Raw genomic sequence first — 72,089 nt, forward strand, 5'->3', positions numbered from 1 at the left:
CTCAAATGATTCGCGAACCCGCTCCGAACTCTCGAATTGATTCAAATGATCCGTGAAGCCGCTCCGAACTCTCGAACTGATTCAAATGATTCGCGAACCAGCTCCGATCTCCCAAACTGACTCAAATGATTCGCGATCCCGCTCCGAACTCCCGAACTGATTCAAATGATTCGTGAACCCGCTCCGAACTCCCGAACAGACTAAAATGATTCGCGAACCCCAAACTCTAATAATTTACAAAGTATTAATATACTTTAATATTTTTTTGTTGTTGTTGTTATTGCTATAAAAACAGACATAAGCCATCAATAGCCTTTAAAATGGCTTAAAATGCATTATATAAAAAAAATAATGAGGCAATAATGATTGGTTAATAATAACACTGTTAAAATACATAATCTAGGCAAATACAAAATAACTATTTATGTACATGTTATTAAAAATGGCATGTGATTGCTGCTGTTACACTTACAGGACAATCAAATCCTTGTGTAGGCTACTGACCAAACATTTCATTCAAATATTCACTTAATCTTTAATTTTTGGCCACCTTTTTGCTATAGATGACGCAGGCTTTATAATTTCTTCAACGAAAAACGTGCATATCACAACCCTTACAAAAATAAACCATGGTTTTATCATAGTAAAACTGCTTAGTTTCCTTTTGCATGATCTCTGAATGCTTGAGACTATAAATTAAATTAGAGTCATAATAAAGTTATAGCCACAGGTAAATGTCGAGAGATACAATTGTAATTTGTAAATAATACAATTTATTAATTTAGTTTTTTATTTGATTTAAGTTATTTTTTCACCTCTACAGTAGGTTTTTTTTCCATTATCATATTTGAGGAAGGGGGGCACAACAATAAATCCTGCTTATGGGAACCCTTAAGGTGTTGTTATACACGTCTCTGGGAATGTGTGCTCTACTACACACACACACACACACACACACACACACTGAAGCACGCATGGTGTTTTCAGCTCTTCACTATATTGACACATGATGTATGCTACATGTGCACGTCAGCTTGCTATGAGAGGATTTCACCATTTCATTTGATAAAACTATCGTCATTCATTCGTATCGTATAAACAGACTGACAGAAACGGCAATGTCTTTACGACAACCTGTCAAAATAAAATTTTGGTGTAACTTTAAAGAAATTCAAACAGAAATATAGTACTATTGCACAGTAGATTATGCCATACTTCAAGTATTAGCATACTTGATATGCTATACTTCCTATTAGCTAATAATAAAAAACACAGAAACTCTGGTTACAACCCACCAAAATAAAAGTTTGGTCTAACTCAAAGAAATTATGTAAGAAATTGCTTGGTAAAATATACTTTAAAAAAGATATACTAAAACATTATTTTAAAGGAATATCAAACAAGTTTTCATAGAAGTTTTAATTTAAGCTTGCCAAAACAATAACACCATATTTTTCAAAAAACAATTTCTAAAAGTACATTTGTATTTGTGCCTATAATGTTTATTTATTTATTATTATTGTCAGCTAATAAAACCTATGCTTCAGAGACCATATTCATATAACATCTAAGGCTAAATGTAGCTCTTGACTGGTTGAGTTAGATGATGATTAACACTAAACTGTAGAAAATCAGAGTCTCCCCAGCTGGAAATGTCATTGGCTGTTAAAATCTTGTGTTTCTTATAATAAATTGACATACTGATAACACTGAACCTTTTACAATGCTCTTAATTACATGTTGATGCATACTGTATGCATTAGTGAGTGTGTGGGGCTTATGGGGTATGGTCACTCATTCCTTACATGTTTGTAATGTTTGTTATAACTGTTTCAAATGCAAGACATTGATTGCATGAGATTAAGTTTGTAAATGATAGCCTGTGTCCTTTTGTAGTGTGCACATATATTTATCATCAATCTGTGATAACTGTGACTAAATTCAGTATATATATGTCTGCCATATGTTGCCACCCCTCAAAAATTCCTGCCCTCTTCTCGCCACCCCATCAATATTTTTCTAGATCCGCCCCTGACCCCATAGACATGTTATGCTAATTGAGTCGAATTAATAGCATTTATACCATCTCATGAATATGCTAATAATATAATTATATTATTATATAATTATATAATCAAGTCACCATGTTTTTACTGTCTGACGCCGCCTCTGAATCTTTAAGCAAGTGTTCACTTTCTGTTTGCAGAAATTTCGACGAAACATGCTAACTTGACCGTTTTAATTGCATTTAGTGGCGTAATTTCAATATAGTTTGATTTTGGCACTGTGATTTTCTTTATTTCTTACCCGAGAGACAATATTATGGCGTTGTGTATGATTACAACATCATCACTCCAGCAAAGAGTCGAGTGATTTACAAACGCTGGCGAATCTGTGCGATTGAATCATTTGGGAGAATCGGTTCAAACGAACAGTTCGTTCACTTCAGTCAGTCCCCGCCGCCTGTGCAGACGATGGAGAGGCGGACCTGATCTCATGATCTTACCGACAAACATGCTGCTCGATCAAACCCGCTTTCTCCGCGAAATCACCAGAAACACCGACTGATTGATATGTGAACAGAATCAGGTAACGCGGTTTATTCATATGTTTGTGTGTCCGGCTCGGCTCGGCTCGGCTCGGTCAACTGTCACATGGGCCGCGTACTAAAACCTAGCGAGCTGCCTACGTAGACAGCACTAAGGGCCATTATAGTTTCATATCCAAGTGTACTGCTTGCTTAGCCCGTACTTTGAGGCAAAGGAGACCTTAAAACATGTTAGCAGAATCCTTTCATCTATGTCTATGAATCGAAGTGCGCTATCTAGTAAGCGAGCCTAGTAGATTTGAGACACACCCACAGTCCCGCATTGCGGCCTGTTACAGTGAAGACGAAGCTTTTTAATACTAACTATTTGATTTAAAAGTTAATGACTTTGAAGAAATTATGATCGATGATTGACAGCTGTCATTTGTTTGTTTTGAAGCCTCCGTGAGGCAGAAATCAAACAAACGTAGATGTCTAATTCGCGCCAAAGCTGGGAAAACGTCAAAAACTACTGCAAATATAAGAGTTTTGCTGGTTTATTTATACGCGGGGAAGGTAATCTTGTTTTTTTTCTCGACTGTTTGAACGTTTAGCAATAAATGAGTGGTTCTGTCAGTGTTGGGAATCAGTCAGTGTTGTGTTAGCTTAGCTTAGCTTCCGAGCTGCTAACAGACTAGCGTTTCCCCCTTTGGGATAAAATGAGTAATTTAACGTTCTAGTTTGCATAAATATATCTATAGGGCGTAAAATGAATATGTACGTTAAGTATGAATGTTAGCGTTTGTGTAGTATTTAAACTTAATTGACTCGTATCCGATCGGTTAGCACAGATGCTAATAAACACAGCGGCTACGGAAGTCGAATTGAAAACATCATCTGATTTTTTTTTTTTATCTGAGCCATGCTATTCTTCTCTGTGTGTGTGATCATTAAAGTGTATAGTGTTTGTGTGTACTTTTATATGTCTATATGCAAGTTCGTAGTTATTCCATATATATTTATAAATAATCAATAATAAAACACCGTCCTGCATGTTTTTCTCATCACTTCTGTAAGTGACAGAATGATGTCTGATAAGAGGAAGCTTGTTATGAAACAGGACGGTTACTTTTATAACTCAGTAATGGCATATATCATAATATAGCTTTATGTACTGAAATATATGTGTGTGTGTGTGTGTGTGTAAATAAAATAAATCACACACACATACTTGTAAGTTGTGCATTTATTTATTTGGTATAAGATTAATTAAAATAAATACATAAAATCACAATTATTAAATATTAAAATATTTTATTTAAATTAAATATAAATAAAAAGTGTGTTTGCTTATTCAAATAAATTAATCTCAAATAACGTGTCTACTCCAATGCTTTTTGTAAAAGTTTGTAATAAAATAGAATATGGGTGAAATAATGTTCCATCCTCATTCAATGTAACAGATACATTTATGTACAATATAAACAACATACTGTATGTATACATATATGAGCACACTAAACCGTATTACATTTTAATTTCTGACAGTTTTGTCATATGAACTATTCTTACATTGAACGACATCTTTGTGGGTGTCTTCTTTGCTCATAAAAATTCTATTTTTTTTGCTTAGAAAAATTAAATAAACAAGACACATTCTAATTGTTTGAAAACCCCTTATTATCTTTGACCTATATATGTGTGTGTGTGATCGTGATCTTTCTTTCAAAGATTATTTAAGATGATTTAGTTTCACGGCGGCGTTGTGTGTCCCATTCTTTAATCCCGTCTCTCCTCAGACCGCAGTCAGGTCCAGCAGAAGTCGTGGTCATGTACTCTGAGTGGAGGTCTTTACACCTGGTGGTCCAGCAGGATCAGGGTCACCTGAGCGTCTTACACACTTACCCTGCCAGCGTGGGGCGAGACGTGGCGAACGCCGTGGTGCGGCCGCTGGGAAACACCCTCGGAGGAGCGACGAACGACTGCCTCCTCAAGACTGACAAGGAGGTAAGAAGTGTGTGTTTCATAGCATCTCTCACATAAGGAGAGTCTTCAGTTCAAAGCCGAGGCTTTGCAGGAATTCTGGGAGGATGTTTGAATTAATTCAGACTGTTAACCTGAGCTCAAGAGCAACATCCAGGGCGCAATTTCACGCAAAGTGTGTGATTTACCAACTTGTACTTGAATATAAAGACAAAATATAGACCCTTTTCTACACACTGCTGATAAACGAGGCCCCAGGTTTTTGGGTGGAACGTCTTTGGTTTCCTCCGTGCAGTTTGTCTTATATTTGACATGGTTCAACTTCACTTTCATCAGACCTCCCAAAGACAGGTTCACTTGAGAAACACTTTATAAATGTAAATTTACAATATGTGCATCTATTACTTCAGCTATTTTTAATGACTGTTTTATCTCTTTCATCTTTATTTCAGTGCTGTCAAATGATTAATCGCATCCTAAATAAGTTTTTATTTACATGATATGTTTGTGTACTGTGTTTTGTTTATTATGTATGTATAAATACACACACATTCATTATATGTTTTGTAATATTTACATATTTATTGATGTGTATTATTAGATTTTATTTATAAACAACCTGTTGTTCTTAAATATACATGGATGTGTTTGTATTTATACTTACAGAATAAATATACACAGTACACATACATATATTATGTAAACTAAAACTTTATTTTGGATGTGATTAATTGTTTGAAAGCACTACTTTATTTCTTAAATTGTTCTAAATCTATACACACACACACACACACAAACACACATATATATATATATATTTAGTTCTAATTTTGTTCTTCACATTTTATATGGAGAGATGTTTGCTAGATGTTTTCTTTTTTATCTTCAATCCCTCATAATTTATTTTCAGTGGATTATAATCCATACATGAATTAATGTTAACAGGACTTTTGCATTGTGTTTTAAAACATGAATTCCATAAAATTTGTTTGTTATTTTTAAGTAAAGATAACCACTGATCTTTTTTATTTATGAAACCAAAACTGCTGTTCCAGAAACCCATTTCACTGACGGTGAATCAGCCTCTGGATTGGTCTACAAATAGTCTTTATGAGCTCTACTTGAAAATTAACCGTAAAATGTTGCAGTTCCTAATGAAGTTAGATTTTAGGAAGTTAAAAAGCAGCAGTCGTTTATATTTGCATAATTTGGTTAGAACACGCTGTTTGAGTTACATCTTGATCTAAAATGAGTCGCATGCTGTGATGTTAAAAGTGCAAACATTTGAGTCTGTTTTAAGCCTTTGTTGTGTGTGTGTGTGTGTGTGTGTGACCTCCATTGCATTGTGTGTGTGGTTCCTGTAGGCTTCTGTGTACTGTGATAAGAGGAGAGGAAATCCTGTCCATTCCCTCTTTGGCCTCTTAATGTTTTTTTCCCTGACCTCTGATCCAGCTCATGGCAACTGATGCTGTTTGGAATATAATCACACAAAAATGCAGATGCATTGAATGTAGTTCTAGAATATAGTGTATAATATAATGTAGAATATAGTTTCCTGCTGACAGAACCAGTGTGTTTCACTCTCAAGCTCATCTCAAACCATCTAAAGCTGTGCTTGTCGTCCTCAGGTGAAGTGGACCATGGAGGTGCTGTGTTTCGGGCTGACGCTCCCGCTGGATGGAGACACAGTGAAGTTGTGTGTGGATGTCTACACTGACTGGATGATGGCCCTGGTGTCTCCACGAGACTCTATACCCCAGCCCATCATCAAAGAGCCCAACCTCTACATCCAGACCATCCTCAAACACCTGCACAACCTTTTCCTCCCCAGGTGTGTTCGGCCGACGGTTTTAATTACCCATGATGCACTGTGCACCAAAACTTGATGAATGAACTGCATACTGCACACTATGTACAGTACCTACAGTTTTTATTTATTTATTTGGATAATAGTACGAGAAACATTGCACAGTATGCAACAATAATTTGCTTTATTGATGTTGTAACATCTATTTCAATGAGCGGTGTCCACTTAATATCTCATAAAATAAAAAAAAATTTTTTTAAATGTTTTATACAGTTAAATGTCAAAGTGTCTATTGCAGCCCAAACAATGATAGATAGATAGATAGATAGATAGATAGATAGATAGATAGATAGATAGACAGAAAATAACTTGTTAAAATGCTTGTTAAAGGATGCATTGAACATTTTCAGAACAATATATATAATTTTTTTTTGTAATTTTTTTCCCCCTGTAATTTACACATTTTTTTTTTTTTTTTTTTTTTTTTTTTTACTATTTTATTTATAATGTGTTTCCTGTTTTGGGAGAATAGTGCAGACATGTGTAATGAAATTACACGAATGCTTCCTTTTCCAAATTCAAACAGCCTGTTTTTTTTATCCAGTGTAAACACTATTAGTGTAATATTACACTCGTAATATACTAATACCTATTATATGAATTAGAAATCTCTGTAAAATGATGAAACGTAATGATTATCTTCGAATAAGGAGTATTTGTTTTGTTCTGATAAAATGGCTTTCGTAAAACATTAACAATGTTACTATTTTTTGCACATGTGATGATTGGGTTGGTTTCGTTCTGGTAAGTGTAGCACTTCCTGTTCGTGCGTTCTGATTTTAAATATTCTTGATTCTTTGTTTCAGACCAGAGCACTTCAGTCTGGTGCACTTTAAACTGTGTCAGCAAGTGCTGTCTGCGGTTCAGAAGCTGGCTCGAGACTCCAACAGCATGGCCAGGGAAACATGGGAAGTGCTGCTCCTCTTCCTGCTGCGCATCAATGACACGCTGCTGGCTCCGCCCACTGTGGGGGGTGCGTATGATGTTCCCTCTAAAACAGAGAAGTTCTGCATTTAACTAGAACTTACATTGACTGACAAATAAGAGAAGGTGCACGCTTTGCATCTAAACTGCATTTTGTGCGCAGTTTTCAAATGAAACTCTTCTGATGTAATTGTGCTTCCTGTTTGAAGATAACGAGTGCAGAAAAGTGTCACATTTTTTGCTCTTTTTAAAATCCATTGACATGTATGCATGATCAGATGAATGTGACATGTTGAAAGGTTGCTTTTACTAATTTTACTCATTTCATATGCAAATATATCAATCAGTTATTCTTAGATGCAAACTTTTCACCTTTCAGTCATAACTCACTTTTTTGAAATCAGTGTAGGTCCCCTTTGAGACGTGCTTAGATCCAATGCAACTTCGTTTTAAAAAATGTGTATTTTAATGTTTTTAGTTGTTTTGTATACTATTTTCTTTACACTTTCCTTTTAAAAAACTATATCTAAAAAGAGTAATATTTTATGTATTTGAGATCTGAATAGATACATAGGATTTCATCTTTAATAACATTGGATTTTGACCAATCTTATTCCGTCTTGATGTTTGTCAAATGTTGCAACAAGCTGTTTAGAAATTATTTTATTTGTTGTTGTTTTTTGCGTAAAATAACATTTTTGGAATTATAAGGTAATACAGAATATTAAAAGAAAGAAAAGATGATTTTCTCAATATTTAGATTTTTTTGCTCCCTCAGATTCCAGATTTTCAAATAGTTGTATCTCAGACAAATATTGTCCGATCGTAACAAACCATACATCAATGGAAAACATATTTATTCAGCTTTCAGATGATGCATAGATCTCAATTTCAAAAAATTGACCCTTATGACTGGTTTTGTAGTCCAGTGTCACATTTTTTTTATTTTTTTATTTTATTTTTTTAATGAAGTGCTTTTTCTAGTCTAAAAGCTCTGTTTTCTGAGCAAAAGCTAAAGGAAAGGCCGGGTCTTCCACTAGAGCTGCTGAATGTGTGACAGAGATGGCTGGTTGTGTGTCTCCTGTAGGGGGAATAGCAGAGAAGCTGGCCGAGAAGCTGATCAGCGTGCTGTTTGAGGTCTGGTTCCTGGCTTGCACACGCTGCTTCCCCACACCACCCTACTGGAAGACGGCCCGAGAGATGCTGGCCAACTGGAGACACCACCCTCCGGTGGTGGAGCAGTGGAGTAAAGTCATCGCTGCGCTCACGTCCAGGTGCATCATAGCTGCCGCTTTATTTCTGCGCTTTTATTTACCAGGACAATAGCATTTCTGAAAAAGTAATGATCCGCTGATGCTCTGTCAGAGACAAATAAATGCAATATAAATAAATATGTAATATAGCATATATTTGTGTGTTTGTACATTAGAATGTGTCCTGTGTGTTATAAATGTTTTCACATTTTTTACATGCACTAAAAATGTGATTCAGTGTGTAACAATCCTGTCAGGCATATTTCTAACAGGATTCATTGGATGGCATTGAAAGATGACATTTAAAATGTTTATCCCATCTATTCTTCAAACCACTAGGTTTTACCCATTTGTCAAAAAGGCATTTTTAATTATTTAAAAAATAATATAATTTTGTATGACCACTTATTCTTTAATTTATGTGTGCAGGTCAGAATAAGTATGTTGTTGAATTTTTCCTTAAGCTATTTTTTTTTTACGATGAAACGACGATGAAACATTGTTTCACCTGTATTCTGGCATTTTATTTTCATAAAAGTTATTTGATAATTTTAATATGCTTTCTATGTATTATTATTTTTCTTTTTTTTTTTGATGGAGTCACTTGTCTGTGACGATAACTTTTACTTCGGCTCTTTCAATATTAACGCACTTGTCTAGGTGGTAAACTTATTTATGTGCTCATGGCAAAGTGGGAAAGATGCTTGTTTGTGACACACAATCATTCTGCTTTCAGAAATGCAGGTACATTAAAGGCAATGAGCTCCAAAAATTTTTCTATTAAATGTATAACCAATTGAGATTGCACTAAACGGACTCAAAATTCATTAAAAACACAGAAATTGTTTTCAAATAACCGCTTTTTTTTCTAGTTCCATTTGAAAAAAATATATACAGTATAGACCAAAAGTTTGGAAACATTACTATTTTTAATGTTTTTGAAAGAAGTTTCTTCTGCTCATCAAGGCTGTATTTATTTGATCAAAAATACAGAAAAACAGTAATATTGTGAAATATTATTACAATTTAAAATAATAGTTTTTTATTTGAATACACTTTAAAAAAATAATTTATTCCTGTGATTCAAAGCTGAATTTTCAGCATCATTCCTCCATTCTTCAGTGTCACATGTAACATCAGTCGATCACATGATCATTTAGAAATCATTCTAATATTCTGATTTATTATGAGTGTTGGAAACAGTTCTGCTGTCTAATATATTTGATCAATAAAAGGTTAAAAAGAACTGCATTTATTCAAAATAAAAATAAAAATTCTAATAATATATTTCTTTACTATCACTTTTTATTAATTTAACACATCCTTGCTAAATAAAAGTATTGATTTTATTAAAAAAAAAGAAAGAAAAAAAATTATAAAAAAAATATTAAGCAGCAGAACTGTTTCCAACTTTGATAATGAATCATCATATTAGAATGATTTCTAAAGTATCATGTGATAATGATCCTAAAAATTCAGCTTTGCATCACAGAAATAAATGATAATTTAAAGTATAATACATTTAAAAACAATTATTTTAAGTTGTAATAATATATCACAATATTACTGTTTTTCTGTATTTTTGATCAAATAAATGCAGGCTTGATGAGCAGAAGAAACTTCTTTCAAAAACATTAAAAATAGTAATGTTTCCAAACTTTTGGTCTGTACTGTACTTTTGCATATTCTTAAAGGTACAGTTTACTACCTACCCCCCCTAGCCCCCCCCAAAAAAAATAATTTTGAGTCGTTACAAACTCATGAACCTTTGGGTAATATTTGACCGTGGCATTGCTAGCTCCACGCCTCTTCTGTTTCAACAGATTGATGTCGGTGCTTTTGCTTGTTTGACCTTCCTCTTATTTGATTTGTCTTCCACACAGGCTTCTGCGGTTCATGTACGGCCCGTCCTTCCCTGCGTTCAAAGTCCCGGAGGAAGACGCCAGCCTCATCCCAGCGGAGATGGACAACGACTGTGTGTCTCAGACGTGGTATCGATTTCTACACATGCTCAGGTCTTCATCTGCTCACGGTCTCAGTCCACTAGATCCATTCTGCTCGTGATACCTTTCCTAAGTAGTTAGTTCATCTCTCTCTCCTTCAGTAACCCCGTGGACCTGAGCAATCCCGTCATAGTGAGTTCCACCCCAAAGTTTCAGGAGCAGCTGCTCGGAGGAAACGGCGTTCCTCAGGAGGTGATTCAGCACCCCTGTCTCAAACAGCTTCCTCAGATCTTCTTCAGAGCGATGAGGGGCGTCAGCTGCCTCGTGGACGCTTTCCTCGGTGAGAACACGTTATGATGCTCTCTTATCAAGTGCATTGGTTTATTGGATGCATCTGTGGTTGTATTACTGTGGTATAATATAAAGTAGCGTATAAATACTGCGGTAAATTAATTTGGTAATTGATTGAAATTTTAACAGTCGATCATTGGAATTATTATCCAAATTAAACTTAAAAAAAAAGGAGGCTGGCATGAAAACACTAATAATCCCAGGAGTTGTTTTTGTGTTTGTGATGTGATTTGCTTTAAACATAATTATTCTATTTTCGCAGTTCATCTGAAATTATTTCATTTACAAATAGATCACTTGTGAATTTTATTTGTTACATAATATGCTACTAGTCAAAAGTTTGGAATAATTAACATAAATAAGAAACAACACGACTGTTTTCAACAAAGTGATAAAAATCAGAAATGTTCTTGAGCAGTAAATCATCATATTATTCTGATTTCTGAAGATCATGTGACACTGAAGACTGAAGGAATGATGCTGAAAATACAGCGGAGCATCACAGAAATAAATTACACTTTAACACAGATTCACACAGAAAAAAATTATTTTAAATAGTAAAAATATTTCACATTTTTTACCTTTTTCTTATATCAAATAAATGCAAAAAAATAAAAAATAATAAAGAATCCTCTAATTGTTACATCAAGCCAGTTTGTGTTCATAAAGTAGCTGCAAAACTAAGATTAAAAGACTTTTTCTAATTACTTTCTGATATGTTGGCCATTATTATTAAGCATTAGCATCATTTCGATGGAGAAAGGGTATGAAGTCAGTCTATAAACTATGTTGTGGCTGTTACTTCATTCTGGTGTTTAGAATCAGAATTATAATTTAAATAATTTAATTAATTTGTTCATACAGACAGTGAGACATTTCTATCTGCTGTTGAATGCAGCAATTAGTTATTGTTTTTAAGTGAATATTTAGTCAAAATCTGTCCTGAGAATGAATATAGCGTGTTTAGTTACGTGTGATTTGTTTTTAATCATAACTACACATGCTCGGTGGATTATTATCCATCCGTATCCATTTCTAACATTTCTCCAGAGGTCTTGTTTTGTGTTTCCTCAGGGGTCACAGTGTCTAGGAGCAATATTCGAGCCAGACCTCCCTCTATAGGTACACTAAACCTGTCCAAACCCAATCAGTTAGGGACTAACAGTGGGCTGAACCTGATTCTGGAGGAAAACTGGCTGATTAGGGACTGAAATAAAAATCATTTCCTAGTTGGAGTTTCTGAAATAATGTATGTTGTGATTCTTCCTTTTTGAGGTTGCTGTGTAATCCCGTGTTTTTCTCCAGGTGTTGCTGTCTCTCGGAACAATTTTCGAGACTGACTCCCATCTTTTGGTATTTGATAATGCGCCTCTGACTAATCAAGAGGGAGTTTGATGAGGATTGAAGATTTGGGACGGTGTTTGGTTCATACAAAAGCACTTTTAGGTCTAAAATTCCTGTGTTGTGGAAATTAATCTTGTTAATTGCCTTGTTTTTGCTCTCGTGCAAGAGTAAATCATTGGCCAGAATGAATGTGAACATACTTATTGGTTAACATCCAGTCAGTTTAGAAACCAAATCAAACTGGCATTTAAAAGACCTCATGAAATTAAAATGTGTAGCTTTGAGATGATTTAATTCTAGATTATGCCACAGATTAATTTAATTAATTAAAAATTAAATTAACAATGTAATTCTTTATAAAAATGTTTAATTTAATTTATTTATAATGTATATATATATATATATATATATATATATATATATATATATATATATATATATATATATATATATATATATATTATCCTCATGTTTAAGTCTACGGCCAAAAGTGTCTCCTAAATGATTAAATGTAAAATGTAAAAATCTGTTTCATAAAAATAAAAAATAAAATGAAAAAAAAAAATATATATATATATAAATGTATAATATAAGTGCTTAATTGCATCCGAGATAAGTTTTTGTTTATATAATATATGTGTGTGTACTGTGTATTTATATTATTTATATATTAATACACACACATACAGTATATATACTGAAAATACTGTATGTCCATACATATATTTATATTCATATAGTTGATATATCTAAATATTTTAAATGTGTTATCATAACATATTTTTCTTTAATATATACATGCATGTGTGTGTATTTACTAAATATTTACATAATAAATATACACAGTACACTCACAAATATTATGTAAACAAAAATGTTTATTTTGGATGAGACTGATTGCGATTAATCGTTTGAAAGCATCTATATACATAATTTTATTTAATTATTTAATTGGACAAAAAAAAATATATATATATATATATATTTTTTTTTTTTTTTGTCCAATTAAATTCCATCTTTAAAGAAAATGACCTTTCCCTCTGCGTTATCAATATCATCTGTTAATTACAGATTTTCAGTGTGCACTTAATTATTGTTCAGCCATCTACAGTGCTGTAGGAAGCGGATGTCATTTATTTAATTTGAGTCAAAATCAGTCAGTGAGATTTTTGAAAAACTAAAGGCTATTGCATATTTGAAAACAAGCGACTAGGCCTTTGTTGTCCTGCTCCAACTTCATGTTTCTTTAATATGGGGTCGTTAATATCCCATCTTTAATATCCCAAACATGATGAAATGGCTCTAAAATATCAGCTTTCCACTTACAGGCAACAATCAATAAACTCTCTTGGTTTAAATGTCTGTGGAGCTTTCTGTAGGGTTTCCTCTGCCAGCCAATCAGTATGTCCACTGGGGTTTTAGGCTAATAACCAAATGTGAATGCAGGGGTCTTTCATTGCATCTCTGAAGAGTTTTGAAATGCTGCGAATGGGTTTCCCTCGCGTTATTAGCCAAACTCAGTCATGAACTCAAAACGAATCTTAATTATTAAACAGTTGTTGGTTTACTGTTCTGTTGTCTTCTACTTTATCATCATTCAACTGTGCAGTGTCCTTGAGTGTTTTAATGGACACCTTAAATCAAATGCATTATTATTATTATTAACCAATTAATTAATTAAATGAGAACTTAACACACAATACGTTATAGTTACGGAAGAAAGGGATTCAAACTAGGAAAATCTAGTTATATAACATTATCGTTCATTTTAGTTCATTTCTCAATCTGTAAGAAATTAGTGAAATGAAAGCTTATAATGCGAGGGACATCTGTGTTTGCATTCAAGATTATTGTGTGGACTAAAGGAACAATTCACCCAATAATGAAAACCATTTACTCACCATTTTGACCCAATTAGTACTCGCCATGAAGCATCATGGATCTACATGTTCATTTTACAAAGTGCTCAGGGTTCAAGGGTTCAGAATATCTATTATACAGCCTTTATCAAGATTTGTGTTCTTGTTTAGTGATTGTGTTTCTCAGCGCTGAATTGTTTGGCCTTGCTGATGATGCTGAAATGGCAAAATCCAAGAAACATCTGACATTTGATGGTCTTATGTCGCAACATCTGAAAAGCCTCTTTCATTTAGCATTTTCTGATATTTTAGGGCTGAAATGGATCTGCTGAGATATTGTCCTGCGATTTAAATATAATTTAGGCATGTTGGCCGGTGGTTTATGGCTGTATATGAGTCCAGTTGTGATCTCTGATGCGTCGTTGGTTTTAATTCTTTGGTTTTCTCTTTGTTTTGTCTCTCAGGTATTTCCCGCCCCCGGGCAGACAGTGCTCCGCCCACACCTGTCAATCGACTCAGTATGCCGCCGCCCTCAACGACCACCAACACTACACCCCCTCACAACCGAAGGCATCGCACCGCTGTTGTTGTCAAGACAGGCAGCAAAACCTCAACGGTACAACCATAAAAAACAGAAGCTCTTTGACCTGCCTTTTTCTTTTTAGGGATTCGAGAGCAGGACACTGAAACCCTTTTGTAATTGTTAGAATGGCCAAGGATTAGTGATCTCCACCTAAAACTGTTCGGGAAGACCGAATGTGTCCATGGCCCTAAACGTCTGTGAGAAATTCTAAAGAAATCAGCAAAATCACACATATACAATATTCGTATCATTTGATAGAACTCCACTTTCCAAACAACTTTGCCTCTAGAAACACTGCTGTCAATCAAATCTGCATTGTTTAATAATCGAGAAGTTGTAAAAAAAACTACTTTTGGGAACTGTTCCTTGGTTTAAGGAAAAAAACACTGCTGTACAATCAAGGTCGATAATTATATTAAAAAAAAAAAAAAAAAAAAGTACTTTACCCTTCAGGGAGCTATGACAGGGTCGTAGAAAAGGGATGTGTCCAAATATTTCCCAAAGCCTATAAGTCCTAAGCACATGTGACATGATTCTAAACAAGCATGCAAAGTTTCACAGAGATCGGACCATAGGTGGCGCTGTAACAGTTAAAATGGATACAAAAACAGTATATTTCTATGGTAAATGACCTCATATTGCAAAAACAAATGTTTAATTTGTTCAAGATCTTCGATATTCTCATTCTGAACAACTTTGCCTGTTGGACCACTGCTGTCGATCGAATGCTTTTTAAGTATTTTACATTATTTATTTGCGACCTCCTCCAATCCGAGCAAAGGTGGTGCTACAACAGTCATAAATGCTAAAAATCGTCATATTTCTATGGTAAATTACATGGATTTGCCAAAAATGCTTTTTTCAATCACTGATTTGGGTTGTTACAGGCTTGCTAAAAAAATACATAATGTCTTTTTTCATATGAGACCCTTGAGTCTCGAGTCTCTGGGGTATATTTGCAACAATAGACAACAATACATTGTTTGGGTCAAAATTATCAGTTTTTCTTTTTATACCAAAAAACATTCGGATATTAAGTGTAAATCATGTTCCATGAAGATATTTTGTACATTTCCTACCGTAAATATATCAAAACTTTATTTTTGATTAGTAATATACATTGCTAAGAACTTAATTTGAACAACTTTAAAGATGATTTTCTCAATATTTAGATTTTTTAGCTCCCTCAGATTCCAGATTTTCAAATAGTTGTATCTCAGACAAATATTGTCCTCAGATGATGATGATTTTCAGATGATGTATAAATCTCAATTTCAACAAAGTGACCCTTACAATTGGTTTTGTGGTCCAGGGTCACATATGTGCTTAAATCGTTTAAAGAGCTTAAACCCTGATAATCGCTGCTTGCAGGTGTATTTTTGTTTTACATTAATTCACATTGTTCATTGTTGACTTCTAAAAGCCTGTGTACATTACTCTCCACTCCATAGACTGGTCAAACCAAAGTGTCTCACCAGCCGTCATCCACATCCCCTCTCTCCAGCCCAAACCAGACGAGCTCCGAGCCGCGTCCGCTTCCAGCTCCGACCCGTCCGAAGGTCAACAGCGTGCTCAATCTGTTCGGCCAGTGGCTGTTTGACGCTGCGCTGGTCCACTGTAAACTCCACTCCGGCCTGAGCAGAGACAGCAGCATGACCGGTAAGACCGTGATACGTGTTATAATCAATATATAACAATATATATCAAGTATTCCTGAAGCTCAAACACAAACAACACGTCATGGGTTCAATTCCTAGAAATTAATATGTTAATGCAATATAAGTCGTTTTGGATTTAAAGTGTCTCCCAAATGCATAAATGTTTATCAGATGAGAATTGCTTAAGTTCAGTGTTTTATACAAGTCAAAATTCACTTTCTGAAAATTGAAAAACACGCACTGTCTATTTATAAATTTGTCAGTGGATTTTGAAACTGGTGCAAGCACTTGAATTAAAGGAAAAGTTCACCCAAAAATATAAAATTTGCTTAAAATGTGTTCATCCTCAGTTCATCCGAGATTAGGATGAGTTTGTTTCTTCATCAGGTTTGGAGAAATGTAGCATTGCATCAGTGTCTCATCAATGCATGCTCTGCAGTGAATGGGTGCCGTGAGAATGAGAGTCCAAATAGCTGATAAATACATCTCAATAATCCACTCCAGTCCAACAAACACTGAAACAAATCCATCATTAAGACCTGTTTAACTTCAAACCATAATCCATAATAACACTTCCTCCAGTGAAAAAGTGTTCTGGTCTGAATCAGGAGAGAAATCTGCACAGATTAAACAGCGTTTAAAACTCTCTAAACAAATGTGTGGCTGGATTATAATGTGAGAGACCACAGGATATTATGGATATTATAGATTATGGGCTAATGTTTTAGCCAGAAGCAGTAGTTTGAAGTAATAGATGTGTAAATGATGGATTTGTTTCTTACAAACACGCAGCTTTTGGCTTCACTTGACGTTAACTAATGGACTGGTGTGGATTATTATGATGTTTTTTTTGTTGTTTTTTTGGACTCTCATTCTGACGGCACCCATTCAATCTGTGAGCAAGTGATTCAATGCTTTCAGCTAAAGTATTATTTTTTTTATTAATTTTTTTTATGAACAGTTAACGTATTTTCCGGACTATTAAGTCGCACTTTTTTTCATAGTTTGGCTGGTCCTGTGACTTATAGTCAGGTGCGACTTATTTATCCAAATTAATTTGACATGAACCGGGAGAAATGAACCAAGAGAAAACATTACCGTCTCCAGCCACCAGAGGGCGCTCTATGCTGCTCAGTTCTCCTGTAGTCTACACTGAAGACATAGAGCGCCCTCTGGCGGCTGGAGACGGTAATGTTTTCTCTTGGTTCTAAATAAATGCGACTTATAGTCCAGTGCGACTTATAGTCCGAAAAATACGGTACATGTATGTGAAGTAAAAGTATATTTATGATATGTTAACATTCAGCTTTCTAGCATTGAGAATGTGTGTCGTTAATCTAGTGTTATTCTTTATCAAGGAGTTATGTGGAGTCGTTAATAGCATTGTGCACATCTTTTCATTACTTGCATTGTTTTTGTTCAGTTAAAATTATTGCATGATGGGAAACTGAAACGAATGGGTCTTTAAAAGCACAAAGCAGAACGAAACGTCTGAATAGTTTTCTCTACTACTGCTGTTCTTTGATTTGTTTCCATTTTATCTCTGTTGTCTTGCAGCAACATTTTTCCAAATTCTTCTTTCTTATAAATCTTGTAAGTAGGAGCACAAGCTTTACCAGTTGCAGTTCTTTGGTTCATTTCAGTTTGTTAGCTTTTGGTTTTCTTTGGTTGACACCGTCACTCATCCATTGTTGCAGTTCTTGTTTTCTTGGGGCAAGAGACTCTTCCATCAAATGCTTGAGTTTAAGGTCCGGGGAGCGTTTTAACTGCTTCCCAAATCTCATTGGCTCAACTTCAACAAATGTTCAGGATCCTGAGATTACTCGAGTGTTTGTTGCTCCTTGACTCAACTTACCCACCATCATTAAACCCAGTTCCTATCTCCTGAAGGACCTCTACTAACTGATCTTCTCCAAGAGTTTCCCCCCGGCGTTTATTTGACCGCTTTTGTTTTATGTTAGCGTTTGAATAATTTGCTCAGTTTTCATTGGTTCCTTTTATGTTTTTGTATGGACGTTTCTGCATGTCGTGGATGTCGGTGCAGTTCGTTTCAGCCTTATTGTCTTAATTAAGGATGCTGGACTTTATAAATTGGTCTTTAATCAACGTTTGTCTGAGATGAAATCCAACTGAGATGCTCTGAAAACAGGGAGACTGACCAGGAGATGTCGAACAGCGCCATTATGGCACTGCAATGCAATTTTACGTGATCTGAACAAGATCGTTTCCTCTAAATAGATACAAATGTGCTGCTGAAGCAAAAGAGCCATTAAATTAGCCCTCGCTTCCTACCGCAAACCAGATTATGCAGACGTCCTCTTGTCAAACACATTGTGGAAGGATAAATCTTCTCTAACGGGAATATTTATAGCTACAAATGATGAATAATAACGGTTAAACCTAGTGGCTTTTTCACTTTCATAGATTTCACCAGAATAATTAAGTTTTTAAAAATAGATTTAAGCAGAACAACATTTCTGAAGATCATGTGACACTGAAGACTGTGCTGAAAATTCAGCAGCGCATCACAGAAATAAATTATATTTTAATAAATATTCACTTAGTAAACAGTTATTTTAAATTATAATAATATTTCATATTTTTTACTCTATTTTGAATCATATAACTCTAATATTGGTGAGCGTAAGAGGCATAATAAAAAAAAAAAAAAAAAAAATTATTCCAAATGTAAAAAATTAACATGCAATTTATTCAAATGTCCAACATTTTTATCTCTCTCAATGTCATATGCATTTAAAGTTGATTATTATTATCAAAATATTTTATGTAAGCTAATTAACTTAAAAATATTATTAAGAATGATTATTGTTATTATTATAATTAATGACATTTTGTTACATGTTTGTTACATTTGTAACATCTCATTGTCTTTAGCAGATTCCGAGTTTTTTCCTGCTCTGTCTGTCTGAAGATCTCTTTGTCGGTTTTCCCTGTCATGTTCTCCTGCGGTCCGCATGTAAATCCTCTCTGAGTGTTTGCTCTTGTCTCTCTCTGTCTCTCTCTCAGCCCTGGCGACTCAAGCTGGAGTTGAACTGAGACGTAAAGGCTCTCAGATGTCCACAGACACCATGGTGTCCAACCCCATGTTCGACGCCAATGAGTTTCCTGATAACTACGAGTCGGGTCGAGCCGAAGCGTGTGGGACGCTGTGCAGGATCTTCTGCAGTAAGAAGACGGGAGAAGACATACTTCCAGTGTACCTGTCCAGGTAATCACCAGCGGTTCCCTCCTCAATCACTACAAGCACCAAGACTGCATTTATTTGAAAGAAATGAATACTTTTATTCAGCAAGGACATCATAAATTGATCAGAAGTGACATTTAGAAAATATCCCAGTAACACTTTATATATTATGCTTCATAAAAGTAGTTTTAATGCATTAAATATGGCTTGTAATGCACTTTATAAAGCACTGCATGATCTCATGAAAAACCATTGTTATAATACATTAAGATAACTGGATATTCACCTTTAGAAACCTTCAAATATTATTATGCATTTTAACTTATAGTTATACATGTAAATATAATATGCAGAATTGAACGGTTATCAGTATAAAAATGCTGTTCTTTTGAACATTCTGATATTTAGCAGCAAAACGGTTTATTAGAGTGATTTCTGAAGACTGTGCTGGAAATTCAGCAGCGCATCACAGAAATAAATTAAAGTTTAACAGATGTTCGCATAGAAAATGGTTATTTTAAATTATAATAATATTTCACAATTTTTGATGTATTTTTAAATAAATAAATGCAACCTCGGGAAGCGTGCAAGTAAGTAAATAGCATTTGACCGCTAGTGTATCTGATGTTCTGTTGTGGCAGGTTCTACATGGTTCTCATCCAGGGTCTCCAGATATCAGACTTCATCTGCAGGCCGGTTTTAGCCAGCATCATCCTCAACTCTTCAGCTCTGTTCTGCTCCGATCTCAAAGGGATCAATGTTGTGGTTCCTTACTTCATATCTGCGCTGGAGACCATCCTCCCGGATCGGTGAGCAGTGACTTCTGATTTCAGAGTAATATGACTCCACCACGCTGTGTGTTTAATGCACGTTTCTTCTGCTCCAACAGAGAGTTGTCTAAGTTTAAGTCGTATGTGAACCCCACCGAGCTGAGGAGAGCTTCCATCCATATCCTGCTGTCCATGATTCCTCTTCCTCACCACTTTGGCAACGTCAAATCAGAGGTGAAAAAAAGACATCAGCATTTAGTCATTTACTCCGTAACTTGAGTTTAATTGGTTGTGGTTTTCTAATCACATTTGCAGGTTTTGTTGGAGGGGAAATTCAGCAATGATGACAGCTCTCTTCATGACAAGGCGGTCACCTTCCTCTCCCTGAAGCTGCGATTGGTCAATATTTTGATTGGCGCCCTGCAAACAGAGACAGACTCGATCAATACACAGATGATTCTAGGTACAGCTGCCGAAAACCTGATTGGATGAGCCTTGTTCAAAACCTTGATAACTGATAAACACAAACACAAACTTGCGACTGAACTCAAATAGAAATGTCTACCAGCCATTAGTTAAGCTAATAAACAGTTTTAATATTTTTGTGTTACATTCCAGTATTATTATTATTTTTGTTGTTAATTATTATTAATAAATTATTTTATAAAAGCTAAATATATATATATATATATATATATATAATAATATTTTATATTAGAATATTAGAATATAACACAATAGTAATAATAATAATAATAATATTGTTGTGGTTACAAAATTTTTAAAAAGCTAATTAATATTTTATAATGTTATATTCAAAAAGAATAATAATTAATATTGTTATTATTATTGTTAAATTATAAAAAAACTAATTAAATATTTTATATTAGATTATAAATGTAAAATAACAATTATTATTACATTTTTAGAAAAATAATTAACTGTATTAATATTTAGTTATATTAACATAATAAAAGTGATAATTATTCTGCATTATTTCATAAAAGTTAATTATACCAATTTATATTATTATTATTTTAAGATACAAAATAGTTATAATAATATTATTATTATTATTATAACATTTCTATATGAACTATATTAATGTTTAATTATAATAATGATAATGTAAAATAAATTCTTATATTATTTGATAAGTTAATTGCACCATTATTTTATATTATTATTTTAGAATACGAAATAGTAATAATAACCATATTATTATTGTTGTTGTTATAATACTTTATTAAAAGCTAATTAATCCTATTAACCATATCATGTAATATTTACAAATATTTTTATTTTCATTTTTATTATTCTATAATAAGCCATAAAAACAGTATGTGAGTTGTTGATTTTTTTTTGCACTTTATTAATAATAAGTATCAATAATAATAGCATGTGTGTCTGTTTTTTTACAGCGGCAATGCTGAATATCGTCCAGGATTCGGCTCTGTTGGAGTCTGTTGGTGTTCAGGATGAAGTGGTATGATTTTCTATTAATTCATGAGTTCAGAGAGAGCTTGAAGTAGGTTTGAAGTGGCAGCAAGGAGCTCTGCAGATGAAGAGATGTTAAAAAGCCATTGTGTCTCTGCTCTGTGTAGGGCAGCGTGGACGGAAGCCATTCTCTGGATAAGAGCCACAGTCGTAATAACAGCGGCATCAGCAACGCTAGCGCAGGCAGCTCCGAGGCTACGACTCCAGACAGTGAACGCCCCGCTCAGGCCCTGATGAGGGACTACGGTAAGCCCAGAGGGACACTGTGCACAACCGACCGATGCATTAAAGCTAACTTTGAGGAACTGCTTTTGTGAGTCACTTTGCATAAAACATCTGCTTCATGCATAAATGTAAATTCTTAATAAGATTTCACCCATTAATTTATACCAGTAATGCCAAGATTAATTCACATTTACCATATCAAGACGTTCGGTGAAAGCATGCAATATCATAAAAGACACTTAAACGTATTATGAAATAGACAGTATGTAAATAATCCCTTTTTTTTGCAACTGACTTAAAAAAATAATATTTCATTTTTAAATGTAAAAAAAAAAATTTGTCTTTTTTTTTTTTTTGCTTTTTTGCTTAATTTGAGACTTTTGTTGCATTATTTATGTGAACACAAAAAAAAACATAGAAATGTTTTTGATATGTTAAAGGGTTAAAAAATAAAACAAAATAACACTCAGTAACTTTGAAAAAAAAAAATTCATAAATGATTTTTATAAATATTTGCATAGTATAACATCTCCAAAAAAGTCTAATATTTAATCAAAAAATATAATTGTACAAAAACAACTAAGCTTCTATTTTAATGTTTTGGTCACTTTTGACTCCGAAGTGTCACCCAAGAATGAAGATGCACAGATTTCTGTAACTTCTTTTTAAAGCATTCATAAAGTGCATCCGAGAAATATAATCTCATGCATGTTTGTGGAAGTAGCATGGTGTTTGTCAAACATGCTGATGGTGCATTTGTTTTATATAGCACCATTAAACACAACTAAAGATGACCGGTGTGCTGTACAGTGAGATAAAGCAGACTAATAACATCGTGTCTAATATGCAATGCAATGATTTCTCATCACCGGCACATTTTAAAAACTGCACGTGAATGTCTTTAACCAGTTTGTGTTCTGTATAATGAATGCTTCTGTTTGATGCGGCTTGTTATTATGATTTGGCTGGACTCGATCATAGCGAGCGATGATGCATTCTTGTGCTCGTCTGTGTTTATGTGTATGGGTCTCGACTGCATCTGTGCCTGGCTTGCGTCTGGTGTGTGTGTGTGTTACTAACCCGCTGTCTGTGGCGTGCTGTGTGTTATATCCCAGCTCTCCACACAGACACAGCGCCTGGGCTTCTGATCCGCAGCATCCACCTGCTGACCCAGAGACTCAACTCTCAGTGGAGATCTGACATGAGCATCTCACTGGCCGCCCTCGAGCTGCTGGCCGGCCTCGCCAAGGTTTGCATTTAGATTTGATATGTGTTTATAGCCAGTGGATCCGGTTTTTACCATTTTATATATATATATATATATATATATATATATATATATATATATATATATATATATAAATTATGCGTGTATTTTTATATATATATATATATATTTTTTTTTATTATTATTATTATTATTATTATTAATGATTTTATTTTATTATTATTATTATTATTTTTATTTTATTTTTTGGAAAGAACTCTCTTCTGCTCGTCAAGGGTGCATTTAGTTAGTAAAAAATAAAGTAAAAATTGTGAAATGTTATTACAGTTTAAAGAAAACGGAATATATTTAAAAATGTAATTTATTTCGGTGTATTTTCAGCATCATTCCTCCAGTCTTCAGTGTCACATGATCTTCAGAAATCAGAATAATATGATGATTTACTGTTTTCTGATTATTATCAATGTTGAAAACCTTTCTGCAGTTTATGTATTTTGGAAATCGTGATACAACACTGCCATTTAAAAGTTTGGAGTCCGTAAGATTTCAAAGAAGAAAAAATGCTCAAAAGTGACAGTAAATTTTTTTTTTAATGTTACTAAAGATTTCGATTCCTTATTTCTAAATGCTGTTCTTTTCAACTTTCTATTAATCTGTGAATCCTTAAAAATAGAATGCATGTCGGTTTCAACAAAAATATCGTGCAGCACGACTGTTAATAATAATAATAATATTTCTTAAGCAGCGAATCAGAATACTAGAATGATTTCTGAAGGTCACGTGACACTGAAGATTGAAAATCAGACGGAAATAAACTACATTTGAACAGATATTCACACAGGAAACAGCATTTTTAAATTGTAATAATATTTTACTATTTTACTGCATTTGTTGTTCAAATAAATACAGCCTTGGTTTGTATGAGACATTTTTTGTAGTGTATAAACTGAGTAAACTGCATGTTTGTTTGTTGGTTTATGTCCAGGTGAAGGTGAGCGTGGAGTCGTCGGATCGTAAGCGTGCCGTCAGCTCCGTCTGCAGTTATATCGTGTATCAGTGCAGTCGTCCGGCTCCGCTTCACTCCAGAGATCTGCACTCCATGATCCTCGCTGCGTTCCACTGCCTGTGCGTCTGGCTCACGGAGCACCCCGACATGCTCAATGAGAAGGTACCTTACTGTCGGGAAGTGATGAAACTAAGCTTGCAATTGTATTCAAACTTCCACATTTCACTTCTCCAGCCGAATGTCACACAGGAGCCTAAGGCTGCTTAAGTGTGCAAGATGTACTAGTGAAATCAAGAAACATTGTGATGATTTCATACCACTTTTGATTTGCTTATTAAATAGAGCAGCAGTGAGATTCACATGCTCTTCTTCTTTAACTTAGTTTGCACGCCTCTAAGAAGTCTCTTCTGCTCAGCAAGTCTGCGCAGATTTTATTTGATTCAAAATACGGTAAAAAATGTGAAATATTATTACAATTCAGAATACATGTTTTCTGAGTGAATCTGTGTTAAAGTGTAATTTATTTCTGTGATGCTCCGCTGTATTTTCAGCATCATTCCTCCAGTCTTCAGTGTCACATGATCTTCAGAAATCAGAATAATATGAAACATTTCTGATTATTATCAATGTCGAAAACGGTCGTGCTGCACAATATTGTTGTGGAAATCGTGATGCTTTTTATTTTTTCAGGATTAAAAAATAATAGAAAGTTCACAAGAACAGCATTTAATTAAAACCGAAATCTTTTGTAACGTTGAAAATGTCAGTTTTGAGCAGTTTAATGCATCATTAATGACTAAAAACATTTTACTGACCCCACACTTATTAACAGTAGCATGCTTTATATATATTAATACATATGTTAAAAATAATAATTTGTGGAAAACACACCTTGAGTTTGAATCAGATTGTGATTTTTAACAGTTTAATACAGTCTAACGTCATAAACGTTAATATTGTGTCTTTAAGGATTGTCTGATCGAGGTGCTGGAAATCGTGGAGCTCGGGATCTCGGGCAGTAAGTCCAAATCCGGCGAACAGGAAGTGAAGTACAAAGGTGACAAAGAGCACAACCCGGCGTCGATGAGGGTCAAAGAAGCTGCTGAGGCCACGTTATCCTGGTTAGTGTCCGTCATAAACCACCACTGAATTATCTCCAATATATATTCAAACGATAAGCCCACTTCCAGAATAAAAATTCGGGCCCTGTTTTCCTCAAAAGACTTAATTTCTTTGCAACTGGGGAAAAACACATGAACATCTTGGATAACATGTGGTTGAGTAACTCCCAGGAAGTGTGCTCCTCCTTCCAAGCCTGCCTCTGAAGTGTGTGTGTGTGTGTGTGTTTCAGTATAATGCAGGTGTTGGGAGCGTTCCCGTCTCCCAGCGGTCCTGCGTCGCCCTGCAGTCTCCTGAACGAGGACACGCTGATCAAATACTCCCGACTCACCTCCACGTCTCACAGCAACTTCAGATACTTCGTCCTGGACAACTCCGTGATCCTGGCCATGCTGGAGCAGCCGCTGGGAAACGAGCAGAGTGAGACGACACTCTTCACATCTCACTCCTCTGGTGCATTTCTACTCCCGTTTCTAACCTGTGTGTTTGTGTCGGCAGACCCCTGTCCGTCAGTCACCATGTTAATCAGAGGCATGTCTGGTCGACACGCGTGGACAATGCAGCTCTTCCATCAGCCTCGAGAAGCAAGAGCCAATCAGAAGGTAAGACGCGAGCTCAACCACCAATCAGAACGCAGAAGAGCTTTCAGTAGCCAATCAGAAGCAGTGAAAATGGCCTGTGAGAGAATGTGCCAGTATATAGGAATGATCTGCATCTTGACAGTTCTGCTGATTTGCAACGAAGGCCTAAACGACTTATTTATTTAAAAAAGCAGTCAGCTTTTAAAGACACAACAATATTTGAAATGAAAATATTTGAAATGGATCATTTCAGCTATAAACTGCAAAGTAGTGGAAAAAATCAGCTTGAATGCTCAATTTAATGGCAAACAAAAGCATAAACAGAAGATTAGAAATTAAATTTTTTTGTCTGTTCAGATGTGAAACACCCACAGATGAAGCAGAAAATATCGGGCTCATGTTTGCATTTTCTTCTGCATTTATTTAAAATTCTAAGCTTATGCAATTCTGAGTTTGTCTTACAATTATATTTCTTTGTTTATTTTTTTATCTCGCAATTCTAAGTTTAAATATTCCAATTGTGTTTTTTGTTTCTATTTTTCGCGCAATTCTAAGTTTAAATCTTCCCATTCTGTTTTTTTTTATATTTTTCGCGCAATTCTAAGTTTAAATCTTCCCATTCTGTTTTTTTTTTATATTTTTCGTGCAGTTCTAAGTATAAATCTTCCCATTATGTTTTTTTTTTCCTATTTTACGCGCAATTCTAAGTTTAAATCTTCCCATTCTGTTTTTTTTTTATATTTTTCGCGCAATTCTAAGTTTAAATCTTCCCATTCTGTTTTTTTTTTCTATTTTTCGCACAATTCTAAGTTTAAATCTTCCCATTATGTTTTTTTTTTCCTATTTTACGCGCAATTCTAAGTTTAAATCTTCCCATTCTGTTTTTTTTTTATATTTTTCGCGCAATTCTAAGTTTAAATCTTCCCATTCTTTTTTTTTTTTTTATCTCGCAATTCTAAGTTTAAATCTTCCCATTCTGTTTTTTTTATATTTTTCGCGCAATTCTAAGTTTAAATCTTCCCATTCTGTTTTTTTTTTCTATTTTTCGTGCAATTCTAAGTTTAAATCTTCCCATTATGTTTTTTTTTTCCTATTTTACGCGCAATTCTAAGTTTAAATCTTCCCATTCTTTTTTTTTTTTTTTTATCTCGCAATTCTAAGTTTAAATCTTCCCATTCTGTTTTTTTTTTCTATTTTTCACGCAATTCTAAGTTTAAATCTTCCCATTCTGTTTTTTTTTTCCTATTTTGCGCGCAATTCTAAGTTTATATCTTCCCATTCAGGTTTTTTTTCTCTTTTTTTCGCGCAATTCTAAGTTTAAATCTTCCCATTCTGTTTTTTTTTTCTATTTTTCGCACAATTCTGAGTTTATGTCTTAGAATTCTGTTTTTTGTTTATATTTTTCAGTATCAAATAATGTCATGCATGTGAAAATGAAACAAATCATTGTAATCGAGCTCAAATTAAGACAGCAATCATGCATTTGTGGTGTTTTCTGCTGATTAAAGAGTAATACTAGACTTCGTCACCTTGCAAATGAATATCAAAAGCAAAAATGCTACGAAATGCACACATTTAGTGAGAAATTGTGTCACTGTTTAGAATCAGCAGTGTTGTGATTATACTTGGTCTCTTTATGTCCTGCAGCAAGTGTTTGTTCCTGAAAGCCGACCGGCTCCCAAAAACGATGTAGGGATTCGGTTTAATGTCAAGCACAGGCCGTTCCCAGAGGAAGTGGATAAGATCCCATTCGTGAAAGCCGACCTGAGCATCCCAGATCTCCATGACATTGTGGATAAAGAGGTAAGAACGTGAACTTTAGTATAACACACTTGACATTACTATCTGAACACTGTTGAGTTTTCACATCATGATAATTACAGAAGATTTTATCACAGTATAAAGAAATAAGTGCTGCACTCTTACTAACAATGAAGTAACTTTTGTTTCTTATAGAAGCATTCATACACATTAAAACAATAAAACAGCACACAGAAAAGGTTTCAAACTGATTAAAGTGCAAACAATAATAAATATGCTTTAAATAGCATTTTTTAGTTCAGATTCAAATGTTAAAAAAAAAGAGGTAAAATGTATCAAATTAACATTAATATATTTAACAATAATAAAGAATCAGAACATTAATTGAAATGTTAAAAATTTATAAACTAAGGTTATTATAATTCAAACAAAAAAACAAAACTGATAAAAAAAATTACTTTAAAATAAAATCAACTTAACCTGGCAAAAACAAATATTATATAAAAATATGATTTTCACGTCAGGATGTCGTCAAGCTAACTTTTCACATTTTCATTTAGATTAACTGAAGCTAAAACTGAAATAAAATAAAAAACATTAAAAGCTATATAGCTATATAAAAAACCTAATAGGAATTACAAAAAACTTTAACTAAAATTAAAATGTATTATGAACATTGATTATAAATTAAAACATTATTCAAAATATTAAAAAACAATAATATTTGTTATCTCACTGAAACTATATTATAAACAAATGTTTGAAAATAAATAGCCCGAAATAGCCTTTAACAGAAAAAGCCTTTAATAAAAAATGTAACAATAATGATAATAACAGAAATGGACTTTCTCATACTTTGCAGCATTGATTCAGTATTTTCCTGTTTATTACTGTGAAGCTGTTTTTCAACTATAGAAATAAAGGTGATAAAACTCGACTTAAATACTAGTACATGATGCAAAACGTGTGTGTGTGTGTGTGTGTGTGTTTCAGCTGGAGCAGCAGCATGAGAAGCTGCGAGGCGTGATGGGAAAGCAGATCGATTACGAGACCAAACTGGAGCACTGCACGGAGGACTTCTGGAGGAACAAACCCTTCCCAGATCCACTGACAGACTGTAAACCTCCGGCTCCCGCTCAAGACTTTCAGACGGCCCGCCTCTTCCTGTCGCACTTCGGCTTCCTGTCACTAGAGGCGCTCAAGGTACCTTTTCAGCATTTCAGCTCTTCCTTTTCATCAGTTCCAGCTGTCAATTCTGTTTACAATTACATCCTTTGAAATGTGTACAAATTGTGTACAATTATGTTAATGTAAAAAAAAAAAATTATATAAGATTATTTTTTAACAATATCACACTCCATTTGAGATTTTATTTTATTTTTTTATTTTTCATAAAACACACATTTCCTAAGTGAGGAGATACGATATTATTATTTTTTTTGTTAATTTATTACTGTTTAGATACTATTACTGTATTTTTATTTTTAAAATTACATTTATTTTAATTTAATAATAAAATAATTTCTATAATGAAAAAAAAAATTATTTTTTTAAAACAATATCACACAGTATTTGTGCTTTATTTATATATATATATATATATATATATATATATATATATATAAACAGACATTTCCTATATTAATGAGGCGATAATATTATTTTTCTTTTGTTAATTTATTATTATATATAAACTATCACTGTATTTTTGTACAGAATTTATTAATTTGTTCTAATATATATATTTAAATATATGATAAAAATATTTTTAAACTATATCACACAACTTTTGCGATTTATTTGTATTGTATTTTATAAAAAAATGAAAAAAATGAATTCCTAATAATGATGAAAAAACATTGCCCTAAATCTGGCTTGTGTGTGTGTCTGATTATGTGTGTGTGTGTGTGTGTGTGTGTGTGTGTGTGTCTGTTCTCTCAGGAGCCTGGAAACAGTCGACTGCCTCCTCACCTCATCGCTCTGGACTCGTCTGTGCCGGGTTTTTCTGACGACGTGGGCTGCTTGGACCTGTTACCGTCCCGGCCGTGTGACACCGTGTTTATCTTCTACATGAAAGCTGGTCAGAAGAGCAGCCAAGAGGTGAATCCTCGTCAGTGTCCTGCTGGGAAATGCACGAGTTCCTACAGCTTTAGTCACACTGAGCTTGTGTGTGCAGATCTTGAGGAACGTGGAGTCGTCTGCAAACGTACAGCCTCACTTCCTGGAGCTGCTGCTGTCTCTGGGATGGCCAGTGGAGGTCAAAGGGCATCCGGGATGGACAGGGAGTGTGTTCACCAGCTGGACCATCAACACATCCAACGGTGCTGAGACGCCAGGTATACACTCACACACACACACACACACACGTTTGTTTTTGTGTAAAGTGTGTTCATCCCATAGGTGTAATGGTTTTTATTCTGTACAAACTGTATATTCTATGTCCCTTCACCAACCCTACACCTAACCCTAACCCTCACAGGAAACTTTGTGCATTTTTACTTTCTCAAAAAAACTAATTCTGTATGATTTATAAGTGTTTTGAAGAATGGGGACATGGGTTTTGTCCTCATAAGAACCCTCTCCTTGTAATACCTGTGTCATACCCATGTCATTATACAGAGATGTGTCCTGATATGACACAAAAATATGCCCACACACACACACGTAATCAGAAACACAGTCACACACACACACAATACATACAGATACACAGACACACACACAGATACACGGGCATACACACACACACACACACACACACACAAAGGCACAGACACACACACACACACACACACACACACATTTCCTATGTAAAAGAAGGAGATATGATTAAAATGTTTGTATAATTTTTTTATTTTACTATTATTTATGTTTTTTATTATTTTGTCTAATTTTTAGTAACTGCAGTACTTTAATGCAGTATTTGTATTGAGGATGTATGGTGCACTCTTGTTTTGTTTTTTTCACTGTTCATTTAGTAATATTCATAATACTATTATCAGATTTTTTTCATAATTTTAATTAAATATTTTTATAAATTTTTAAGTTTCTCTTCAACTTTAACTCTTATTTTTTTGTAATTTTAGTACTTAAATTTACTTAATTTAGTCACTAAGGCAACATTTCTAATTGGGTAAATATGGTATGCTTCTCATTTGTTAATTTATTTTTTATATACCATTGTTTATGTTTATTGATAATTTATTATATTTAAAAATAATAATAATTTTCATTTTAATTTAAACAAATAAAAAATATTATTGTTTATATTTCTATTAATTAATTTAATTTATTATTTATTTTCGTTTTAGTTATTTTAGTGCTTCAATTTAAACTTATTTTCTTAGTCGATTATTTTTGTATCTAATATGTATATTTTATTTCAGCTTTATTAGAATAAGAAATGACTTTAATAGTTTTAGTTGATGATAACACTGGTTTATTTTTAGGTAGAGCACTTGTCACATGGTCTAATTTAGCAGATTATTTTATCATGATAACAGTAAAATGACAAGAAAACATTTGTTCATTTTTATAAATGTATAATTACAAAATACATAATTAGCAACAAACATAAGTCAACATGATTATCTGAAAACATGTTTTACTGTTTTCTCATGATCAGACTATAAAGTGTGTGTGTGTGTGTGCGCGTGTGTTTCTGCATGTGTGTGTGTGTGTGTGTGCATGTGTGTGTGTGTGTGTGTGTGTGCAGATGATTCAGTGGCTCTGGGAGACTCTGGCGGTGGTGTGTTTAACGGAGAGAAGCGGGTGCTCTATTACGCAGACGCTCTGACAGAAATCGCCTTTGTGGTGCCGTCCCTCAGCGACTCGTCCGGTAAAACACTCTCTCTCTCTTCACTTCCTGCATGCTTTCAGATCGGTTTCTGTATTAAAACACTTTCAGCTTTTATTACATTTGTGGCTAAACAGAAACGTGACTTTGAGGCACCATCCTAACACACTGCAGAGGACTATTAATGGAGTATTGATTTCTCCATTAGTTTAATGCATGTAACCCGTTTAATGAATTCATATTGATTGTTTAATATGTTGTTCGTTTCTCCGGCTGCAGCGGAGTCCTCGGAGCACAGTTTCCCGACGGCAGACTCCGACTCTCAGATGGAGCTGTTACCCAGTTTACTGCAGCAGCCCAACCTCACGCTGGAGCTCTTCCCCAATCACTCCGACAGCATGGGACCCTCACAACGAGTAACTCTCTCCTCTCTGATGTATTCCAAGTGTTTGAGCGCTAGTGTGTAATGTTTATTTCTCGCGCTCAGTCCCCGACAGTGAAAAGCAGGAAGTTGCCGGCTGGCCGGACGATTCCGCCGTTAGGACCCGACACCAAAGTGTTGGTGGTGTGGGTCGAGCGATACGATGACATAGGTAACACGTTTTCCACTTATATAAAATTCCTGGATTCTCAAAATATATCCTACATCAAATTTTCCCCGTTTCTCTCAGAGAACTTTCCCGCGTCGGAGTTACTGGCGGAGACGAGCACCGGTGTGGAGACGACCGTCAACAGCAGCACGTCCAGGTAACAGAGCGATGCTGATGGCAGTCCCTGAACTGATCTCAGTCACCCTCACACATGGTCTCTCTCAGGTCCAGCTCCTCAGAGAAGGACGTTCCCATTATATTCATCCATCCGCTGAAGACCGGCCTGTTCCGGATCAAACTGCACGGTGCTATGGGCAAATTCAACATGGTCATTCCTCTGGTGGACAACATGGTGGTCAGCAGGAGATCACTGGGTGAGTGTGTGTGTGTGTGTGTGTGTGTGTGTGTGTGTGTGTGTGTGTGTGTGTGTGTGTGGTTGTAAATGAAGTCTGCTGTGATGAACGTGTCTCTCTCACTCTCTCTTTCACTCTCTCTCTGTCTCTCACTCTCCCCTCTCTATCTCACTCTCTCTATCTCACTCTCTCTCACTCTCTCTCACACTTTATCTGTCTCTCTGTCTCTCTCACTCTTTCTCACTCACTCTCTCTCACTCTCTTTCACACTTTCTCACTCTTTCTCACACTCTCACTCTCTCTCACTCCCTCTCTCACTCTCTCTCACTCTCACACACACACACACACACACTCTCTCACTCTTTCTCACTCTCTCACTCACGCTCTCACTTACTCTCTCTCACTCACTCTCTCTCTCTTTCTCTCTCTCACTCTCACGCTCTCTCTCACTCTCTCTCTCTCTCTTTCTCTCTCACTCTTTCTCACTCTCTCACTCACGCTCTCACTTACTCTCTCTCACTCTCTCTCTCTTTCACTCTCACGCTCTCACTCACTCTCTCTCTCTCTCACTCACTCTCTCTCTCTTTCTTTCTCACTCTCTCTCTCTTTCTCTCTCTCACTCACTCTCTCACTCTCACGCTCTCACTCACTCTCTCACTCGCTCTCACTCTCTCTCTCTCACGCTCTCACTCTCTCACTCACTCTCACTCACTCTCTCTCTCTCACTCTCACGCTCTCTTTCTCACTCTCACTCACTCTCTCACTCACTCTCTCTCTCTCTCACTCGCGCTCTCTCTCTCTCTCTCGCACGCTATCACTCTCACACTCTCTCACTCACTCTCTCTCTCTCTCTCTCTCTCTCACTCACTCACTCTCTCTCTCTCTCTCTCTCTCACTCACTCACTCTCTCTCTCTCACTCTCTCTCACTCTCACGCTCGCTCACTCTCACTCACTCTCTCACTCACTCACTCTCTCTCTCTCTTTCTCTCTCTCGCTCTCTCACTCTCTCTCTCTCTCTCTCTCTCTCGCTCTCTCCAGGGTTCCTGGTGCGTCAGACTGTAATAAACGCGTGTCGGAGGAAGCGTCTCGAGAGCGACTCTTACAGCCCTCCACACGTGCGCCGGAAACACAAAATCGCAGAAATCGTGAACCGTTACCGTAACAAACAGCTGGAGCCCGAGTTTTACACCTCGCTGTTCCTGGAGGTCGGTGAGACGAGCCTCAACCCGTGAACAAACACAGAGCAGCGTGGGTTTGGATGAGTTACACAGAGGATTATCAGTCCACATCTAGAGACTGAGCCTTTATCTCTCCTTTGAATCACATAAAAGCCTGTCAGCTGTGCATTTCACCCCACAGTACAAAAAAATTCACACAAATATATATATACACTGCAAAAAAGGCTTTTCTTACTTGTCTTGTTTTCAGCTAAAATATCTAAAAATTCTTAAATCAAGGAGGATTTTTAGACCAGTAAAAATTATGTCAAAACATGTCAAAAGTACCTAAGTGAGTTTTTGCCTGAAACAAGCAATATAACTGGCCACTGGGGTGATAAAAACAACCTTGTTTTCTGTTTGAAATAAGATTATTTAGCTTGTTTTAGGCAAAAACTGACTTACTTTCAACATTTCGACTTGTGTTTCTGAATTTTTAAATAAAGAATCCTTCATGATTTAAATTTTTTTAATATATATATATTCATTTTTTAAATTAATATATATATATATATATATATATATATATATATATATATATATATATATTTATTTATTTTTGGCTGGAAACGACATAAAATCTAAGTATGAAAAGTATTTTGTCTAGTCAGAGCATAAATGCACACACACACACACACACACACACATATATATATATATATATATGGCATGAAGAAAATAAAGCCTTTTTTATTGTATAATTTATGACATTATTTTCATGGTGTTTCAGCACATTTCCTCCTAAAATTGTCAATACATGCATTTTTTTTTTAAATGCAATATCCCCAAAATCAAATGTGATTTCCATTTTTGTAATTCCATAAAAATACTGTAGTGCATTTTTTTTTTTTTTTTTATCAAATTGACGTAATCAATAGGCAGCACAAAAAGTACCACCACAATGTGTAAATATGTACTATAAGTGTAATTAATACATGATTATTTTTTGCATTTATTTTTTGCATTGCATTGCATTCATGAGAATGTCCATTCATTTAAAACAGGCTTTATTTTCTCCATGCAAAGCTATTTTTTTGTTCTCGTGATTTTTGGAGTGAATGATCACGGATTGGTGAGACTCATCCTGTTACTGTACTTCACATTGAATGACATTTTACTTCATGGTGTTTATTATTTGAAGGAACGTCGTCACGTGAAGCTCTTTCCTCTAAAGCACTATGAAATTAAACACTAACCTCCAGCAGCCAATCGTCTGATGCTTCTTCCTCTTCCTGTTCCTCTTCGGGTCATGCGTATCTCTCTTCATCAGTGCTGCTGCTCTCTTTCTAAACGTTGTTTCCGTGATGAGGAACGACTGAGAAACACGTCTCATGTTTGCATTTTGATGCCAATAGCAGAAAAAGTCCTGTTTTTCAGCGCACCGATCCTTCCCATGATGCTTCACTTCGACTCGTACTGCATTTCAGTCGAAATACATAAGGGCTTATCATTTATTTCTAGTGTTTCTGACTCTCTCTCATTTGCCAGAATTCATTTATTAAATCAAACTCCGTATAGAAAGCACTACAGGAATAACCCATGTAAAATATTCCTGTTTCCATCTGCATCCAGTGTTTATTTATTTCAGTTTCTCATTATTAAATGCAGACGTCACCCAAACACAGAGTACGTTTTGATGTCTGGTTATTGCTAATAACGTCTCATTTTTGTGTTCAGAAGCTCCCTGCGTTTCTTTTGTAAGAACAAACTATAAACGCCAGATGCTCTTTTTCCATGTGTAAATATTGGCGGCATTGACTTTGTATAAAGTTTGACTTTCTATGTAAATCTACGCAGCGGTGTGAAGTTCTGCTCACTCATCTTCTGCTATTGATTAGGGACGGCTTGTTTGTATTTATGCCATCCTATATGTGTCCAAACGAACCATTGGATATTGAATGTAACACACATGTAATGAAATAAAGATTTTAATGAATTCTTATCAGAGAATGGCTGTGGATGCTGTGGGTGTGTTATTATTATTCGGTTTTCTCCTGCTCTCGTTAATCATGCTGTTATCTCTTTCAGCTAAACCTAATTATTACACAACAATCATCTTGCATGATGTTTTTCACGAATAGGACACAAAATAGAGCAAGTTAAAAGGTAAAAAGCAGCTTAACATGCAAAAAAAAATATTTCCAATTCAGTACATAATAAGAGCTGTTTTATTTGACATGCATTTCATGTGAATTATTGCAACAAAAAGTCATTTTAAACCTTAATAATGTAATAATAATTTTATGTTAGTTAGATCGTAGTTCATCCATCAAAACGAATGGATATTTTCCCAGGGAACATATGATGTCTGTATTTATTCCTTGCCTCCTTAAAAAGGAATAGCTCAACAATCTTTACTGTGATTTGTATGTGTATATCCTGCTCTAGATACAGTCAGACAGTGTTCAGGAAGGTGTAGTGAAGTATTAAAGCAGACAGATCTGTTTTCACTGAATCTGGGTCACGGGAGCCGCAGTCAGGTGTGTGTTTGACGCTCCGTGTTCTGCAGAAATACACAGACACCGATCCTCAGCAAACTGCTCTGATGATGAGAATAGCACATGATAAATCACTTTAAAAACTATTTTAATGTCTCCTGTCACAACCTCTTTCTAATGGGTTTTATAGAATGAAAAGTCAATTCGACCAGAATTGTGTAATTTGTTTAAATCTGATCTTGCTGACATCACATTTATTATTGTTGTTATTTATTTGCATTTGTTGACCACTTCTATTCAAACTGAGGTCAGTTTATTTTATAGTTTTTATCAGCATTTCATTGCATTTAGTCATATTTACGACTAATTATAATTTTATGTTCAGCTATATTTTAGTTTAAAAATCATACACTTCAGTTTTAATTTATCACACAAATTGCAGCACATACACACTCTCACACACACACACACACACATACTGTACACACTCGTTCCCACACACACACACACACACACTGCAGCACACACACACACTGCAGCACATACACACTCGTTCTCACACACACACACACACATACTGTACACACTCGTTCCCACACACACACACACACACTGCAGCACATACACACTCGTTCTCACACACACACACACACACACACACACACACACTGCAGCACATACACACTCGTTCTCACACACACACACACACACACTGCAGCACATACACACTCGTTCTCACACACTCACACACACTGCAGCACATACACACTCGTTCTCACACACACACACACACACACTGCAGCACATACACACTCATTCTCACACACACACACACACACACACACACACACACACACTGCAGCACATACACACTCGTTCTCACACACACACTCACACTGCAGCACATACACTCACACACACACTGCAGCACATACACACTCGTTCTCACACACACACACTCACACACACTGCAGCACATACACACTCGTTCTCACACACACACACTCACACTGCAGCACATACACTCACACACACACACTGCAGCACATACACACTCGTTCTCACACACACGCACACACACACACTGCAGCACATACACACTCGTTCTCACACACTCACACACACACACTGCAGCACATACACACTCGTTCTCACACACACACACTCACACACACTGCAGCACATACACACTCGTTCTCACACTCACACACACACTGCAGCACATACACACTCGTTCTCACACACACACACACACACACTGCAGCACATACACACTCGTTCTCACACACACACACACACTGCAGCACATACACACTCGTTCTCACACACACACACACTCACACTGCAGCACATACACTCACACACACACTGCAGCACATACACACTCGTTCTCACACACACACACACACACTGCAGCACATACACTCACACACACACTGCAGCACATACACTCACACACACACTGCAGCACATACACACTCGTTCTCACACACACACACACACACACACTGCAGCACATACACACTCGTTCTCACACACACACACACACACACACTGCAGCACATACACACTCGTTCTCACACACACACACTGCAGCACATACACACTCGTTCTCACACACACACACACACACACACTCACACTGCAGCACATGCACATTCTCTCTCTCTCACACACACACACATCGTCCTGAGTGTGTGTGAGAGAGTATGTGCTGCAGTGTGTGTGTGAACTGCTGACTCACACACTCCCTCACTCAAACAGCACTGGATTCATGGCATTGTTCTCCTCTGAACTCCTCTGTATCACACACACACACACACACACACACACGAGCCGACCCACAAAGCATCTGACTCTTCAGTCACACCTAAAAATATCTGCATGTCTTTCAATCCCAATAATTGATGCTGGAGATTTGATCTATTTTTAGTGTACAGATGAAGTCTGTTCCCCAGCTTTCTTCACTTCAAAAAATGTGATGGCATTAGAAAGAAATATTTATTAACTTTTACATGTATGCGCTTTGCAGATGCTTTTAAACACACTGACCCTGCACTGAAGGAGTTAACCCTTCACGTCTGTGTCTGTGTCCCGTCTGAGCCAGCAGAGTTTCTATATCACAGTTGTGAGTTTTATGTCTTAAAATCGAGTTTACATATCTCATTTCTGAATTTAGATCTCAATTCAGAGTCACAACTGTGAGTTTATATCATCTATCTCAGAATTGTGAGATAGAAACATGAGATGTAAACTCAGAAATGCAAGATAGAGTTTAGAGTTTATATCTTGCGTTTCTGTTTTATATTTCTGGGTCTGATTCTGAATTTACACCTCATATTTCTGAGTTACATCTTGTATTTCTCCACTTATATCTCATAATTCTGAGTTTATATACTTTTTTATTTTACCCTGAAATAAAGCCATAACTTCTCCCTTTCTCTCATCTTCTCTTTTTGAGTGAGCATGAGATAACGAAGTCAAAGATAGTTTTTGTTGTTGTTGTTGTTGTTGTTGTTTTTATATTCCATTCCATTTATTCATTTGACAGACGCTCAAAGAAAAAGCAAACAATTCATCACGAGGTGGAAACAAACATGAGAAGTGCTTGTTAAACAAGTTTTCAGTCATCAGTTCAAAACAATAAAAGAAAAAACTGGAAAAAAATGTTTGCTGCAGTGAAGATGCTGTTAAATATAGAAGACTGTGAGAAAACAATGCATCTGCATCTACATAATGTTTTTCTAGTAATTCTGTCACTACTTTTCATTTAGGGTCGGGGGTGTTGTGGAACATGCATTTATTAGAATTGCATTTATTAAAAAATTTATTACAATTATGATGTTAACAAGTCAGTTTGAACTACAAATTTCACGGTTAAAACAGATACACAGACCAAAAGGTATTTACATTAAAGCTTTTATTAACATGCTTCTAACCCAAGAAATATGTTTCAATTAAGGTGTACATATTCATCAGGTAATTAATGTGAATTTTGCTGAACCCATGACCTTGGCATTCAGCAACAGACACACACACACACACACACACACACACACATACATACACAAAAACATTAATATAAAAATGTACATTTGATTTTATATAATTGCATTTAATTATATACAGTATTGTTCAAAATAATAGCAGTACAATGTGACTAACCAGAATAATCAAGGTTTTTAGTATATTTTTTATTGCTACGTGGCAAACAAGTTACCAGTAGGTTCAGTAGATTCTCAGAAAACAAATGAGACCCAGCATTCATGATATGCACGCTCTTAAGGCTGTGCAATTGGGCAATTAGTTGAAAGGGGTGTGTTCAAAAAAATAGCAGTGTCTACCTTTGGCTGTACAAACTCAAAACTATTTTGTACAAACATTTTTTTTTTCTGGGATTTAGCAATCCTGTGAATCACTAAACTAATATTTAGTTGTATGACCACAGTTTTTTAAAACTGCTTGACATCTGTGTGGCATGGAGTCAACCAACTTGTGGCACCTCTCAGCTGTTATTCCACTCCATGATTCTTTAACAACATTCCACAATTCATTCACATTTCTTGGTTTTGCTTCAGAAACAGCATTTTTGATATCACCCCACAAGTTCTCAATTGGATTAAGGTCTGGAGATTGGGCTGGCCACTCCATAACATTAATTTTGTTGGTTTGGAACCAAGACTTTGCCCGTTTACTAGTGTGTTTTGGGTCATTGTCTTGTTGAAACAACCATTTCAAGGGCATGTCCTCTTCAGCATAGGGCAACATGACCTCTTCAAGTATTTTAACATATGCAAACTGATCCATGATCCCTGGTATGCGATAAATAGGCCCAACACCATAGTAGGAGAAACATGCCCATATCATGATGCTTGCACCTCCATGCTTCACTGTCTTCACTGTGTACTGTGGCTTGAATTCAGAGTTTGGGGGTCGTCTCACAAACTGCCTGTGGCCCTTGGACCCAAAAAGAACAATTTTACTCTCATCAGTCCACAAAATGTTCCTCCATTTCTCTTTAGGCCAGTTGATGTGTTCTTTGGCAAATTGTAACCTCTTCTGCACATGCCTTTTTTTTAACAGAGGGACTTTGCGGGGGATTCTTGAAAATAGATTAGCTTCACACAGACGTCTTCTAACTGTCACAGTACTTACAGGTAACTCCAGACTGTCTTTGATCATCCTGGAGGTGATCATTGGCTGAGCCTTTGCCATTCTGGTTATTCTTCTATCCATTTTGATGGTTGTCTTCCGTTTTCTTCCACGTCTCTCTGGTTTTGCTCTCCATTTTAAGGCATTGGAGATCATTTTAGCTGAACAGCCTATCATTTTTTGCACCTCTTTATAGGTTTTCCCCTCTCTAATCAACTTTTTAATCAAAGTACGCTGTTCTTCTGAACAATGTCTTGAACGACCCATTTTCCTCAGCTTTCAAATGCATGTTCAACAAGTGTTGGCTTCATCCTTAAATAGGGGCCACCTGATTCACACCTGTTTCTTCACAAAATTGATGACCTCAGTGATTGAATGCCACACTGCTATTTTTTTGAACACACCCCTTTCAACTAATTCAACTAATTGCCCAATTGCACAGCCTTAAGAGCGTGCATATCATGAATGCTGGGTCTCATTTGTTTTATGAGAATCTACTGAACCTACTGGTAACTTGTTTGCCACGTAGCAATAAAAAAATATACGAAAAACCTTGATTATTCTGGTTAGTCACATTGTACTGCTTTTATTTTGAACAATACTGTAGCAGTATCAACTATCAATTCTGTGCAAAGCCATTAAAACTAAAAATGGATCTTTAACCCTCATGTAATATTCCAGGTCAGTTTGAACCACAGTTTTACCGATTTTAAAGTGTTTCCATGTTTATTTAATTTCATCTAGTATTGTGTGAGAAATATTGAATTCAATTGGGAGTCAGTTTTACCCAGAATTGAATGATCATAATCCTAATTGAACTCCAGGAGTGGCTGAGAAAGCATCATGAGATCATTTCTGAACATGCTGTTCCCGAGTCTCGGTGTTCGGCAGCTCAGATGTGAGCTGAATGATCTGAGATCACTCTTGATTTGATTAGCAGGGACTGGAGCGGCTCTCGTGTGTCTCGGGAGGTTTATTCATGTGTTGATGCATGTGTGTGTCTTTGTGCTGTGGAAGTGAATTAGCATGATCTGTTAGCTTTTTTGACATTTCTGACAAACACACAACAACCCAGAATCATCTCAAATTTCACCGTGATTCAACTCTCTTATACTGTTTTCCGTATCATGAGTCTTCTGCAAAGGAAAGATCATCTGATGCACATGTGTTTTGTCTGGTTTTAGAGTGTTTTGATTGAGATCAAGCAGGGGTGACCAGCTAATAAAACCATCATAAGCTATTACAGAGATTGCATTTATCTATTAAACCTGGATTTGGAAACAAACATTACTTCTGGCTGTAATCAGTGTATGATGCTTGCCTTTGAAAACCCCAAACATGCATGCATTACAAGTGCAAACTGAAAAAAAATAAAAGCATTCCTTATCTGCTGTTAAATAATAAATGAATGCATTAACGACTGAATGAATGGTTTTAGTGGGTTTTGGGATCGAGTGTGTGTGACCAGCTTAAAACAGCTTATTAAACAATTGCAGGTGATTACAGAAAGGGCATTCATTTACCTACTAAATATGGATTCAGAACTAAATCAAATATCGATAATGGCTATAAGGTCGTGTATGATGCAATAGGAATAGGTCATGCAATAAAAAATGCAGATTATAAATAATAATAATAATATAAAGTTCCTTACCTCCTAAATATATATATATATATATATATAGTCATGATAGTCCGAAGGCTGTTATAGGCGATACAGAAAGGTGATTTATCTATTAAATCGGGATTCAGAACAAAAACAAAAATCAATAATGGCTTTAAGGCACTTAAAGTGTGTGTGTGTGTGTGTGTGCGTGCGTGCGTGCGTGCGTGCGTGTGTGTGTGTGTGTGTGTATCATATCAGGACACAGCTCTGTATAATGACATGGGTATGACACAGGTATTACAAGGAGAGGGTGACTTATGAGGACATAACCCATGTCCCCATTTTCAAAACGTTTATAAATCATACAGAATGAGTTTTTTTGAGAAAGTAAAAATGCACAAAGTTTCCTGTGAGGGTTAGGGTTAGGTGTAGGGTTGGTGAAGGGCGATAGAATATACAGTTTCTACAGAATAAAAACCATTACACCTATGGGATGAACACACTTTACACAAAAACAAACGATGAGTGTGTGTGTGTGTGTGTGAGAGAGAGAGAGAGAGAGAGAGAGAGAGAGAGAGAGAGAGAGAGGCTGCAGATCGTCTTCGCGTCGCTATTGGCTTCTCGTCCCTCGGCGCCGCGCAGTGATGCTCGCACCTGGCGAAGGGCGGAAGAACCGCAGCATCAGCACCAGCGGATCTCCATGACGACAGCAGCATCTCCAGCATGGTGCAGAAATCCCGCAACGGCGGCGTGTATCCCGCCCCGCAGGCCGAGAAGAAGCTGAAGGTGGGTTTCGTGGGGCTGGAGACGGGAGCCACGGAGTCGAGCCGAGACGGCGCGCTGCTGATCGCGGGCGCGGAGGCGACGAAGCGCGGCAGCATCTTGAGCAAACAGCGCTCCAGCATCTCCGGGAAGAGGCCGCCGAAGCGCAACGCGTTCTACCGACGCCTGCAGAATTTCCTCTACAATGTTCTGGAGAGACCTCGCGGATGGGCGTTCATCTACCACGCTTACGTGTGAGTACCATCACAACAAAGAGCTTCTGGAGCGCTTTTGTTCGCGCACTTGATGAGATGTTTAGAACAGAAGAAGGGCTGCTTTCTGTTTCGCAAATGTTGCAATCGAACAAAGCGATCCTTGGTGTTTCTTTAATATGAATAGTTCGGATTAGAGCCAGACCTTTCATTGACATCATCTTGTGCTTCTTTGTAGAAAAGCACTTCACGTTTACAGCGTGGCAGGATTGTTCTAATCATAGAACATGATTGTGACGTTTCCTCAGTTTATTCTCTATTACTCTTAAAATGCTTTGTTTAAATGCATATCTGCCCAAAGAATTTTTCACAGACTGCGGTGAATCGTTCTGTTTGTGACTTCAGGCTCCTGTTCTTCATAGTAAAGGGTTGTAAAATGAAAGGTGAACTGTTACCTGCTGTATCTCTATAGTGCATGTCATGCTTTTTACAGAAGTTGTCATAAAAGAAGGTGATGTTGTTCCTTCCGCTTGCTTATCATTCTAAGAAGATTAAAGCTTTTTTAATGGTATTAATATTTCAGTTTGGAGCCAGATCTGCCTAGAGAACCCTTTCACGATCATTGTGTTGAGTCGTAATGTTCTTTTAGCTTCTGTTCCTTGTAGAAAAGCGTTTACATGTTTGTCATCTTTATAGAGTTGCAGGATTGATTAATAGAAGATGATGTGACGTTTAGGATGAACACTTGTTGTGCATTTCATGCATTTTTAGCAATAGAAGATGGCACATTTTTCTTCTGGTGGGTCATTATGTCTATCTGAGAAGATGCCTTAAACTTTTAATGGTATTTATATTTTAGTTTAGTGTTTAGGTGAAATAAACATCACAGCTGGATTGATTATCACCAAAGTGAAGCTGTCTTCTCCCGTGCTTCTGTTTTGCATCTAATACAGTTATGGATGTTTAATGGCAGATCGTTTTAAAGGCAGAATATGATTCTGTGTGCATTTTTGGTGGTTCATTATATCACTCCGAAAGCTTGTCTTGTGATATTGCTAGTTATTATTTACCTTTTCGTGCTCAGATTTCATGCTCACAATGTGTTGGGATTGAAGGTTCTCGTTTCAAGCTGAAGAAATCCAATCGAATGCCATTGAGATGCGCATTTCGAGCTTGTGAGAGATTTAGTTCCACATTCCCTTGTTTTCGCTTGTCGTTGTTTCTCATTCTCTCCACTTTTTTTTTTTTTTTTTGTAACTCCCACTGTATTATTAACCCGTGATCAACATCTGGGCACGATCAGAGCGAAACACAGAAGGCAGAATGACAAACAAACAAATGTCTGCAATCACAGAAACATGCTGCAGAAACACTGAAGTGATTCAGAAAATACTGCATGTGGTCAGTTTCCGTGCATCAAAATACCACAACAATCACATACTGTGGCATTACTGGGTGATTATCCATACCATTGTATCAAAGTTGAATGATGTATTGACAGCATGTTTGGTGATATCAGCTGCAGGTGTAGATGTGTTCACCAGCGACCCTGTTTTGAAGCGTTACCCTCCGACCGCGTCTAATCTCACTCAATTAAGCGTGAGTCAGCGGCTCATTGAAGGCAATGTGAGGAGCTGGTTTCAGCACCACGGCTCGTGGACAGCTCCTGTGACTCTCACAGCATCCTGAGACACAGATGCATGAACAGGAACTGCATTTACACTCAGTTCACATATAAAACTACACCATAAAGAATGGAAAGAAAGGTCATTTATAGTTAAAGAATGATGCACAAACATCATTATTGTTATGTTACGGTCATTTTGAGTATTATTTCCGTAAACTTGGATTCAATCTTTTTACCAACTAGGTTTCTTTAATGTTGCACATGTTTTTTATTCTGGTTTGGAGCTGATTGATGGTACACACCTCAGTTTTTGAGTATTTATTTCCTGAAATTATACACAAATAATGCCTTTTCACATAAAAGCTGATGTGTTGATCATCAGTGTTTATAACAGTACTCATCTGTTTGGTTAAATGTTAAAACATCTCAACCTCAACCAGCCCAAAACAGCACTATTTACTCTCTTAATTGTCTTAATTAAAGGTGAAATAACAAAGAAATTAATAGTGCATATTTTATCTTATTCAGGACTGTAATACCGTATAATCACAGTCTTTATTTACCAGACGTCATATTGTTTTATCATCTTTTTTTTCTTCTTCACAACTGCAAATGAATCATATTTTCCCCATTTCTCCATTTATTTCCTTCTTATCTGATGTACTTGTTTCTCTTTATCTGGTTTACTTTTATCATAATTATATTTAATTAATCAACAGACTCGTTAGTCGTTGTTATCATGAATCCCTAGCATCTGGATTATACAGTATCTGGTCAAATTAGCAGTTGTGTGGGTGTAGATACAGGATTAGTTTCTAAATGGTCCTCCAAAGATTTCTTTCCATGGCAAAGTCCTCTTAGTCTCACTCAGATCTATTCAGAAAAATATGATAGATATGACAGGTTTAACATACATTTACAGTAAAAAAGGTATATTTCATTAACTGAAATAGTTAATACACTACATGATTAAAATGTGCTTTGTACCTTTTATAATATACTGCTACCTTAAAACAGATGATAAAGAGAAAACCACTTGATGATTTAAAGTTCATTACAAGTAGCTTTCCCAAATGCCGAATTAAACACTAATATAGATGCATGCAAAACACCATAAAATAATGCATTAGACATTAAATTAATAACATAAAATGTAACATCAAACCTAATGTACATAACTGACGAGATAAAAATAAGAAGAAACTCGTTCTTTTTTAACTTCCAACGTCAATATTTTATTGTCAAATTCCCATTAGATTTGTTACAGATTTCATTGTATAGAAACTTACCATTAACCACTTATTAGGTTTTTACTGCAGTGTTTTATAATATTTTATGTAATTATATGCAGTGTAGTTTTCCCGTTTTTAAAGTTTTAGTCTTTATTTATTTGTGAAAAAGATGCAATATTATGTCTTTATTTACTCACCAAAAGGAGATACACACGTCTCTCATGTGATGACATTGTGTTATAAAACACGTCTTATGTGGCCTTTTGGTCGCTGCTTTTATCTGTGACCAGCATCAGTAATACCCATCATTACAGAGTCATGTGTACTGTGTGTGTGTGTGTGTGTGTGTGTGTGTGTTTGTGTGTGTGTGTGAGCTCTCAGCTCAGGTGTGAATCAGTCACCATCATTTAAGTTTGCTGTGAAAGAAGCAGCATGGTTTCAGGCCGACAGAGACGCGTCCGGGCATTCGGCCCTGCACCGGATGAACACAGTCTGATTCATGAGGCACTTCGGTCGGTTTATATGGAGCTGTTATTGTGCCACACCATTACACTGACGAAGGAGACGCACCTCATAAATATGCACTTTCTGATCAGCTGAAGCATTGGTTTATAGCAACCAGAGAATCAGTTCAAGCTTTTAGTCTTGATGTGATGGTCAGTCCAGGTCTTCTGATGTTATATAAAAAGATTTGTGTAATGAATAGACTCAAATATAATCATTGTTTGTTGATGGTCAACTATGAGCTTTTTTTGTTCCACTTTTTCCATTTTCTTTGCATTTTTATTTTTTTCAAGATTAGGTGTCCTGACCTTCCTTCATTTGTATAAAAGCTTGGCCGAAATAATTTGAAATAGTTAAGATTTTGAAAATGTTTTTTAATGAAATCTATTCTACTCACCAAAGGTGCATTTATATAAATAAAAAAAACAGTAGCAATTTAGAAATATTATTGCAATTTTAAGGAACTGCTTTCTGTGTGAATCTGTGTTAAAGTGTAATGTATTTCTGTGATGCTCCGCTGTATTTTCAGCATCATTCCTCCAGTCTTCAGTGTCACATGATCTTCAGAAATCAGAATAATATGATGATTTACTGCTCAAGAAACATTTCTGATTATTATCACTGTTGAAAACTGTCGTGCTGCACAATATTTTTGTGGAAACTGTGATGCATTTTATTTTTCAGGACTCACAGATGAATAGAAAGTTCAAAAGAACAGCATTTTAATTTAAATAGAAATCTTTTGTAACATTATCAATGTCTTTACTTTTGAGCGATTTAATGCATCCTTGATAAATAAAACAAAAATCTCCAAACCCCATATTTGTATTTGTCAACACTGATAATAATCAGAAATGTTTCTTGAGTAAATCATCATATTATTATGATCTCTGAAGATCATGTGTGACTGGAGAAATGATGCTGAAAATACAGCTTTGATCACAGGAATAAATTATATTTTAACACATATTCATACAGAATACAGCTATTTTAAACTTTAATAATATTTCAGAATTTATGATGTATTTTGATCAAATAAATGCAGACTTGGTGTGGTTGTGGGACATTTAAAGTGATTTAGAGGACGGTGTCTTCCTGCAGAGCTCAGTGTCACTCCGTCTGTCAGTAAGGGAAGAAAAGAGGGAAAAACATCACCTAACTTTCATTATCCGCTGAGTAAAATGCTGCTTTTTCTGTTTTGTGGGTTGAATTGCACCATCTGAAAGCTACTATTTCAATCACAACAGCCTGAGATGAAGCCATCATGAAAGGAAGTTTACATTTTGCGACCCATTTTCACCTTCTAAAATTATATATTGTTGAGGGAAGCTGGACATTCACTGAGATGAAAGTGTATTTTATCCATCAGGAACTGATTGGACTGTCAGAATGAGTCAGATCTTGATTGTTCTTGAGCAAAACACTCATCTTCGGTTTTGTTTTGAAGGTTTGAGGTGTTTGACAAGCTGTAAGCAATGCATTTCATCATGTGTGTGTGTGTGTGTGTGTGTGTTGGCATTTAGCCGTCTGTTCTGGTATTTGGCTTAAATGACCAAAGCATCTGCAACCAGCAGGAAGTTTAATGACTGAAATGAAGTTACAAACCTCCAAACTGTGAAAAATAAATCATATGTGAGTGTTCATATGTGTGCATGTGTTTATTACTGATGAATGCCTTTGACAGCATTTCATTTCCATACATTTACATGCTTTTCACTATATATATTTAATTTAATTGAACCAAACATGTGCAACTGTCTTTATAACTCTGTATACAGCTTTCATGACCCATTAGAAGCTCATCAGAGTCGGTTTAGTGGTTTATTAACTGTATTTATTGCAGCATGTGTATTACAGCCCTAATAAAAGCATCAGTCAAGCACACTGTCCTAACATCCTCATAAAGCACACACACACACACACACACACACACACATCAGCATCCTGACCTGTGTGAAGATCACAAACATCCAGTGTCCCACTGAGGGTTTACTTTCAGACATTTTCTTCTTCTGCACTTTCTGTTTTTCACTGTGTTTTAGGGAGTTCCTGTTTTGTTTTGTTTTTTAATGATATTATGTATTTATGATATTTAGCAGCACATCTCTAATGCAGTGAAACACAGATTGTGGTTTCTGTATCATTCTCTCATTGGCTGATGTGTCTGTAGTTTATCTTAAGGTGAGCATTACTGTAGAATTATGGACTTCAACAGAGGTTCTCTCTCTCTCTCTCTCTCTCTCTCTCTCTTTCTCGACCAATCGAGCGACCAACCGAGTGAAAGAAAGAGTTCTGACAGATCGGTCAACTGAGAAACCTTTAGGACCTTCAGCTTCCAGATTCAGTTTATAGACTTACTGATCTCTCTCTCTCTCTCTCTCTCTCTCTCACACACACACACACACACACACACACACACCATCAGATGAGTGTGTGTAAGAAAGAGATCACTAAAAAAGAAAAACTCACTCTCATGTCCAGTGGATGTGTAGTCCATCTTCAGTGGAGCACAGAAGTGTAGCAGGATATTCATGCAATTAAAAAGCGTGGTAAAAAGCATGGCCATAAATATTACACAATATCTTAAAAGTAGTCCATATGACTTATTAATATCAAATCAGGCTTGTATGCAAAAATGCATTCGTTCTTCAAAACTGATCCTTATGTGCTAATGATGGTTTGTAGGTGTACTGTCACTTTAAGACGAGAACGTCACATGCTTCTGTAACCTCCTTCACACTTCAGAAAGATCTGTTGTAATGAGTGCTGTCATGTGCTATTAGAGTGTGTGTGTGTGTGTGTGTGTGTGTGTGTGTGTGTGTGTGTGTGTGTGTGTGTGTGTGTGTGTGTGTGTGTGAGGGTCACGAGCGAGTAGGTGGAAGTGCACCTGTGATGTCATCGATTGCTCATAGTGCTTGTGTTCTTGTTAAAAGCCTTTAGATCTATAATGATGTCTATTTATTGAGCAGGTAAAGCAGAAGAGGTCAGATCATCATTTTTAGCATTTCAGTTTATTTTTAGCATTTTACTTACAATGTAAAATAGTCATCCATTTAGTCTTATACCAGTTTTGCATCCTCTCTCTGTTCAGATCAGACTGAAATGATCGATCTTTTAACATTGTGAGCTGGAAACATGATAACGTTGGTCTATTTTTCCATCTTCTTTTATTATACATTGAAAATATCTGATTCATATCGTTATGGACACTGGGATACGCTACCATTCAAAAGATTTAAAAAAGGAAATTAATATTTTATTCATCAAAGATACATTAAATTGATCAAAAGTTACAGTACATTTAAGAATTGTAAAATTTATCAAACAATTCATATTTCAAACGCTGTTCTTTTGAACTTTCTATGAATCTGTGAATCCTGAAAAATAAAATGCATCACAGTATCCACAAAAATATTGTGCAGCGCAACTGTTTTCAACATTAATAATAATAATAATAATGTTTCTGGAGCAGTAAATCATCATATTTTCAGGATTTTGTGTGACACTGAAGACTGGAGGAATGATGCTAAAAATTCAGCTGTGCATCACAGAAATAAATTACACTTTAACACAGATTCACACAGAAAACAGCTTTTTAAAATGTAATAATATTTCACTTTTTTTTTCTTTTTATGCTGTATTTTTGATCAAAGAAATGCAGTCTCAGTGAACAAAAACGTTTGACCATCAGTGTACTTTTCCCAATTTGACCAATGTGACTGTATTGTTCCAGATTATAAACCCAAAAGTGATGCTGTTGTAAATTTGTGGATCATTCATAAATGCTTGCCATCAATAACTTGTTTTCGGGGTTTTTTTCCGTTCTGAAAGCTCCTCATCTATTGCATTTTACAAGTTTTTACGTTTTAACGATGGATCTGCTCAACTCTTCTTCAGCAGTCCTCTGCGGTTCATGTTTGAGGATTTGATTATATTCGCAGGTCTTCAGAGGGTTGTGGGGAGCGGCAGCGCCTCGTTATGAGCGTCTGTAATTACTGTAATCAGGTGAGCAGAAGCTCCGGCGACTCCAGAAGAAAACAGTTCATTAGAACAGAAGCATTAACGCAGGAGGTTTAATGAGCACGCTAATGATGTAGCTACATGTGTGTATGTGTGTGGTTTCTTAAGTGGATTAGAATAATGTCCGTGAAGCTTTGTAATGACTGTAATGTCTTCCTCTTACTGATTTCATTGTTTCATTCTCATGAATCCATCCATCCATCCATCATTCTCTCATTGCATGTGCCTCATAAACATTAAAGCTTTGTAAATGTCCTTGTATTCAGATTTAAATTGTGCATCCTGTTTGTTACATCAGTTCAAATTCAGGGACTGGTATGAAATTAAACTAAATTTTTGGGGGAAATTATTAAAGATTATTAAGACTTAAGTTCAAAAATCTCCCGTTACATTTGCACATTTGCATGATGCGTTGAGTAGTCATGCATTTCTGTGTGTGTGTGTGTGTGTGTGTGTGTGTGTGTGTGTATGCGTGTGTGAGTGTGTTATAGTATGCGTGCTTGTGTGTGTGTGTGTGTGTGTGTGTGTGTGTGTGTGTGTGTGTATCATATCAGGACACAACTCTGTATAATGACATGGGTATGACACAGGTATTACAAGGAGAGGGTGACTTATGAGCACATAACCCATGTCCCCATTTTTCAAAATGCTTATAAATCATACAGAATGAGTTTTTTTGAGAAAGTAAAAATGCAGAAAGTTTCCTGTGAGGGTTAGGGTTAGGTGTAGGGTTGGTGTAGGGACATAGAATATACAGTTTGTACAGAATAAAAACCATTACACCTATTTTCACAAAAACAAACGTGTGTGTGTGTGTGTGTGTGTGTTTTGGCTCCCTGTAATCACTAACTGCTGGATCAGGAAATGTAGTTTCTCTCTCCTGATTTCTCCTTCCTGTCTGGATGATTTATTGTGAATCAGAGATCTACGGATGAAGGAGCCAAATCAGTCAGTATGAGAGCCGTAGATGAGGAAACGCATGTGTGTGCATCCATTAGTGTGAACGATCGGATATACAGAGGAGAAAGTTCGATTATCTCAAGGAAACCATCATGGGACGCCCTGAGGCTATTAGGAAAGAAAATCACACTTGAGATTGTGTGTGTGTGTGTGTGTGTGTGTGTGTGTGTGTGTCATACTGGTCATCAATGACTAATCAATGACAGGAACATCTCATCTACGGTTATTATACTTGGGTCTCAGACACTATACAGAATCTGTGGTGTGTCTAATACTGGACTGAAAGTCTTTAATGCCTTCTTGTCCAGTTAAAACATCTACATTTCAATAAATATTCAGTAAATGTACTTGAGAAGCTACAATCCATGAGATATTGAGCCTTTTCAGAAGATGCATCTCTAATATGTATGTTTTGCTTGTAATTTTTTTTTCTATTTTAATTCATAGTTTGAACCAGTTTTTAATGGTTGTTTTTTTTTTTTTGTGCTTTAAGTTAATGTTTATTTTGTTTAAAGTGACAAAAATGCTTTTGTTGTTGTTGTTGTTGTTTTTGTTAACTACACTATTTCACTAGTTTTAAGTATAAACAAGTGTAAAAAATCTGCCAGTGCAGTGAGACAAAATACAGGCTTACTTATATTTGCAATAAAATAGATTAAAATATTTATTTTTTATTTTTGTGCAGTGCGTGTGATAAACCTTGACTAAATAAATTATGCTAATAAAACTCATAGTTTGTTTTTCAAAAGTACAGTATTGTTGTCACATCGTGTTGTTGTGTTGTGGATGATGACATACTAGTCTTTACTGTCTTAACCAGATAAATCAGAAATATCACGTTGACCAAATCTCATGCAATTCACAAGTTAGACGGCTGTATGCAGCATAAACCACACATGTGATGGAAATCTAAGTTTTGTGGTGATGCACACATTAAACTCACTGAATTTCCCACTGGAAAACTGCTTCCCGTCCCAGGTGTTCTCTGCAGGAGGACAGACGGCTCTCCTCCGTATCGATGTGGGTGTTTTGTTCGGGATCAATAATCTATAATTAGAGCTGTAGTCTTGTCATCTAATCCACTGGACACAGTTACACGAGCCGAACGACAACAGTCCTGCTTTGAAATCAAGAGTTTTCTTGTTTTTAATCACTAACTGTGCATTTAATCAACAGTAAGAAAAAAAACTGGATAGAAAAACAAATAATATCCTGGAAGAAAAATATTTTAGATATGTTTCGTTAACTGTAAAAACAACAAAATGCAATGCAAAATTCAAAGAAAACTCAACACACAAAATTCCTTCATATATCACCAGACTTCTCTTAAAGTGGAAGGGGTAGGTCTTAAATACATCACTGAAATGTGGTAAACTGGTGACAATATGATCTTATGATCATGCATTTGACAGAAAAATCATGCAACACCAAGTCAGTTCAAGTGAATTCATTGTTAGTTAATTTCAAAATGTATTAATGCATTTTTTGGAAATCAAGATTGTGTCTGTTGATGTTAGTTAATGCACTTTGAATTAACAAAGAACTATTGCATTTTTGTTTACAAACATTGTTAGATTATATTAACTAATGCATTAATGTGAACAAAAGAGGCCTTGCAAAGTGTTACCAAAAATGTCAAACCAGATCGATTGTTTCTTTTAGAAGATTATTGAGCAAATAGAGACTTCTGAAAAAATGAGCCCAAGTAAAGATATTCAATCTTTCAGGCAAATGTCAGGGTTTTTTTTTCAGATTAAACTAAAGAAATTTCAATGGCTGAAATAAAAAAAAAAATATATATATATATTATTTATATTTATATATATATATTTTATATATATTCAGATTATTTTATTTCATTTAGTGTTCATGGTTTTAGTTTCTGTTTTCATTAACGATAACCCTGATACAAAATCAAATTAAATTATTTAGTTAACACACATACAGTAGTCGTCTTGGACAAACACTTTTGTCATATTCCCTACACTGAAAAGTTTGCCTGGCAACAAAGAATTTTTATTTATTTAATATTAAATAAATATTTATTAAATAATATTTAATTCCTACACAAACACTCTGATTGGCTGTTGCATTGAAAATCCCAAAACCCTGTCTCTCGTCTTTCTCTCTATCGTGTTCCTCTCTATCTGCATTTGTTAGTTAGTGCATGCTTTTCGTGGTTCTTTTCATCTAATCACCAGCTAATTAATCCTCGTTAAACACAGGACAGTCCAAGCACATGTTCCTCTTGATATTCTTTAGGAGAAAGTGCTGACATAGATGTTTGTGAGTGTGAAGATAGAGCTAAAAAGGCAGAAAACTGCTGTATCTTTGCACACGTGGCCAGCAGAGAGTCATATTGCATCCATATTGCATATTAAATCCAATTACACTTTACATGCCCGCTGGGAAGTATTAGTGCACCATGGCCGTCGACACACTCTTTCTCCTGCTCTCTAATAACTGAAATGATGTTGCTGTGAAAACAGAGAAATCAAGACACAAGAGTGTCATCTATCAGTACAGTGTCATCACTATCAATCACTGTCACTAAACCTGTTCGAATATTACTTTTTACCTTTCCATGAACCTCTAACACGACCTCGCAGAGAAATAATAATATAATAATAATAATAATAACACACTTTATTTTATATAGTGCCTTAAAAATAAAAATAATAATAATAAATGAAGTAAATTCCTCTATGATCATGATGTTAAATTAAAGTGAAGAAAAAGTGAGCCTGCACTAGAGAATTATTTTTCAAAATGAATGAAAATAATACATGGATGTCAAATTAATCGTTTTGATACAATATTTCTTTATTCCTTTTTTATTATATGTAATATATATATATATATATATATATATATATATATATATATATATATATATATATATATATATATATATATTACATGTATGTGTATATTTATTTATTACATTTTTTTATATTCTAAGAATACATACTGTGGAACATGAAATTATACATATATACACATTATTTGATGTATTATTGTTTTATGTATAAGTGCATGTGTGTATGATCATTATATTATAATATTTTATTATATTACAGTGTATGAACACACACATATATATATATATATATATATATATATATATATATATATATATATATATATATATATATATATATGAATTAAGTTTGAATTATAGACAGAATTTATTTATATGTAATATATATGTTATAATATATTTAATAAATTTAAATCATGTTATTATTGTAAATTTAGTATTTTTTTATTTTTTATTTATCCTTATTCACATTTGCATACAGCACTATCATTTTTATTTTGTAGTATGAAATGTTTTTTTGTTTTCTAATGAAAATGCATTAGCTCTAATAGTTTTTAATATGTTATTATGTAATTATACAGTCTAATTTTGTCATGTAGCTTGTGATGTAACTGCTTTCTCTAAAGGTGAGTTGTCAGTTTAGATTAGCTGTTATTTTTCTCTAGTAGTTGATATCTGCATTTTTTTGACACTGCATTAGGTAATAATACAAAAACACATCTCCCTGTAGAATTTACTGCCTGGGTTGGTGAGACTTATAATGTTTGTGTCAGTAAATAGTTTGTGTAATGTGGTCATGCGGAGGGCTAGCGTGTGCTAGCTCAAGCCTGATATCCCGCTGTTCCTCACATCAGCAGCCAGCTCAGCACTTCCTGCAGGATTCTTAGAGTTTGTCGAGAAACCGCAGCAGAGCTCATGCTGACAGAGAGATGATGAGAAAAACAGTGTCAGCAATGCATTTACCCACTTTACTGTGGCATTTGAAGGAGAGATAACACATATACACTTGATTTTTGTCTCTGTTTGCTGGCAATTCATTATGCCAATCAAATCAGATCTGTTTACTGTATTAATACATGCATTTGGTTTTATTTTGCACAAATTACATGCAAATTCAATTCACATCATTTAAAATGTTTTTATTTTATTTTTTTCTAGTCATTTCAGTTTTCTGCTGGTTTAATACATGCATTTGGTTTTATTTTGCACTAATCACATGCAAATTCAATGCACATCATTTAAACAGGTTTTTTTTTCTTGTCCTTTCAGTTTTCTGCTGGTTTTCTCCTGTCTGGTTCTGTCTGTGTTCTCCACCATCAAAGAATATGAGAAGAGCTCAGAAGACGCCCTCTACATCCTGGTATGTATTATCACAGGGGTATTGATTTAACACGTGTGCATTGATCTCATGCTAACATGTCGTCTGTCTGTGTGTTTAGGAAATTGTAACCATTGTGGTTTTCGGAGTGGAATACATCGTAAGGATCTGGTCTGCAGGATGTTGCTGTCGATACAGAGGATGGAGGGGAAGGTTAAAATTCGCCCGGAAACCTTTTTGTGTTATCGGTGAGGATTTCTAAAAGCCTGCAAAGCTACACGGGAAACTTTTAATTTTAAAGCTATAAATGCTGATTTTACAGAAAAATACTATTTTAGTATTTCTGCTTCAAAATGTAATATACTTGCTGTTTTGATGCTTTTAATATTTTGTGAAATTGAATATAAATTTCTGAGTGAAAATAGTCAAAGTAATCCAAAGTAATTTTTTCATCAAGGATGCATTTACTGTGACTAAAAAAAGTGAGAGTTAAGATGTGCGATTTTACAAAAGATTTCTATTTCAACTAAATGCTGTTCGTTTGAACTTTCTATTCATTAAAGAATCCCCCTCAAAAAATAAAATGCATCACAGTTTCCACAAAAATTCAACTTTTTTCAGCATTAAAAATAACCAGAAATATTTCTGGAGCAGAAAATCTGAATATTTTCATGATTTCTGAAGATCATGTGACACTGAAGACTGAAGGAATGATGCTGAAAATACAGATTGATCACAGGAATAAATTACATTTAAACAGATATTTACATAGAAAACAGTTGTTTTAAATTGTAAAAATATTTCACAATTTTTAAGGTAGCTATTTTATTTTACCACATGCCTGTATGCTTGAAGTCACTTGTCAAATTCATGCAAATTTGCATATTTCCTATCACATATATATAGCTTGATCAGTTGCTGTTGTATTTTTCAGACATCATGGTGCTGATCGCCTCGATCTCAGTTTTGGCCGCTGGAACGCAGGGGAATGTGTTCGCCACCTCGGCCATCAGGAGTCTCCGATTCCTCCAGATTCTCCGGATGATCCGCATGGATCGGCGCGGGGGAACCTGGAAGCTCTTGGGATCAGTGGTCTACGCTCACAGCAAGGTAACCGAAGATGATAAACTCTCCTGAAATGGTTCAGGTACCAGTAAAACTTCCAGTCGGCTCATGTAAATCTCATCCCGCATTCTGGCATTCCCAATATTCACTGTAGGACTTTAATTGGAGATGCATCTGGTCTTATTTAGCACATATCATTAGAAATAAATGCAATTCATGGTAATATCCATGCAAAAGTTTTAAAGTCAGCATGAAATCAGTGTTAACTTTCTTAAGTCATGTTCCTAGTCTTATTGTGAATGATTAATCAATGCATGTTGTTCCAATGGAGTGTTACTTTTGAATGGGTTTGTTACCTTCGAATGTAATGAAAATCTTATTGTGGGTGATTTATCAATGCAATGTTGTTCCAAATTGATCTAAATTCAAAATGTAGCAAAGATTCCCTTTTTCAGCTTCAGTATCCTTTCTCATGCAAAAATATCTCAGATGATGGACTTTTTTCAGTTGCGAATGTAATTTCATGTTATTTTAAAACATGTTTTGAAGTCTTTTGATGCCCTCAAACAGTGCGTCTGAAGCATGAATCAACAATATACAAGCTCAGTTTCCAAACCGCAAAGTACTAGTTCAGTTGCTCTTAAGAAATATTGACCAAATACCAAATATGAGAGGTTTGAGAGGTTTATTGTTGCTCTGGCTGCTCCACGAGGCCTTTCGCTCTGCAGATATTGAAGATTGAAACCACAGGAGTCTCTCATGTGACATTTGTCAAGCCCAACATTTCCTGTTCGTTGTTGGAGTGGGTTCTAGAGGTCAGATGCTCTTCTGGAACGGATCTAATGGCCTCTTTTTGGCTCGGTGTGGCTGTGTTGAGAAGAGGAGGAAAAGGCCAAAGTGGGGCGGAGCTTAATGAGACATCCTGATGAAGTGTCAGCTGATGGATGAGTCTTGGCAACACAGAACATAACCTCGTACTGTAAATGCAGGGCACACAGTCACAGATGGAGAACTGACAGGAACGAGACAAGCAGAATATTACATCGAATGCAGATTGTGTTGTCATCATTGTCTGTGCTTTGAAGATCTAGTAAAAATTGGCAAAGTTCAAAAGAACCTTTTGCTTATCTTCCCAATTTACATTTCTAAATGTTCCCTGAACGTTTATAGTTTCCAGGTTCTTCTCTTTATGTTTTAAAAGCATTTTTCTTGGTTATTTGAATGTTACTTTTGAGTGTTGTTTTTGAATGATAGTGTTACATCCTTTGAGTGTTACTTTTGAATGATTCTTTTAAATGGGAGTGTTACATTTTAATGTTGCTTCAATTCAATTTTAATTTTGAGTGTTACTTTTAAATGGGAATGTTATTTTTGAGTGTAACTTTTAAATGTTGCTTTTGAATGGGAATGTTACTTTTAAATGATTCTTTTAAATGGGAGTTTCACTATAGAGTGTTACTTTTGAATGCTAGTTTGGAATGGGGGTGTTACATCTGAATGTTGTGTGATTCCTCAGCAGTTTTGTGCTCTGTGAAAGCATTGGGGGAACATCATCTGTTGTTCTGGTGATGAAAACATGTTTACTCTAACAAAGGGATCCATTAATGATTTTGCATGTTCACAGTAAACATACTGAAATATGAATGAGTTTTAAGGGAGTTGCATGCTAGCAGTGTGATGTGAGGAAAGGAAAGCCGGCTGTGAAATAACACCATTAGTCTGATTAATAATTAATGCTGACCATATTAATTGAAAGAGGAAAACAGGTTAATTATGACAAAATGGGTATCTGCACTAAACTGATCAAATGTGACAGTTAAGACACTGATAATGTTACAAAAGATTTCGGTTTCAAATAAATGCTGTCCTTTTGAAATTTCCATTCTTTAAAGAGTCTTGAAAAAATAAAATGCATCATGGTTTCATCAAAAATATTGTGTTGATGATCTAATCGTGATTACAGTAGTGAGTGTGCACTTTACAGTTATCATTGTTGAAATAAAGCTGAAATAAAATAGAAATATTATATGAAAAACTTATTTCAGTTTACATTTAGTTGAGGCCATACAATCACTAGCTGTCACTAAAATAAATAAAAGCTAAAACTGAACTGAAACTGAAATTGAAAATAAATGAAACCTAAATGGTAGGCTAATATTAAAAAAAACAGAACAAATAAAGATGAGAGCACATAAGAATATTGCAACAAATGTAAGAAAATTTCAAATGAAAACATAAAAGATTTAAAACCTATAATATTCCATAAATAATGCAAAAATAATGCAGATAATATTATAGTTTGTTTTAATATTTTTTATTAATTTAGTCATTTTGTCATTTTTACTAGTTTTTTTTTAAGTAAGTCTATATAGTTTCCATTTTATATTTTAAGTTTTATTTATTTTATTACAGTACATCAGGATTAATTTAATGGAAATAAAAAATGTTGCCTTCGTAATTAGCTTAAATAAAATTAAACAAATCAGGTCTTCATTTTTGTTTTATTTTATTTCAGTTAAAGTTTTTTCTATTTCAAGTAACAAAAGTTGCTTTATGGATTTAGTTGACTATAATATCCCTTCATCATACAAGTTATTTTATTTCAACTAACAAAAATGTAATTTTTTGTGGTTTGAGTTATAGCTAACTATTATAAAACACACAAAAGTGCATCACACTTTAGCCAATAGTAAAATAATCAGAAGTGCCATTTGCAAAACTATTGCCATTTTAGTGCATCCTCGTCCTCATCATCATCTTCATCATTCATAAATTGTTGACTTTTAAACAGGCAAAAACATCAGAGAAGACACTTGATATTGATATTTGTTGATGCTGTGTTTAACAGGAACTGATCACGGCGTGGTACATTGGCTTCCTGTGTCTGATCCTGGCCTCGTTCCTGGTGTACCTCGCTGAGAAGGAGGATAACCAGATGTTTGAGACCTACGCCGATGCGCTCTGGTGGGGTCTGGTAAGACTTTTCGCTTGAACAAATGTGCTTGAAGTAATGTGGCATGTCCACAATCTCTCATAATGCGGTCTGAGATCCATATGGTTTCATGAGCAGATTGCATTCGACTTGCTACTTCATTTAAGCACATCATTTGTTGTCTTGGCGTTCTGTAAGTGTTCTGGTGTGGAAGCGATTCTGCGGTGCTTTATTAAAGAGTTAATCAGCCCTCGGGACTCCAGTGAAGCGCTGGTGGGATTCCTTTAGAAATAAACTCAAGGACATCAGATAGAGACACAGCTGAAGTTTGCACAAAGGACTCTGTGAGGATCATTAATTATGCAGGGATGTTTATCGCTCGTTGAGTTTGATGAGATGTGATTTCAGAAAGATCACAGAGGAATCATTTGTGGATGGAGTTCATGCTCTTGCATAATTTAATGACGGATCTTAATATTTATTTTTCTGATTTGCTCTTTGTGTGAGCTGCTCTGTTTAAATCATTTTCATGTTCTTTGACAAAAGGGTTTTTGTAATTTTTTTTTTATTTTGACTGACCGATTAATTAAACGGTTCCTTTGTACGTTAATATTAGGGTAAGTCATGATAGGAAAAAAAACAACCAAAATAATATTATGATATATGTTATATGAAATGATATTACATTAAATTACATTGTAGTATACTTTTGTTTGTATATGCATATATTTTATGAAAAAAGCAACAACAGAACTAAATCTGTATATTCATATATTTGTATTTATTTGTATGTGTGTGTGTGTGTGTGTGTGTGTGTGTGTGTGTGTGTGTGTGTTTGTGTGTGGATGCATGTGTGTGTGTTTGTGTATGTGTGTGTTTGTGTGTGTGAAATTTAATTTAATGAAATCAGACTCATTTTCAAGCTAATAGTTTCAGGCTCCAGTCAGTGACAGTGAATTACTGAACTGATCTGAGTTCATGGCTAACTGAGATCTGACGGTGGTTCCCCTCAATGTCCCACAGATCACTCTGACCACCATCGGCTACGGTGATAAATATCCCATAACCTGGAACGGACGTCTCCTCGCGGCGACCTTCACCTTGATCGGCGTGTCTTTCTTCGCTCTGCCTGCGGTGAGTCTCTGGGGATTCAAGAGGAAATGAACAGATGAAGTCGAACAGGCTTTTAATGCAGTAGAAAGAGCAGATGCTGAAGTAGATCACTGCAGTTTATTATGAATATAACAGTCCCACTGGCTGCTTCATGCACTTGTCTTCATAGCAGTTCTGCTTTAATGTAAACACATCTGAGAATTATGATTCATCATATTGGGTTTATTGGAACTGAAGTTTAAAATGTGCATAATGGACTATACTTTTGTTCATAATGTCATAAATACTTGTAATCAAAGTGAAAATGTATTGTAATTTTAATATAAACTCAAAATTATGGCTTTTTTTCTAGCAATATAAAAAAAATATTTTATAACAAATAAATTAAACAAAAAAAGCTCATAACATTTTTTTAAATTTCGCTATTCCGAATTGTGAGATAAAAACTCAATATTCAGACTTGTATTCTTGCGATTTCCCAATCAAATTTCCCAATACTAAATTAATAACTGAATGAATGGTTTATTCATTCAATGCTAAATTACAAATGAAATAATAATAATAAATAAATAAATAAAAACAATTACAAAAAAATAAAAAGATAATTGCAACTTTTTATTTCACAATTCAAGACAAACTTTAGGTTGGCTTGAGAAAGCCTAGCCTGAAAGTTTTTAAAGCAGTTGTAAAAGCCTGAAGTTTGAAAATTTAGATAGTTTAGATAATGTTGATAACATGTTTCTAGCATGAATGGCATGTTTTTAGCATTTTTAGCGTATTATTAGCATATTGCTGGCATGATTAGCAATTTAATAACATGTTTCTAGTGTGATTAGCATGTTATTAGCACACTGATGGCATAACTAGCAATTAACTAACAAGTTGTTAACAAGATAAGCAAGTTACTAACATGTTGCTAGCATGTTTCTAGCATGATTAGCAAGTGACTAGCATGTTGTTAGCATGATTAGCAAGTTATTAACATGTTTGCTAGCATGATTAGGATGTTACTAGCATGTCGTTAGCATGATTAGCATGTTAATAGCATGTTCCTAGCATGATTAGCAAGTGACTAGCATGTCGTTAGCATGATTAGCAAGTTATTAACATGTTGCTAGCATGATTAGCATGTTACTAGCATGTCATTAGCATGATTACCATGTTACTAGCATTTCGTTAGCATGATTAGCAAGTTACTAGCATGTTGCTAGCATGATTAGCAAGTTACTAGTATGCCTCTAGCATGTCAAAAAAAGGTCATCTGATGAAACGATAATAAACATTCTAACTAGAGCTCAGGGAAAGAAAGAACTTAATAAAAGAGCACTTTATCAGAAGATGTGACCCCTTTAATGTCATGATACTCCATTATAGAGCAGAATAATAGACGACACGGCACAGTTTCTGGAAGAACTAGGTCCATTCATCATTAACAGTTTCTTTTCTCTGCAGGGGATTCTGGGTTCTGGGTTTGCCTTGAAAGTTCAGGAACAGCATCGGCAGAAACATTTCGAGAAGCGCAGAAATCCAGCTGCCGGCCTAATTCAGGTACAACACGCGTCATTTCAAGATACGTCCCAGATATACGCTTAGTGTCATCGGCTCCAGTTAGCCAGGAAAATAACACTGAAACTCAGAGCTCTGAACCTGAAGAAAAAAAAGCTTGATAGCCTCAAAGAATCAAATGCATCACAGTTTACACAAAAATATTGTGCAGCACAACTGTGTTCAACATTGATAATAATCAGAAATGTTTCTTGAGCAGTAAATCATCATATTATTCTGATTTCTGAAGATCATGTGACACTGAAGACTGGAGGAATGATGATGAAAATACAGCGGAGCATCACAGAAATAAATTACACTTTAACACAGATTCACACAGAAAACGGTTATTTTAAATTGTGATAATATTTCACAATTTGACAGTTTTTACTGTATTTTTGATCAAATAAACACAGCCTCATTGAGCACAAAACATAAAAATCTATCCTATCTCATGCTGAGACCCCAAAAAATTAAAATGAGCAAATAAATTCGTAGGTGTCATTACATTTAGAGCTCACGTCATTATTTTCTCCCCTCCCCTCATGTTTTTTCAAATGAATTATTAAGTGAATTATCTTATGCATGTTGTATTTTAATATGACTGTTCACTGCCATCTCTCAGGCTGCCTGGAGATTTTATGCCACCAACCTGAATCGCACGGATCTCTATTCGACGTGGGACTATTACGAGAGGACTGTATCCGTGCCCATGTACAGGTACATACACTTCTGCACGCATTTTCCTCCCCCATCCCCCCTCTCTCTCTCTATCCCAGCATTCCTCTGGGTGTCAGATGAGATGTGCTCAGACGTCTCTGCATCGATCTGCTCACTGACCTTTGAGGCTGTTTTTGTCCAGATTGTGAAGGTCAACAGTGCTGTCCACACACTCCCTCCCTCCCATCATACCTGTGGCATGTTTTATTCATGCATCACGCTTTGATTTCAAAAGTCGAATCAGCAGGGTATGCATGTCATGTTGCATGTCATATGTAATGTGTTGCATCAGCTAATGCTGCTTTTGAGTCATAAAATAGAGTATATGAAGATAAAAGCTTTTGGATCACGTGTTTATGATGTGCTTCGAGCAATACATACCACCACTGTTATTGATGATCGTGTAGCATCTATTGAACTTAATGCAATGGAGTTTAAGAAACAAAGACTATTTCATTAAAATCTTTTTTGAAAAGAAATGATACTTTTATTCATCATGGATGCATTAAAGTGATCAAAAGTGACAGTAAAGAGTTAATTATGTCCTTTTGAACTTTCTATTCATCAAATAATCCATACTTTTCACAAAAAATATTGTGCAGCTCAACTGTTCAACATTGCTAACAATCAGAAATGTTTCTTGAGAAGTAAATCATCATATTTTCATGATTTCTGAAGATCATGTGACACTGAAGACTGGAGGAATGATGCTGAAAATACAGCGGAGCATCACAGAAATAAATTACAGTTTAAAAAATAATCACATAGAAAATGGCTATTATAAATTGTAATAATATTTCACAATATTTATTGTTTTTATTGAATTTATTAAATTAATTGATCCAAAAATTCAGAGCAAATAAAATCTTTCCAAAAACATAAAAATATTTCTGACCTACTAAGCCAGAAAAATATTTGTATTTTAAATTAGAGTTAAGACTTTATTAAGCATTTCTATTATTAGTGCTCATATTTCATGTTTGAGTGTTATTTGTTAATGATTTGAACAAACCTCACAGGGTATTTGGTACATTATAAACTTCAGCTTGTATCAGCATATAACTTTTTCTTTCTTTTTCTCTCTGTTTAAAAATTCATTTTATTGTTCAAGAGATAGTAGTGTAAAAGTAATTGTGTGTCTAATGTACAGTATATCCTGTCTTTTTCCTGTACATTCTCTCTCCGCCTCTCTCACAGTATGATGCATATTTATTAATAGTACCTTGTTAGTTTTTGTTGATTTTTATTTTCAAAGAAGCTTCCAGATTTACATAAACATAGCACAGCATTTCCTCTTCACACATCATCCGTGTGTCAACAGTCTCTGTGTGTTTTCCAGACTCATCCCTCCTCTGAATCAGCTCGATCTGCTGAGAAACCTCAAGAGCAAATCTGGCCTCTCCTTTAGGTGATGGAATATGCTGTCTTTTATTTCTGATTTTCTCAGATGAATCGTTTATGTGTTCATGAATTGGATGGTGCATGATTATAAGTATGATTTTGTTTTCTAACACAGGAAAGAAGCCCAACCAGAACCCTCTCCGAGGTTAGTAAAATCATGTGCGTACAAATACAGTAAATGGCCTTATATTTCTCAGGCACCCAAGATGTTAAATGTGAGTTGTAATGCTTTCTTTTCTGTTCGATGCCTTTTTCTCTCAAATATTGTTCACAAATCTGTCTAAATCTGTGTTTGTGAGCACTTCTCCTTTGCCGAGATAATTCCACACCTCACAGGTGTGACATATCAAGATGCTGATTAGACAGCAGGATTATTGCTCAGGTGTGCCTTAGGCTGGCCACAATAAAATGTGGAGTGGACTGTCCACATCAATGAACACATTATTGATGTGCGTGTGTGTGTGTGTGTGTGTGTGTGTGTATTAGTTTGACAGATGTGTGGTGATTAATAAGCCAAATGCACATGAATACATCCGCCCACGTTTAAAAAACACTGAAACACTTTGTGAAGAGAATGAATTTCTACTGGAAACACTGTATTATAATCTTCATTAACTTAAATTTGCACTTAAATATTGTTTTTATTGTTAATATAATATTTCTTACTGTGGAAGCAAAGTTAATGACAGGCTCTTGAATTAATGAAAATTTAAAGCACACTCGTTGTGTTTTATAACTTTTCATATAATTTTCAGTAGTTATTTGAGTGTCTTGGCACAGTTACTTTTTCCTAACATTATAACTAAAGCATCCGCTATACCTCAGTCTCTAACTTCTACACTGTTCTATCCTTCACAGTCAGAAAGTGACCCTGAAAGAGCGCGTGTTCTCCAGCCCGAGAAACTCCGCGAACAAAGGCAAGAACTCTCCTCAGAGCCAGCAGCCCCTGCGACGCTCTCCCAGTGCTGACAACAGCATCGAGAACAGTCCCTCCAAAGTACCCAAGAGCATCAGCTTCGGCGACCGCAGTCGAGTCAGACAGGCTTTCCGCTTCAAAGGCGCCGCTTCTCGCCAGAACTCAGAAGGTGAGGGAAAGCAGCCTGTTCTTCTGTGCTTATCCGGTGTTGCCTTCTGTATCTGTCTGCTTTGGTCGTGGTTTGGTGGTTGTAGAATGTTACATTTGTTACAGTTGTTACCGAGTGTCATATACACAGAATGTTACAGAGTGGTAGTAGTAGATAGTTACATTTGTTACAAGTGTTACCGTGTGTCAATGTGTCAAATTCACAGAATGTTACATACACTACATTACAGAATGTTACAGAATGGTAGTTGTAGAATGTTACATTTGTTACAATTGTTACAGAATGTTACAGAATGGTAGTTTTGGAATGTTACATTTGTTGTAATTGTTACAGAATCTTCCATACACAGAATGGCAGCTGTAGAATATTACACTTGTTACAATTGTTACCGAGTGTCAGATACACAGAATGTTACAGAGTGGTAGTTGTAGAATGTTAAATGTGTTACAGTTGTTACATAATGTTACAGAATGGTAGTTTAGAATGTTACAATTGTTACAGAACATTACTTCATTCTTCAGAGTTTAAAGTTGTAGATTCAAATGCAACAAGTACCAATTATGAAACGCAAGTCCATCATGATAGTTTGTATATTTGAAGTTGCAGGAGATACCAGGTGAAAACTAGGATGTGATTGAGAAATTAAACACGAAGTCTTGTGTTTTGATTGTTTTAAAATGGTTAGACATGTCCATGTTCATTTTAATAAGTTGCATTGAGATTTGTAGAAGAAGGCATGAAGACAAAAACTCGATTAAGTCAAGCTGCACACATCAGGATTCTTATTCTGTCTTTCTGTTGTTCCATTGCATGCTATTTTTGCAGTGCTGTATTGTAATCAGTGCAATTCTTGCTGTCTGCGTTATTTTTGCATATCAATTCTATCTTCGTATAATCAAGTCATGTATTGCTTTTGCTACCAGTGTTTTTGTGGAAAAAGTTGAAGAATATGAGCTAATTAATTTATTAGCTAAGATGTTCTATTAATTTATGTAAGCTATTTAAGATAAGCTCTTTTATGATTGGTATGAATGCAGTATATGATTTCATGGCATATATTATGGCATAAACATATATTATTTTAAATACCAATCATAACATTTGGCCTGAATCATTCGGATGTATGTTGGAATATTGAAATACTATTTATGAACAAGTCTTGTGCTTTGGTCACACTTTCCACAAAGTGCAAATTCACTGCTTATTTTCAATTAAATGGTTTTAGATTCCTTGAAATTAAATGTAATAATGTATAGCTACAGATGACTAAATATAAAGGCAGTCAGTTGTGTAACCTAATAAAACTCTCTGACAGAATCATGTGAATGGCAGCTTGTGGAAAGTTGACTTTTTGTAATCCATTTTTATGATTTACCCTTGTTTTTTTGATGAATGTGGATCCTGATGCTGTCCTTTCCGTTTCTATGTTGGATGCGGATGCTAAAGTGCTCATTGAGATGCAAGAGGAAGATTTGAGACACAGGAACTCTCCAGGTCAGGCAATCCAGATGGGTTGGGTTCCCATTCAACCGCTTAAAACCAAAGCACCATATTCAGTCAAACTAACATGCTTCAGTCACAGCACAACCACCAGTTACATGCTCTTACATGCTTTATAAAAATAGGATTTTATTGCATTTTCTGCCTTCAATTAACCAATATCACTATATGGACAAAAGGTATTGGGACTACTACTCCTAGCAATTTCCATGAGTACAAATCTTATTGTTTAAGCATATAATGATATTCTAGGTAACTGTGTGGTAATGTTAATTTTATAGCAACAGTTTTGACAAGACCCTTTTCTGTTCTAAAATCAAAGTGTCTCTGTGTATAAGGCGAGGTTCAAAAAGAATTGATTGAACACCTCTGGTGTGTCTTTTAATACTGACCTTGAGCCAAAAACTCAATAACGTGTACATATGGGTAGAGTCATTTAAACACTTCCAAAATTGTTGCAATGGAGATGGAAATACAATTTTTAAATAAGTGAATTGTAGACACAATTTTGGAAGTACCTTATTCTGTTCTAAAGAAGGGGGTGTCAATACTTTTGTCCATATAGTGTATGTCAAAATCATTGGTGTGTTTGGCTCAAGGTCTGCATTAACATTAAGATTTGTACATTACTGTAAATTACTAAAGTAGTCAAACTTGTTCCTTAGAAGGGGGTGTCCCAATACTTTCATCCAGATGGTGATAATGCAATGAATGACTTTTCTCATTTGAGTTTTGTTTTTGGAAACATCTAGCAATTTCAGCAAGTCGTGCCATACTTCCTTTTAGTACTGATGCTGTGAAGTTCATGAAAGATCTTGCTGTCATCTATAAATTGCTATCAAGATATCAGATGGCTAGTGTATTATAAAAGCAATGCAAAGTCAGAGAAAACCTTGTGATTGCAAGTCCATCTGATGTCTTGTTAGTGTGCAGAATTCAGTTCGCACCTTCACTTGAATGTCATTTCATTGTATTTAAAAACTGAGACACATTGAGTATTTGTATTTGGACATTTCACTTCACGCGTGGCATTTCTCTTAAGATGAATCATTTATTTGAAACTGTGAAGCTTTGGATAACTGCACAGCAGAAAATCCGGCTTTAGAACGAAATCTGGTTCACCTTCAGAGAATTTACAAGTTTCTGAAAATTCTGGATGTTTTATTTTTTTTATTTTTATGACCATTGTTTCCTGAAGTTATAGATTTTAAGCAGGTCTGTTTTGTTGTTGTTTTTGTAACTGTATTACCATCTCTCCTCCCCAAACTATCGCAGCAATTGAAGGGTTAATCAGTAAGAGATTATCAAACAAGAGCTCGTTTTTACCAACCCTAGAACTAGTGCTAGTGGATGGCTGCAAACTTTGCTCTTTTACCTGCATGTGAGAAGAACTAGTTAGTCCTGAGGAGGAAAACACCACAGAGCAGTGGAACAACTAGTCAACCTCATTAAACAGGTGCCAGACCCTCATTATTCACTCGAGGTTCTGGAGATGGATGGTTGTTCCAAGGCTCTGTGGTTTATTTGGCATAATAAGCACAGGTAGATTTATTTGTACGCACCTGTCCTGTGCCGGATGGATGTGTTAACTAATGGGAACACGGGAGAAAGACACCGTGACCCAAAAAGACAGATGCAATCTGCGTTTTGCATGCATATAAGCAAATGGTAGGTGTCTTTTTTCTTCAGTCGAACAGTAAAGACAATCTTTAGCTAAAATCGTGCTCCGTGGTGATTCATAAAATGCACATCAGTGGCTACTCTTATTTATTTATTTTTTATTTCAAGGAAAATAAAATTAGTCCGTGTGGCTCCTGGTGATATATTGAGGTCTTGTGAAGAGAAACAATCGGTTTGTGCAAGAAATTTTTTTTTTTTTACATTATTACGTGCTAATTTTGTGTGCTTTGTTTCTGCCATTGACTTGCATTTTAAGAATGACAGAAGGCCACAGTTTCAGATAAAAAAAAAAAATCGTTCTTGCTGCTCTACTGAAGGAAATAAAGCCACCGATCTTGGAAAGCCTGAGGATTAGAAAATTATCAGCAAATTTTCAGTTTTGGTTGAACTATCCCTGTGTGTTAATGACTCTCAATCAATGGTTCTCACAGTCAGTTACAGATCTGTTTTGATAAAGATAATAATGTATGAGCTGTATAACGTCAAATGCTGGTTACAGGTTTGGCATTGTGTTGGGTGTCCAACATAAAAATCAGTCAGGAGCCTCTGCTTTAAGACTCAAGGTAGTTAACTGAGGTATCACTGGTTAAGTACAAGTTTCATTAATTACCAGTGCTCTAGAAAATCATTTAAAACTCAATTAAATTGAAGAAAGCATTTAATTATGGCCATTAACATATTTGACAGTTGCCTCAGTGCTTTATTAACTCACTCATTGTCAAAAATGTGCCAGTATTTCTACAAAATCAGCCTGCTGAAAGAATTATTCCTTTATTTGTATGGAAAAGTTCATTGCTGTTTGATTTTACAGCAGCCAAAACAAATCAAAAAAACTTTTGGACTCAAGTTACACTTAAACGTGTCTGAATCTCACTGCATTAGATACAAAATATCAAATCTGCACAACTTTGCAAGTTTTTTAAAAGTTTTATTTTATTTTATAACTTTATGGAGTTGTAGTTCATTAAAAGAACTATGAACACGTTTCACCAACGTTTTACATACACAAATGTATTTTTCCAAGTACATCATTGGAGTGTGTTTTATCAGAAAAATATATTATCATTTTTATAATCATTAATTAAAATGTATAACATTTTCTCTAAATTCCAAAATATTTATTTATTTATTTATCATTTTAAACAAGACAGAAATTAGACATTTTGAAATTTGCCAGCAATTTCAGATTTTTTTGTTTATAATTTATAATTTTAAACTGACTTATTTAACATGTTCAGTTTAAATAGCACTTGATTCGATATTTTATTATCTGATTCAGTCATGTACTCTTTAAGTGTCACTGTGTGGTTTTGTTATTCTTGGGACTGTCGTCTCGTAGCTTTATAAAGATGGCATTGCACTGGCCTGACTGAGCTAGTTACCCAAGTTAAAGGTTTAAGGTTAGGTTTTGGGAGGGTTTAGGGGGTTTGTGCACTAACTCCAGAGTCCTGCTGTCCGTGTTGTGTTTTATAGAAGCCTGCCTTCCTGGAGAAGACATTGTTGATGACAATAAGAGCTGCCATTGTGAGTTTGTCCCTCAGGATTTAACGCCGGGACTAAAAGTTACCATCAGGGCCGTGTGGTAAGCAAAGATGAGACAGGCAGCATCCATCAGACGTCTAATATTATTGATAAAACTACAGCAGTCTGCATCACATAATATTAGCTCATAAACTGTCCTGAATGTAAGTTACAAAACATGTTACATTCAGCCTTTTGAATCCTTCGTTACATTCACGCTTTCATTGCTCACATCATGCCAGCGACTCTCATGCTTGAGATATTTTGAATATTGAAGGTCAGTATCAAACCTAAAAAATATTTTTTTTTAATTATAAGTGTCTGGGACTCAGTTATGAAGTAAATCTCACAAAAACATGTTCAGGTCATGTTTTATTAAAAGTAAAATCCTAATAATTCAAACTAAAACAATAAAATAACATTTAATTTACTTAAATAAAATCAAATAATAATATTTTTTATTATTTTAATTATTATAACTTATTTTATATATTTTATGTTAATTTATTTTGTAGTTATTTTATTTAAATTAGCTTGATTAGCTAAAATAACTCAAACTAAAGCGGAGTTAAAATACTTAAAAACTATAGACACATAAAAAAGACAAACCTCAACAAAATTATTAAAAATTTCATTCAAATGAAAATGAAATAAAACTAATTCAAAATATTAGTAAAAGCTGTAATAGCATGTCCAAGTAATACATGTTATTTCAGTATCATTGTGATACTATAATAGTTTTTTATTAATACTTTGAAATTATCATTTAGTCATTTTGTTGTGTGCTTTTGAAATGATGTAGATGAAATAAAATAAGTAAAATCTTAAAAAATATTTCTTAATTATTTCATTTTATTTCAACCAATAAACTAGCCAAAATATTTAGTTTTTTATATATATCTTTAATTTTATTTCAGATATTTATTTACAGTATATATATTAACATTCTGCATGGTTTTAGTACTATAAAAAGGCAATCAAACCTATTTTCTCGTTTCTTTCTTTATATTTTTGGGGTGAAATATGAGCAGAACATGTTCTCCAAAGCTCCACTGAGGTTCAGCGTTTGTTTCTGTGTAAAGTGTGAAGCGTGATCATGTGTGGGATTGTCTGTCCCTGCAGCATCATGAGGTTCATGGTGTCCAAGCGAAAGTTTAAAGAGAGTCTGCGGCCGTACGACGTGATGGACGTGATCGAGCAGTATTCGGCCGGACATCTGGACATGTTGGCACGCATTAAAAACCTGCAATCCAGGCAAGAGCAGATGCAGCTGCTTCTCCTCACACACTCCTCACACACTCCTCACACCGTGTTGTGTGTTGCATGGCTCAGTTTCCTAAACGTCTCTCACTGGTTTGATGTTTATATCACTCAGAATCAGAACTATCTTCACATGTATGTATCTGATACCCACAAACCGCCTCGAATGCTGTCTCCAGTGGCTTTTGTGTGTTTAAATGCCTCCACTGAGAAACATTATCCACATTTTTATTTATTAAGATACAGTATCATGATATTTTAGCAGTTCAGAGCAGTCAGTATTGACGTGGGACTCATTTTTAATAAATGAAGCTATTAATTTATTCAAAAGCAGTTCATACTCTGAAAAACTTTGATGTGGGATTTAGTTTGAAACTATTTTCTGTCAGAAATTGATAATAAATTTCACAAATACTGAGAAATGGCAAGTGAAATGTGATAATTGTGAGAAAATGTGATATTCACGATTCATATTTGTACAAATATGTGTCCCTTGTAAATTATAAAAATGTAAAAGAAAAACCTGTATGATTTGTAAATTTTATTACATTTTAGTTATTTTATGGCGTGTAAAGAAATGTATCACAAATAATAAAGTATCATAAAATCTTTCATATATTCATATCTAACAATAAAAAATACTCTGTTTAATTATATAAAATGGTTAAATATGAAATATATATTATTAATGTATATTAATAAATACATTTTAAATTATAATATTTTATTAATATTTTCCGTTATTCATTGAAAGGTTGGTTGAGAATAATATTAAAGCTACTTAATGCCATCTGAAACCAACGTTTAAAAATGTATTTTATATAATTAAAAATTATAAAAAATATTATGAAAATATTTTAGGTAACATATTTAAAGCTGAAATATTTTGTTGTTTTATTCTATATTTTAGTAATATTTTAAAATATTTTTCTTGCTATTTTTGGCGTTATTAAAGTAATGTTTTTGTTTGAAAA

The 72,089-nt window shown here is 35.1% G+C and overlaps 2 protein-coding genes across 3 annotated transcripts in view; both read left to right on the top strand.

Annotated features, from left to right (window-relative positions):
- Positions 1-2,428: 2,428 nt before the first annotated feature.
- LOC113102033 (ral GTPase-activating protein subunit beta-like) lies at positions 2,429-35,591 on the top strand. Of its 2 annotated transcripts, XM_026265722.1 has the most exons (30): positions 2,429-2,589; positions 4,327-4,534; positions 6,139-6,341; positions 7,184-7,350; positions 8,389-8,575; positions 10,438-10,569; positions 10,659-10,837; positions 14,516-14,667; positions 16,086-16,293; positions 19,320-19,521; positions 20,139-20,306; positions 20,387-20,501; positions 20,583-20,730; positions 21,689-21,753; positions 21,872-22,010; positions 23,105-23,238; positions 24,203-24,385; positions 25,193-25,344; positions 25,575-25,762; positions 25,841-25,944; positions 27,571-27,726; positions 28,678-28,887; positions 29,626-29,784; positions 29,861-30,020; positions 31,400-31,522; positions 31,760-31,896; positions 31,968-32,073; positions 32,152-32,227; positions 32,296-32,444; positions 33,463-35,591. In XM_026265722.1, exons 2-30 carry the CDS (start codon positions 4,358-4,360, stop codon positions 33,654-33,656), a joined length of 4,473 nt encoding a protein of 1,490 aa, XP_026121507.1. In that variant the 5' UTR covers positions 2,429-2,589; positions 4,327-4,357; the 3' UTR covers positions 33,657-35,591. The 2 variants fall into 2 exon arrangements, with proteins under 2 accessions (XP_026121507.1, XP_026121508.1); XM_026265723.1 differs by lacking the exon at positions 2,429-2,589 and having other exon boundaries at positions 4,358-4,534; positions 23,117-23,238.
- A 6,827-nt stretch (positions 35,592-42,418) lies between these two features.
- Positions 42,419-72,089, top strand: part of LOC113102059 (potassium voltage-gated channel subfamily KQT member 2-like) — a 33,387-nt gene continuing 3,716 nt past the window's right edge. Inside the window, exons 1-14 of the mRNA XM_026265726.1 lie at positions 42,419-42,853; positions 55,245-55,335; positions 55,415-55,541; positions 56,228-56,403; positions 59,207-59,332; positions 60,314-60,424; positions 61,856-61,951; positions 62,574-62,668; positions 64,008-64,076; positions 64,185-64,214; positions 64,928-65,154; positions 66,601-66,648; positions 69,808-69,916; positions 70,978-71,109. Coding sequence (XP_026121511.1) covers positions 42,561-42,853; positions 55,245-55,335; positions 55,415-55,541; positions 56,228-56,403; positions 59,207-59,332; positions 60,314-60,424; positions 61,856-61,951; positions 62,574-62,668; positions 64,008-64,076; positions 64,185-64,214; positions 64,928-65,154; positions 66,601-66,648; positions 69,808-69,916; positions 70,978-71,109 — 1,730 coding nt within the window. The 5' untranslated portion in view covers positions 42,419-42,560. The remainder of the gene's footprint in view (positions 42,854-55,244; positions 55,336-55,414; positions 55,542-56,227; positions 56,404-59,206; positions 59,333-60,313; positions 60,425-61,855; positions 61,952-62,573; positions 62,669-64,007; positions 64,077-64,184; positions 64,215-64,927; positions 65,155-66,600; positions 66,649-69,807; positions 69,917-70,977; positions 71,110-72,089) is intronic.

Source organism: Carassius auratus, chromosome 6 (genome assembly GCF_003368295.1).
Source record: "Carassius auratus strain Wakin chromosome 6, ASM336829v1, whole genome shotgun sequence".
NCBI lineage: Eukaryota > Metazoa > Chordata > Actinopteri > Cypriniformes > Cyprinidae > Carassius > Carassius auratus.

Excerpts from the sequence above, each read along its gene's own strand:
- LOC113102033 (XM_026265722.1), top strand. The coding sequence starts at position 4,358 with ATGTACTCTGAGTGGAGGTCTTTACACCTGGTGGTCCAGCAGGATCAG. Across the intron at positions 19,522-20,138 it reads CTTCCAGTGTACCTGTCCAG|GTTCTACATGGTTCTCATCC; the intron begins GTAATCACCAGC and ends CTGTTGTGGCAG. Across the intron at positions 29,785-29,860 it reads GTCAGAAGAGCAGCCAAGAG|ATCTTGAGGAACGTGGAGTC; the intron begins GTGAATCCTCGT and ends TTGTGTGTGCAG.